The sequence below is a fragment of the Haliotis rufescens genome, unplaced genomic scaffold (assembly GCF_023055435.1).
Source record: "Haliotis rufescens isolate VD_foot unplaced genomic scaffold, xgHalRufe1.0.p SCAF_29, whole genome shotgun sequence".
NCBI lineage: Eukaryota > Metazoa > Mollusca > Gastropoda > Lepetellida > Haliotidae > Haliotis > Haliotis rufescens.
Genome location: NW_025963990.1, coordinates 499,535 through 571,623, shown reverse-complemented (window position 1 = coordinate 571,623; position 72,089 = coordinate 499,535). Strand labels below are relative to the sequence as shown.

Genomic DNA, 72,089 nt, shown 5'->3' with positions numbered 1-72,089 from the left:
GTCTCGTTTGATGATTTACGAAAGACTCGTAATAATAGACACACAATATTCGTACTTGGAATATCACCTAAGAAGCCATTATACTTTCATTTGGGTAAGTATGTATACAATACACTTATTAACACAGGAGAAATAGCCTTTCACTTTATAGTGCTGTTGCGTATGCGCTGTGTACGACTTGCCTTGAAATGGCATATAATTGTCTCGTTTGGTGAGTTACGAAAGACGCGTAATAATAGACACACAATATTCGTACTTGGAATATCTCCTGAGAAACCACCATACTATCATTTGGATAAGTATGTATACGATACACTTATTTCCACGGGAGAAAAAGCCTTTCACGTTATAGTGCTGTTGCGTATGCGCTGTGTACGACTTGCCTTGAAAAGGCACAGAATTGTTTTGTTTGGTGATTTACAAAAGACGTGTAATAATAGACACACAATATTTGTACTTGGGATATCTCCTGAGAATCCATCATAATATCATTTGGGTAAGTATGTATACAATACACTTATTTCCACGGGAGAAAGCCTTTCACGTTATAGTGCTGTTGCGTATGCGTTGTGTACGACTTGCCTTGAAAGGACACTGAATAATAGACACACAATATTCGTACTTGAAATATCTGGTTATGGGCTCTCAATTCCCTTTATTTACCTACCAGATTTTCTCCCCAGGGCCTAAAATGAAATCCACACATTTCATATTATTTCAAGTTTTGTATATACACAAAAGAATCCTAAACCACAAAGACAATTACGTTTGATAGATTCGAAAAAGTAAAGAGCATACCTATTCGTTGGATGGTATGTTATATTCATATAAACTCAACCAATTCTCAGCGCACTATTTTAACTATCAATAAAAAATGGCTTTACATGGCGTACACTGTGTGCGAAATACGTTTTCGCTATATGACGAAAAGCGCAAGTTTATTCCCCAATTAACTAACACGAACTTAAATGAACGTAAATATGAACTTAAATGAACGTAAATATGAAACCGACATGAAAATGTCATTTCACATAATGTGAAAATTATGTAACACTAGTGGAGTATGATCTTTCTTACAGAGAAGTACAAGGTTGTTTCTCACTCACTGACGTTGAAAGTTCCCCCATGGCCATAAACCTGTTTTAACAATTAATAGGTTACTTACAGATAATAAGAGACAAATTCAACACCTTCTGACAATGCAACAACATTGAAACAGGTTATTCAAGTTTACAAGTTATATTTATGGTAGAGGTGAATAAAACTCATATCGTATGGGCTGGGAAGGACGAATTGACGTTTTGTTCTTGATAATGTTCGACAATGTTGAACATTACATACATGGTATCAAGATAACCATTGTTAGATATTACAGCTGGATGTTCTATATTGTAACACCCTTAGGGTGCTAGCTATATAGTGAAAGCACAAATAACACCAGCAAAGATGAAGTTTGGCAGTCCAAGTTTGTAATGGCGTTCACAAACTTTATGTTTAATTTTGGTTTTAAGTGTCAACAATGTGGACACAAATTATTAACAATGTGATAAAAAAATGATGCCAATAAATACCCCCAGTTTTGATCAGCTACTATTAAGTCTATTAGATTTTATTAACAGGGCTCAGTCTCCAAAGAAGTAATAATATTAAGTTATATTAGCTTTATTGTTTTGAGAAAATGTTATTTTAAGTAATAAAATGTCAAGAGATTTCTTCCAAATTTGGCCTAAAAATGTATCAAAATATGTACCTAGTGGTAGTGAATGATAAGTAGAAGTCCTACACCTTGACCCGTGATCGTATTTATAGGCATAATTAACATGTCATGTGACCTTTCTTAGCCAATCAGAACACAAGTTGGATGCCTTTCATATCACAAGCATGGCATAGGTAATGTTATTTCCAACACAAGTAAGTGATTACAAAATGTCCTTGTTTTGTCCTATTTGCCCGAATACAATTAGGACACAGTAGAAATAATCAGGACATGGAGACAATTTGTTATAATTAAATGGACAATATCTTTACGCCAACGTAGCGTCAGTGGCCGCCATCTTGGTTGGTGGTCATCTCCGTTACAAGTGAAATTTACAAAACAGTCAGTTTCTTTTATCAATTGGTATTGTCCTTATACTGTACAAAGTGTTCGAATAGATCTAACATGTTGAACAAACAGAATTTGTGAAAATATCTGATACAATGATATTTAGGACAAGGATAGATTCAGACTGGGAGGACAGTTTGACAGACGTCAAACGTACGCTAAGACCATTCACAAATATAGGCCTATAGGAGAAAATATGCCCTCTTTCCAAGTATTGATGTTGTCCTATAAGTCCTTTAATAATTCGAACAGTAACACGATTCATTTAAATACTTGGCAAATATTAACAGGGAAACAGACAAACAGATTGTCAATATTGCCTTGAACTGTCGGCAATGAAATGTCATAACACAGAACGACTGTCATATTGCAGGTACAAATGCAAGAAATATGGGAACGTATATGTTGTCCTCTATGTGTCTGAATATTGCAAATCTAGATTAGACTGCAGAAAAATACTTTATCAAGAATCTATGACTGTGAAAATTGTGAATGGACATTTGCAGATAGATCGTGATGTAACGAAAATAGGTGACACTTATGATGGACAAGGTTTACTTAATGTACTCTGATTACAATTACTGTTTATATTGGACTTCTATAACAATATTAAATCCCATAACAAAAGATGCCCATTGAGATCCTACTGATGGCTTTTATTCTATACACTCTCCAAAATAGTGTCATCTTTTCGGTTCTGTTAATTATGATGATATGATGAGTGGGACTGTTGTGAAAATGGATATGTGACCTGAATACAAGGATGGTCTGCAAGGATGGTCTGCTTATAATAAACATTCTTTCCAAACAAAGATTTACAAAATGTTGAAAGTGAGATCAAGGGATCATGTAGGGACTTTCCTCTTGTGAAAAACAAAGTGCATGATCTGGTAGATAATATGGCAAGTCTGCAGTTTACAGCTTCCATACAGTAAAGATACGAATATCATAAAATATACGAATAACCCCCATTAACTGGCTTTCCATAGACCAAGGAGCATAACACAGTTTTGTCGCAAATGTGTCAGTCAGTATGACAAATGACTGATTCGAGTTCGATTATTTTTTCTTTCATTGAAACTGTAATAATGGCACAATGACTGGTTTGCTGAAATTGTATTTTCCGTGAGTCTAATGTACAGGGTACATGCTGTGATTGTACAAGATAATAGATAACTATAATTATGTATGTCTATATAAATATTATCAAATACACATAATAAATCTCTTCAGAAATTGAAAGGATTATCATAACAGGATAGGTTTTGTATTTCCAACATTCTACAATAGATTTGAGATCTAATTAATTTTAGATTTATGTTTATTTATGTCTACGGTTGATAATGATAGTCAATCGCAAGTCTTTAATTTTTAATTGATATGTTATCTGTAATGTCAGCAATGAGTAAACACTTTGATTTTTGGTTCAACGATATTGCTCTCTGCAGTTATATTTGTGTAGGCTAACAGACGGTCGGTGATTCGGCTGGGCAGGTGCAAGTGGCTTGACCTCGAGTGTGGTGTTGTGGATGACGTCACGTGAAACAGCTGATGTAATGTTGTGGTCACATGATGGTCATATGCGGGTGTTTTCAGTTCCTTAATAATAATATTCTCTTTGACAGAACTGATCTGAACTAGAACGCAGATCTAGCACAGCACTGGGAAGATTTCCACAGCGACCATCGAGTAAATGTGACGCTTGACTAACACATCAGAATTTGGCGCAGTTTACTAATATTGGTATGTTGACATGTGCTTTTCACACCAAGGCGTGATATTCCAAAAACAATAATGAGCATATAATTGAAAACGGAACCGAGTCTTTTACAGAGAGAATGCTTTCAACATGGATCCAAGGTTAAACAGCCTTTTTAATATTTTATCCATACACAACACGAATGGTTGAATTAAGAAACAAACAGCTACAGTAATTACACAAAACTTATAGATAATCTATTTCTGACTGACAAAATGTTGTAAATTGTAAATATGATTTCGTTTTGATGTTTGAAACAGTTTTCATTATATATTTTTTATCCTGCATTATCTAAATTATCAGATATACTTCCATCAATGCCATGTGATTTACATACGTTTTCTGTGATATTTAGTTACCCCCGCCACGAAGTCGGGTGGTGGATATTGGAACTGGGTTCGTTCTTTCACCCCTTCCCTCTAGGGGCCAATTTTCTCTAAAACTATTTGAGTAAGAGAAATGACATTTTACACACTGGTTTTACTATTCACGATCTCAAATGAGTTCAAAACACGGTGTCCTAAATGAAGTTTCTACAGACATAGGGCCCTTGCATACAGCTAAGTGCATACTATGTCACATAGGAACAAGTTTTCTCATAAAATACTGAGGTTACATGAATAGAAGCTTGCATGCTCCTGTAAGAGATACTTGTCAAGATTGAGTTCGAAAATTGGTACCATCAATTATTTTCCCAGAGAAGGGGTATTTGGTGTGTATTAATTTCACCTGTCATCATTTATTCTGACAACGTAAAGAGACCCCAGTTCCGATTTATAAGACTGGGTTTATTAGTTAACATTAACGTCCTTGTTGGTCACTACTATACCAACAAACCTCTGTGCCCCATGGTGTGGGATGGTGATAACGCTGTTTTCTTGTTTATGTTGTATCCTTAATACAAAAATGAATGTGTAAAAGAGACATCTTGCCTAGAAGCAAGATGCATTCTTGTGTTTTATTTAGATTGTTTTAGTTTAAATCATAATTCAAGTTTAAATCATATATGTTCCCTACTTGCTGTCGCTAGGGCAAAGGAAAAAGGGGAAAGATATAATTATCAAAAACGAGTTATATTAACGATGTTGCTAATTTTATTTTCGTAATTCAATTTCATATTCTGCTTTCCTTTTTATGACAAATAATTCAATTAGTTTCATTGATCAACGATCACTATTGATTTCAAATCTTTCCTTCTGTAGAATGGGATGAAATGGGAAACTTAAAATAAACTTAACATCTTTAAATGTACATGCATATAATTATCAATGTGTAAATTTACCAATATTAAACAAACAATAATATGAATTAATGAAAGAAAAAAATTAACAATAAATTAATCAAGGTAATTCATATTTCCATAATGTTCTCTTTTACTTAATCTAGATGTTACTTATAATTGTACTGTAAATACAATATTATTTCCTGCAAAGGTTAGTCTATCGTTTCCTTGTATTACTTCACAGTTCTTGAACTTTCAAATTTAAGTATTAAAACTTTCCAATTATATTAAGTTTCAAGTTTATTATAAATTAGGTTTAAACCAATAACAACACATCATAACAACCGAAGTATAAATAAGCGGTCTGCATGATTGCACAAGGAATTGATGCTTCTATGACATGGTGCCCGTGTTACGAGTGATCGAAAACAGGTTTATGAAAATATTTGCTGCCAGTGTAGTCTAATGAAAACGTTTCAACGATATTGATGAAATATACGTATACTTACTCGTGATAGTACATTAGTATAATCTTGTTAATTATTAAGAAATGATAATGATGTCTGATTTTGAGCAATGTCAATTTGAGGATTGTTTTAGCTGTTGAGCCACCTTTATGTTTTGTCCTTTGAAAATGTCTGATATTAACCCCGAAGTTGGTATTTTCACTGATTAAAGAACACTGACACTGAAACATATGTGGACGTAACTAGGATTTCTCCAAGATATATAATCCAACTGTTTGGATTGTAACATTGTCTTTGAAACAGCCTCATTTTTGTGCTTCAATATTACAGTATGTAATTTACACAGCAAACTTAGAATACCGGCACATTCATCGTTAGTTACACAGTGCATATGACTTTTGAATTTGGTGACTTCAGATAGTTTTGGAAGACAATCAACTCTAGTTGAATCTTATACAATTTGGTTACACTGTGTGCAGCAATAAGAACGTTGTAACACTTGTTATACTATGTATAACCGCGGTGTCATCGCACTGCGGCACTGAGCGGCATGCAAGGCCAGCTGACGGACAGGCGCCATGAGGGTTAAGAGCATCGAGAGCCATATACGCTCGTGTAGAAGGTAAACGAGATCTGGGTATGCTTCCTGAGCAAATATCCAAAGATTATTGTGAAGATCAGCAATCTTCTGACCTGGATTATGAACACAGTGTAGCAGCTTTCCCCCACACACATCAGGACGTGCGGCACCATACCGTTTTTACAAAGTTTAATTGAGCCAAGCATAATTCACACGCTCCTATTGAGGCAGACTTGTATAACATTGCTGTGCAATGCCCTCCATGGCACAGCTTTTGGAGCTGATTGGTAATCACCCCAGTTTGACTGAGAAGCCATTATCTTAAACTGTGCTTCAAAAGAAGCAGAATCTCACTTGTCATTAAAATTCCGCAACTGCAGAGAAATAAGCGCTCCAGAGGTTTTACTGTCTGACGGGTATAGAGTTAACTCTTTAGGACAGATTTGATACAGAATTAGACAGTTGTGTCAAAATATTTACTTCATATGGATCAGGAGAGTTGTCATTGGGTACATGATGGCTGGACCAGCGAGGCTGAGGTCCAGTAAGTGTACTTGGCTGCTTTTTAGGATCACCCAGTGTCCCTCGCTGAACGATAGGACAGGGTTCCTGTGATAGCCAACACTATCTACATTTCATTAATACTCTCAATAGGTCTGACATTCTCCATGGGGGTGCAGTGGGTACATGTGACCTGAGATTGTAAAGTGGACCTTCCTGGTAATACTTAGCCATTGAGTAGGATAAGAATTATAAACGCAATATTTCAGAAAAACAATACTCAACTATAATTAATAATATCCATGCACAGATATCCCACTTCTGACACCATCATTTTTCATTCTTGGCAAAGATATCCTGTTCTGTCTTTATTTGATGGAATTACAGACTGCGACACCATGTTGAGTCAATGGAACCCCCGAGATCAGTCACACAATGCCATTAATGTTTGTTTCGTGCGTAGGTGTTGAGAACTAAACTCTAGGATTGGCGTGACCTTGTGACACGTCTGATAGATAGTGTTGTTCTTGTATTATGACCAGATGCTAGTACTGGGATTCACTAAATTGTGTCTTTAACGTATACCCCAAACTGCTGCTGATGTATGTGGTGTTCCTGTTGATGTATGTGGTGTTCCGGTTGATGGATGTGGTGTTCCAGCGGATGTATGTGGCGTTCCAGCTGATGTATGTGGTGTTCCTTCTGATGTATGTGGTGTTCCAGCTGATGTAGGTGGTGTTCCAGCTGATGTATGTGGTGTTTCAGCTGATGTATGTGGTGTTCCAGCTGATGTAGGTGGTGTTCCAGCTGATGTATGTGGTGTTCCAGCTGATGCAGGTGGTGTTCCCGCTGATGGATGTGGTGTTTCAGCTGATGTATGTGGTGTTCCTTCTGATGTATGTGGTGTTCCAGCTGATGCAGGTGGTGTTCCCGCTGATTATGTGGTGTTCCTGTTGATGTATGTGGTGTTTCAGCTGATGTATGTGGTGTTCCAGCTGATGCAGGTGGTGTTCCCGCTGATTATGTGGTGTTCCTGTTGATGTATGTGGTGTTCCGGTTGATGTATGTGGTGTTCCAGCTGATGTATGTGGTGTTCCTGCTGATGTATGTGGTGTTCCAGCTGATGCAGGTGGTGTTCCCGCTGATTATGTGGTGTTCCTGTTGATGTATGTGGTGTTCCAGCTGATGTATGTGGTGTTCCAGCTGATGTAGGTGGTGTTCCAGCTGATGTATGTGGTGTTCCTGCTGATGTAGGTGGTGTTCCAGCTGATGTATGTGGTGTTTCAGCTGATGTATGTGGTGTTCCTTCTGATGTATGTGGTGTTCCAGCTGATGTATGTGGTGTTCCTGATGATGTATGTGGTGTTCTAGCTGATGTATGTGGTGTTCCTGCTGATGTATGTGGTGTTCCTGCTGATGTAGGTGGTGTTCCAGCTGATGTATGTGGTGTTTCAGCTGATGTATGTGGTGTTCCAGCTGATGTAGGTGGTGTTCTAGCTGATGTATGTGGTGTTTCAGCTGATGTATGTGGTGTTCCAGCTGATGTATGTGGTGTTCTAGCTGATGTATGTGGTGTTCCTGCTGATGTATGTGGTGTTCCAGCTGATGTATGTGGTGTTCCTGCTGATGTATGTGGTGTTCCTTCTGATGTATGTGGTGTTCCAGCTGATGCAGGTGGTGTTCCCGCTGATTATGTGGTGTTCCTGTTGATGTATGTGGTGTTCCAGCTGATGTATGTGGTGTTCCAGCTGATGTAGGTGGTGTTCCAGCCGATGTATGTGGTGTTCCTGCTGATGTAGGTGGTGTTCAAGCTGATGTATGTGGTGTTCCAGCTGATGTAGGTGGTGTTCCAGCTGATGTATGTGGTGTTCCTGCTGATGTAGGTGGTGTTCCAGCTGATGTATGTGGTGTTTCAGCTGATGTATGTGGTGTTCCTTCTGATGTATGTGGTGTTCCAGCTGATGTATGTGGTGTTCCTGATGATGTATGTGGTGTTCTAGCTGATGTATGTGGTGTTCCTGCTGATGTATGTGGTGTTCCTGCTGATGTAGGTGGTGTTCCAGCTGATGTATGTGGTGTTTCAGCTGATGTATGTGGTGTTCCAGCTGATGTAGGTGGTGTTCTAGCTGATGTATGTGGTGTTTCAGCTGATGTATGTGGTGTTCCAGCTGATGTATGTGGTGTTCTAGCTGATGTATGTGGTGTTCCTGCTGATGTATGTGGTGTTCCAGCTGATGTATGTGGTGTTCCTGCTGATGTATGTGGTGTTCCTTCTGATGTATGTGGTGTTCCAGCTGATGCAGGTGGTGTTCCCGCTGATTATGTGGTGTTCCTGTTGATGTATGTGGTGTTCCAGCTGATGTATGTGGTGTTCCAGCTGATGTAGGTGGTGTTCCAGCCGATGTATGTGGTGTTCCTGCTGATGTAGGTGGTGTTCAAGCTGATGTATGTGGTGTTTCAGCTGATGTATGTGGTGTTCCAGCTGATGTAGGTGGTGTTCCAGCTGATGTAGGTGGTGTTCCAGCTGATGTATGTGGTGTTCCTGCTGATGTAGGTGGTGTTCCAGCTGATGTATGTGGTGTGCCCGCGCTGATGTATGTGGTGTTCCAGCTGATGTATGTGGTGTTCCTGCTGATGTATGTGGTGTTCCAGCTGATGTATGTGGCGTTCCAGCTGATGTATGTGGTGTTCCTGCTGATGTATGTGGTGTTCCAGCTGATGTATGAGGCTTTCCAGCTGATGTATGTGGTGTTCCAGCTGATGTATGTGGTGTTCCTGCTGATGTATGTGGTGTTCTAGCTGATGTACGTGGTGTTCCTGCTGATGTATGTGGTGTTCCTGCTGATGTATGTGGTGTTCCTGCTGATGTATGTGGTGTTCCAGCTGATGCATGTGGTGTTCCCTCTGATGTATGTGGTGTTCCAGCTGATGCAGGTGATGTTCCCGCTGATTATGTGGTGTTCCTGTTGATGTATGTGGTGTTCCAGCTGATGTATGTGGTGTTCCCGCTGATTATGTGGTGTTCCTGTTGATGTATGTGGTGTTCCAGCTGATGCAGGTGGTGTTCCCGCTGATTATGTGGTGTTCCTGCTGATGTATGTGGTGTTCTAGCTGATGTACGTGGTGTTCCTGCTGATGTATGTGGTGTTCCTGCTGATGTATGTGGTGTTCCAGCTGATGTAGGTGGTGTTCCAGCTGATGTAGGTGGTGTTCCAGCTGATGTATGTGGTGTTCCTGTTGATGTAGGTGGTGTTCCAGCTGATGTATGTGGTGTTTCAGCTGATGTATGTGGTGTTCCAGCTGATGTAGGTGGTGTTCCTGCTGATGTAGGTGGTGTTCCAGCTGATGTATGTGGCGTTCCAGCTGATGTATGTGGTGTTCCTGCTGATGTATGTGGTGTTCCAGCTGATGTATGAGGCTTTCCAGCTGATGTATGTGGTGTTCCAGCTGATGTATGTGGTGTTCCTTCTGATGTATGTGGTGTTCCAGCTGATGCAGGTGGTGTTCCCGCTGATTATGTGGTGTTCCTGCTGATGTATGTGGTGTTCCTGCTGATGTATGTGGTGTTCCTGCTGATGTATGTGGTGTTCCAGCTGATGTAGGTGGTGTTCCAGCTGATGTAGGTGGTGTTCCAGCTGATGTATGTGGTGTCCCAGCTGATGTATGTGGTGTTCCTGCTGATGTATGTCGTGTTCCAGCTGTTCACTTACATCACATGACACTTACATGACACTCACATCACATCACATCACATGACACTCGCATCATATGACAGTCATATGACACTCACATGAAACACACATGACATGATACTCACATGACACACATCATATGACACTCACATCACATCACATGACAGTCATATGACAGTCACATCACATGACACTCACATCACATTACAATCACATCAAATCACATGAGAATCACATCTCATGGCAATTACATGACATTCACATCACATCACATGACACTCATATGACATTCACATCACATGAGACTCACATCACATGACAAATACATGATATTCACATCATATGACACTCACATCACATGACAGTCATATGACACTCACATGAAACACACATGACATGATACTCACATGACACACATCACATGACACTCACATCACATGACACTCACATCACATGACAGTCATATCACATGACATTCACATCACATCACATGACATCCACATCACATGACACTCACATCACATGACACTCATATGACATTCACATCACATCACATCACATCCACATCACATGACACTCACATCAAATGACACACACATCAAATGACACTCACATCACATAACATCACATCCACATGACATGACACTCACATCAAATGACACTCGCATCATATGACACTCACATCACATCACATCACATCACATCCACATGACATGACACTCACATCAAATGACACTCACATCACATCACATGACACTCACATGACATGACACTCACATGACATGACATTCACATCACATGACATCCACATCACATGACACTCGCATCATATGACAGTCATGTGACACTCACATGAAACAAACATGACATGATACTCACATGACACACATCACATGACACTCACATCACATCACATCACATGACACTCACATCACATCACATCACATCCACATCACATGACACTCACATCACATATGACACTCACAACACATCACATCACATGACACTCACATGACATTCACATCACATCACATGACATCCACATCACATGACACTTACATCACATGAAACTAACATCACATGACCCTCACACACTCACATGACACTCACATGACACATGCATGCTGTAAGTAGCGACTATGCTTGTCGTAAAAGGCGACTAACGGGATCGGGTGGTCAGGCTCGCTGACATGGTTGATGCATGTCATCGATCCCAATTGCGTGGATCGATGCTCATGATCTTAATCACTGGATTGTCTGGTTCAGATTATTTTACAGACCGCCGTCATATAGCTGGAACATTGCTGAGTACGGCGTTAAACAACAAACAAACAAACAAACAAAACACTCACATCACATTACAATCACATGACACTCACATCACATCACATGACACTCGCATCACATGACACTCACATGACATGATACTCACATCACGTGACACTCAAATGTCGCAATGTTTTGCAGGGATAAGACTGTGCTGTGCAATGCTGTGCTGTGCTGTGCTGTGTTGTGCATCCTGGTGGTATAGACTCATGCTATCGACCACCTGTTTGTCTTCCTTGACTGCACGCATTATGTACATGTAAATGATTGATTTGCTTGTTGGTTTGCTTGCTTTGCGTTGGGTTGGGCCGATGCTATTGCACATGGCGGGTGTATTAAATCATTGTCTCACTGACCCGTCGGTTAGAATAGGCCTTCGGCAACCATTGCTTGCTGTAAAAGGCGACTAACGGGATCGGGGGGTCAGGCTCGCTCACTTGGTTGATGCATATCATCATCGATGTTCATTATTTCAAACACTGGATTGTCTGGTCCAGGCTCGATTATTTACAGACCGCTGTCCCCCTTTACACAGGGCTGCGACCTTTGTGCCACCTAGCTGCGATCAAAAACTGGCCAGGACGCTCAATGGTCGCCTAAACCCAGAAAATCATGTTTCTGTGTAACTGCTTCAGCAGGTGTTCAGCAGCAACTGCTCGAGTTGTTCAGCGTTTTTAACCACAATGGAACACTGCAGGTACGTTAAGCCCTCCATTTAAGGCAGGCTGAGGAGGCACTACAGGTAGCTCAAAGGAGGCAGAAAAGAGGCAGAAGCATTGTCATGGTGTCTCAAGGGTCGCCATGGTCGCCGAATGGAGGCACGGCGGTCGCCACAGTCATCGTTCAATGCACGCTGTTGGTCGCCCAAAGGAGACACAAGGGAGGCAGAAGCATTGGGAACACGCGACCAACTGTGCCACAAACACACACGTGACGAAATATGTAATTTTCCTAGTCATGCCTAAACATTTTCAAGGACAGAGCCTGTGCTTGTCGTGAGAGGGGCTGTGTGGGGTGGCGAGGCGGGAAGTGAAGTGCAATGCAGTGCTCTAATGATGTCTTATACAATTTAACGCCACCTTAAAAGATTCATTCAGCTATGCATGTATATTATCAACAAAAGATAATGAAAAAAGAATCTTACACGCAAGGATTCCAACTCACAATCTCTGTTTAAAAAAAAAAATGACTCGCTATCGACTGCGCTACAAACACAAAATTGAAAGGAATTGAACATGCCAGATTTAACATGAATATGTACAGGAATTTACAAATTTTGACTCGATTGCTCATTCGTGATATTAGAGACGGGGCCCAGCTTACTCCACACTAGACTACCCACAGCCGACTTGAAACCTGTGACGTCAGAACTGGCGATGATGACGTCACACTCTGTACTTGAACCCTGTGACCTTGGTCCTGAGGCAGCTGACAATGACGCTTTATGTGGTCAAATTTCTGTTGAATTCGGCCAAATACCGGGTCAACTTCAGATGACGTTTGCTGCCCAGTGCGTCAGTGTATGAGGCCAGATTTTGATTTCAAGAAACGTCATAATTTCACTCCTAATTGATATGTATTTATAAAGCCACGGAATGCTTTTTAAAAAGAGTTAGAGTAAAAAAAGACATATTACGTTGATAAATTATCTATAACGTCACGTGACCACCGCCATACTGGTCGGAAGCTAGACCCAGAGGCGAGGCGAGGCGAGGCGAGGCCATAGTGACAAAAATATTATTAGGGGACCGTTTTAGGTTCTCTTCCAGTTTAGAAGATTGGCATGGGGTACAAAGTACGTTGTTATTGCCTTGTCTTTTATTTCAAGCACAAGCAATGAGCGGAAAAGTGCTGACACAAACACTATGTCAGGGGCGAATCCCGTGGGTGGGGATGGTGGGTGGCGGGCTGGCGTGGGGAGGTGGTTTGTTTGTTGTTTAACGCGGCAGTCAGCAGTATTCAGCTATATGGCGGCGATCTGAAAATATTCGAGTCTGGACTAGACAATCCAGTGACTGATATGATGAACATCGATCAACGCAATATTGAGATACAATGACAATACTTAGTGCTGGGACGAGTCCAAATTTACTACCCGGCCGGGTACCTACCCCCTATAACCCGAACCTACCCGGGTTCCCAATTTAAGTCTCAAGAGATAGGTACAAAATGTCCGATTGGGAATTTTTTTACCATAGCCCTGCCAAACGTATTTAGATACAAATATTAAACAATCTGGTCATACATTCACTGAAGTTGACTTAAGTTATATCTTTATTCAACCATGTGAAAAGACAGAAGGAATGGTTGCATAGTCAGAAAGAAATGCGAACATTAGTGACAACCATAGAGTTCTAAATAATTTTTGTCATTAAACAATAAATCACGTGACTAACCACGGGACCGGGTAGTCCTGTGGGTACCCGGGTCCTACTCAGTACCAACCCGACCCGGGTACCCGAGTTACCCGTCCCAGCCCTTAGTGACATGCATCAACCAAGTCAGCGAGCATTGCCACCGATACTCTCTCCTAGCGGAAAACGCACAGAGGATACGTCCAGCTGTGTGTAGGCTGTTTCTTAATTGCTTCACAGATCTCGTGCCTCTTCGATCGTTAGGGTTATTTATGTTGGGGCTATCTGGTTAGAGTATGTTACCCCAAACTCGATCCTTTGCCCTTGGATCCCTTTTCTAATCAACCACCTCCGTGGCCCAGTCGATAGAGGGTTAGCCTGGAGAGTGGAAGGTCGTGGGTTCGATCCCCGGTCGTGTCAAACCTAAAGATGTTAAAAGATGGTACTTGTTGTTACTCTGCCTGGTGCTCGGCACTAAGGGGCTAAAGCAAGGACTGGTTGGCTCGGAGTCAGTATACTGTGTCTGAGTGGGGTATTCCTCTTAAACTGCGGCATGGTAGCTCAGTGGGCTAGCACTATGTAAATCGGCATCAGTCCGGACTAGTACAAGCAGCCCCATACACGTCATGTGCCATGCACGTTGCTATATTAGTGCAATAATCTTGAACGCAATTTTAAACCCCATTTCACCTCACCTCACCGAACCCTTTCCGATCAAGCATCCTTTACGATCTTTGGGGTTTATACCCCTGTCCGATCAAACACCCACCTACGATCCTTAGGGTTCAGCACCATTCGGAATCAAACATCCACTTTTGTATCCTTGGGGTTCAGCATCACTTGCGAATCAAACACCCACTTACGATCCTTAGGGTTCAGCATCACTTGCGAATCAAACACCCACTTACGATCCTTAGGGTTCAGCATCACTTGCGAATCAAACACCCACTTACGATCCTTAGGGTTCAGCATCACTTGCGAATCAAACACCCACTTACGATCCTTAGGGTTCGGCACCATTCGGAATCAAACACCCACTTACGATCCTTAGGGTTAGTTGTTGGGTAGGGTATGGGATAGATATCACTTTTAACGAATTAATCCAGTGTAGTTTGAGGAAACACTGTACAATTTGTATGAAGTTTTGAGTTTTGCTGAGATAATTGGAGCTGAGCATGTGTGTAATGGTAAACACCCGGATGCTGATGACTTGGTCAACGAGCACTTCTCATTGGTCATAGCGCACATGGTCCCATGGTGCTGGCTGATGTGATGAACTCATTAGCCTAGCTTAGCTACAAGCTGGCTTTGTGAGTTTGATCCTCAGCCAGCTCTCATTGAAACCCCAAAAAGTGCCTGGTAAACTACACTTCTCCCAGTTAAACTGCTGCTACCTGTACAAGGGAACCTCTAGTATCAAGGAGCCCTCAATTAAGACTCTGACATTGGTCTGAGAATGATATGTTTTAGGTGGTCCAACAGTCGAGACATGCCCTACTTGGCCATCACCCCGCATATTGTCTTGGGATTTTGAAGTAATATGTCATGTGGGTTCGTGACTGAAAAGTGGATATCGCTGCACATAATACCTAATACATTTTCCCATTGATAGCCCTGTTTATCAAGGGTGGAAACTGGACTTTTACAGTCAGTTAACTCCCTTACCTCAAGAAGATGTTCTTTCATATTTTCCAGTATTTGTTGTGCAAGGGTTGTTGTATTGGGTTACGAGAATACAGTGCTTTTTCAGATCTACCTTTAAGATATTGACATGAACTAATGAAGCAAGCATAATGTGTGGGATGATATATATATTTATTTTAGGCCCATTATTTCATCAGGTGAAACTGTATCATCATCCCTGCCAATTCTCACATCGTTAAGTAACAAGTAAGAACAAACATTGACTCCAAGCTGTCCAGTTCTGGTTTGAACCCCTTAATGCTGAGCACCAGGCAGGGTAACAGCAAGTACCATATTTTAATGTCTTTTGATATGACGCAGCTGGGGATCAAATCCCTGACCTTCCGTTCTCCGGGTGGACGTTCTACCACTAGACCACGGAGGCGGTCTTTGCATTATTGACTGATGGTATCCTTCCGTCATGTAAATTGATATGACATTCACGACAAATATGACCCACGAAGATCCGGGTTACAATGGGTCTTCAGTAACCCATGCTTGTCATAAGAGGTGACTAACAGGATCGGGTGGTCAGGCTCGCTCACTTGGTAGATGCTTGTCATTGTATGCCAATTGTGTGGATCAATGCTCATGATATCAATCACTGGATTGTCTGGTCCAGACTCGATTATTTACAGACCACTGTCATACAGTTGGAATATTGTTGAGTGGTGGCTTCAAACAAACAAACAAACGCAAATCTGTATTTTGCTTGTATCAGTTGCTTAGGAAACTGCAAACTCTAACAGTACACCCTAAGTTCCCATGAAAGACAATGTCAACTAGGACACACAACTGACAAAGTGATCGATGCTCATGTCAATCACTGGATTGTCTGGTCCAGACTAGACTATTCACAGACTGCAGTCACATGGCTGGAATATTGCTGAGTGTGGCGCTAAACAACAAACAAAAGTGACACACTCAAAGGCTCTGCCTGAGTCGCCTAACTTTGTTGAGCAATCTTGTTTCATGCACGAGAGAGTAAAATTAAAATCAAAATTAGAACTTAGTTCTCGCTCCTGCTAAACAAAGATCTGAGGACATCCCATTACGATCCATGAGTATCACCACCATCAACCACATCACCACCATGGACAACATTGCCACCATCAACCACATCCACACCATCCACCACATCACACCACCATCCACCATATCGCCATCATCAACCACATTGCCATCGAACACATCACCACCATCGACCACTTCGCCACCATCAACAACATCGCCACTATCGACCACATCGCCACCATCATCCACTTCGCCACCATCATACAAACATACCAAAAACAACATGTACAATTTTAACTGCAAACAGTTTATTACAAATAAAAAGATATCATAAATCGGAAATAATTTCAAAAGTAAACAACAGCTTATACATGATACATGATACTGTAACAAACGTACATTGAAAGAGAATGCAGATGTATCATTAACACAGGGAGTCTTACATGGTGTTGTGAATGAAAAGTGGTGGAAGTAAATTTAAATATGATTTCACTTGCCTCGAGTTAATTCAACAAATTGTCTTAATGTTAGAAAAAATGTATTGAAAAAATAATTAATAACTTATTAGACCATGATGAATGAAGCCGCTCAAATGACTGTGGCATGGAGCTTTGATAAAGATGAAAGGAGCTTAAAAATTGTTCGTAAAACTTCAATTTTGTAATATATCTAAAGGACATTTCACAACATGTAAAACTACTATCAAAAACTATGCAAAACACTCCTGAATAGCAATGGTGATTGAATTATACCAGGCAGAAGGATGTGCATAAATCAGGTTCAATATGGCTGGTGCTGTGTTGCCATGGCAACATTTGGGAAAAAATATGAAGGATGTATCACAAGGGTTACAAGAATAGGAAGTGACCACTGACGGCGTCAAAATGACCTCGAACAAATACCTGATAAAACATGACCTCGGAGATCATTGCAGTGACAATGACATCAAACCGACATTTGACAATGACCTTGACATTGCATTGACCCCTGACATGAAAGTGATCTTACAACTCACACGGACCTGACATCATTACGAATGATCCTTGTCTTCGGTTGACTTACCAGATGTGCATCAACCGTGAAACATGTTCAGTGTAACACGACATTAATGGTAGTTTCATCTTGAATGGATTGTGCAAGATTTGTTTCAAAGACAAACAATGTGGCTATATTGCACAATAAAAATAGAATTGAAGAACTGACAAATATATGTACAATGACAAGCACTAGCAAGGCAGTCATGCTTGCAATCCCAGGCAGTTCCACATCAGGGAGCATCTATTACAAGAATCTACCATGTCTGTGCAACACACAACCTCCCCCCGTCTCCATATACAAAACTTGAAAATGCAAACTTATTTTCAAAAATTAAAATGAAAGAAAGGTCAATATTTCATTTCATTGACTTGCTTGTAATTTGTAATGATTTCTTTTAAAACTGAACGTGAGACATTGAAATATCACTCATTTACCTACCAGTAGATAACTTAAACAAAAAATTTAAAAAACAAAATTGGGTAGCACCATGCATAATCAAATGCTAAAAATCATTAACCTGAAAAAACAAATGGACCGCAGACAATTATATTCTATCGGTTGTTATTTGAATATTTGAATAATGATTCAGATACAGAGAAGCTATATTAACCCAATGTATCTCTACCAATCACACGTCAACATCTTGACAGGCACAAGCTTACATTGCAGATCAATGCCATCAGAGCATGGCTACGAATGAGTCACGTAATCACATTTCATGGAATAGTGGGTAATCTTGTTTACCATCCTGACTGCGCCTCTGAAGCCCTATTTATAGGATAAGTGGATAAGTAAACAACAATTACAGGCAAACAATATAAAAAGTCAAATACAACCATATACAATTTCTTGCAGCTACCAGTCAACACTAAAGTATGCAGACATCACACAAGCACTAAGGGCAGTGGAGATGATGGATGGCTTGGACTTCTGGCAGATTGGACTGGATTTCCCGTCTTACTAGTAAACTGTCCTGAATTCAGTAGACAGACAAAGAATTCCTCCTTAAAAGTCATTAGGAAGGCAATTCTTTCATTCAAAAACAATAAATATTACAATCCTCCCACACACTTAATCCAATGAAAATCAAGACAGGACCCTTTTTATTTGTCAATGACTACCTTTTTTCACAGCGAGTTGGATCTAATGCTGTTTGGACAGTATTCCAGTTATATCACAGCATGTCAGCTTGATGTGGGAAGAAAGGTCAAGGTAACGCAGGTCTTTGACCTTTATCACTCTGGTGCTGACGAACCCATCATCACAGGTTTGTGGCCGCACAGCAGCACAATCGGTTCTATCAGAGCACTGGACAATTCAAATATAAGATGGATTGGTGAAGGGAACAGTGGCTTAACATAGAACTATTCATTCAGTTAAGGTGGCCTGTTTAGTCCGAGGGTTATTATTATTATTAACATATGCTGGCAATACCTGTATTATATCATCAATATGCACATGTTCGCCTATTTTCTAGGGTTATATTATCACAATATAATATTTTATGGTAACCTGTACATTTATTTATGTATTTCATGGATTCTACATTGCCAACTGAAGTTAGTGTCATATTGAAAGGGTTACATGAGAAGCCATTATTTATATTATGCGGCAACATGGCTTGCCTTCAAGTTTCCTCTATGGGTAAAATTCATAATTACTTAGTATATGTCTTCAGTTTGGTATAAAAACTATTCAGTGTATTATAATACAGTTCAAGCCTATAGTCAAGCCCTGTTTAACACTAGATATGTGATATGGAACAGAATCTACTACATCATGCTCATTTTTCTATTTTTCTAAATTTTAAATTTCTGAAACGCCAACCAAAGATTTTTAGAACATTTTTTTTCCAGTCATTCCCGATGAGGCCCCAAAATATATTATGTTTCTGTTTCCTGTCGTCATTTTCAACCCCTGCATCAGGCTTTTCTATTTTCAGGCTTATCAACAAAGGGCGAACTGATCGCTCTTGGGCCGTGTGTGGAGTGAGTGAATGAGTGAGTGAGTTGGGTCTTACACTGCTTTTAGCAATATTCCAGCAATATTCCAGCAATATCATGGCGTGGGACACCAGAAATGGGCTTCACACATTGTACCCACGTGGGGAATCGAACCAAGGTCTTTGCGTAACGAGCGAACGCTTCAACCACTCTTTCCAAAACATCATTATTACCCAATGTCAATTCTCTTCCGTAAATGTTTAGAAACATTTTGCTTAAATGTTGATCATTTTCTTCCATTCTGCCATATTAAGCACCCCTGAAAACTTTCAGAAACAAATCTGTGAGTAAGCTTCATAAGTGACCAGTACTTTGCTTGAAAATGTATGTGTATCTGTGTTTTCTTGTGCATACTACAGATCTTTTTTACAATCTTAAAAATGTGTGGTGGTCAGCCCTAGTTGTTTCAGTGGACGTGCTAGCGGGGTTTTAAAAGTCGGGTTTTTAAAATTAGAATTCAAATACCCCTGGTACGTGCTTACCAAAACCATCCATATTAGTCTCAAATAATCATACAGAGTTATGCAGATAATAACTACAAATTATGAATTAAAGCATATTTGGTCAAAGATTCCAAGTTTATAGAAATCCTATGCGAGATATATTGTTGAATGTCGTGCTAATGCTGCTTAACATACTGATGTAACAGTTCTGACAATGCTACGGTGTTCAGGTTTTGGTCTGCACCATGAAACCAATAGATTCTAGTTCTGTTAACTGAAAACTAAAGCACAACTAGATAACATAAATACATATCACAGTAACAATAGTGGCATCAATAAATAAAACATTTCACAAAGGCATCAATAGGGGTGCACAATGTTGAAAACAAAAACAAAAAACCCAAATGATACGAATAAACAATGTCAACTGACATGCATGCTTCAATCTCAAGACCCTGGGAAGAACTAAGTACGTAGGATGAATCGTACCAACACCCTGCTAAGGCTCAGCGAGGAGGGCAGGGCATCACTTCCTGTTCTGTGGTTGTTGTCCAGAATGAGGCTACTACAGGAAGTAGATGGCGCCTGTGAAAGTGTGTTGAGATGATAGTGGAAGCAGAGGATGCACTCATACAGGAACATAGCTAAATGACAAACTAGTAAACACCGTTGGTGAGGGGCAGATTCTGTTCCTTCTCCTGACACTATGTACCTTCAACCATTATGACTTACGTTTTCAAATAATAACAGTTTAACAAGCAAATACTTCAATGGGAACCTTATCTGTGCAGCAAAGAGCTTCAGTGTTAGAAAGACACAATAACCTGCAAGACAAATGACTAAGTGTCCTAACCTTGCATTGAAAATCAACATTTGCTCTTTAAAGGGGTACTTTGCTGAAGCAAATGGCAGTCCCAGCAAGTTTGATTCTGTTTCAGTTATCCGTCAAGTCAAATTTTATTATGTATATCTCTTGCCATTCTAACTTAGGCCAATCATGTGACAAAGGACACTCCTAGTCCTAGTCCTAGTCCAGTCAACGAGATCTCTCTCCATTCTAACTTAGGCCAATCATGTGACACAGGACACTCCTAGTCCTAGTCCAGTCAACGAGATCTTTCGCAATTCTAACTTAGGCCAATCATGTGACAAAGGACACTCCTCGTCCTAGTCCAGTCAACGAGATCTCTCGCCATTCTAACTTAGGCCAATCATGTGACACAGGACACTCCTAGTCCTAGTCCAGTCAACGAGATCTCTCGCCATTCTAACTTAGGCCAATCATGTGACACAGGACACTCCTAGTCCTAGTCCAGTCAACGAGATCTCTCGCCATTCTAACTTAGGCCAATCATGTGACACAGGACACTCCTAGTCCTAGTCCTAGTCCAGTCAACGAGATCTCTCGCCATTCTAACTTAGGCCAATCATGTGACACAGGACACTCCTAGTCCTAGTCCGGTCAACGAGATCTCTCGCCATTCTAACTTAGGCCAATCATGTGACAAAGGACACTCCTAGTCCTAGTCCAGTCAACGAGATCTCTCGCCATTCTAACTTAGGCCAATCATGTGACAAAGGACACTCCTAGTCCTAGTCCAGTCAACGAGATCTCTTGCCATTCTAACTTAGGCCAATCATGTGACAAAGGACACTCCTAGTCCTAGTCCAGTCAACGAGATCTCTCGCCATTCTAACTTAGGCCAATCATGTGACACAGGACACTCCTCGTCCTAGTCCGGTCAACGAGATCTCTCGCCATTCTAACTTAGGCCAATCATGTGACACAGGACACTCCTAGTCCTAGTCCTAGTCCAGTCAACGAGATCTCTCACAATTCTAACTTAGGCCAATCATGTGACAAAGGACACTCCTAGTCCTAGTCCAGTCAACGAGATCTCTCGCAATTCTAACTTAGGCCAATCATGTGACACAGGACACTCCTAGTCCTAGTCCAGTCAACGAGATCTCTCGCAATTCTAACTTAGGCCAATCATGTGACACAGGACACTCCTAGTCCTAGACCGGTCAACGAGATCTCTCGCAATTCTAACTTAGGCCAATCATGTGACACAGGACACTCCTAGTCCTAGTCAGGTCAACGAGATCTCTCGCCATTCTAACTTAGGCCAATCATGTGACACAGGACACTCCTAGTCCTAGTCCGGTCAACGAGATCTCTTGCCATTCTAACTTAGGCCAATCATGTGACACAGGACACTCCTAGTCCGGTCAACGAGATCTCTCGCCATTCTAACTTAGGCCAATCATGTGACACAGGACACTCCTAGTCCTAGTCCAGTCAACGAGATCTCTCGCCATTCTAACTTAGGCCAATCATGTGACACAGGACACTCCTAGTCCTAGTCCTAGTCCAGTCAACGAGATCTCTCACAATTCTAACTTAGGCCAATCATGTGACACAGGACACTCCTAGTCCTAGTCCAGTCATCGAGATCTCTCGCCATTCTAACTTAGGCCAATCATGTGACAAAGGACACTCCTAGTCCTAGTCCAGTCAACGAGATCTCTCGCCATTCTAACTTAGGCCAATCATGTGACACAGGACACTCCTAGTCCTAGTCCAGTCAACGAGATCTCTCGCCATTCTAACTTAGGCCAATCATGTGACACAGGACACTCCTAGTCCTAGTCCAGTCATCGAGATCTCTTGCCATTCTAACTTAGGCCAATCATGTGACAAAGGACACTCCTAGTCCTAGTCCAGTCATCGAGATCTCTCGCCATTCTAACTTAGGCCAATCATGTGACACAGGACACTCCTAGTCCTAGTCCAGTCAACGAGATCTCTCGCAATTCTAACTTAGGCCAATCATGTGACAAGGGACATGCTATACGTCTAAAGATTGATGTCAGCAACCAGCTGGTTATCGAGGGATGGACACTCTGTATACTCAGGAGAAGTCACCATGATGTAAGGACCTGTGGATACGTTACATATCTAGATCACTGGATCTGAAACTAGCAGAGTAAACTGAGAGCCTTAAGGGCCAGCACATTTCAAAAACTGTAGGCCCAGTGGAAAAACTGTAGGCCCTGTGGAAAAACTGTAGGCCCAGTTGAAAAACTGTAGGCCCATTTGAAAAACTGTAGGCCCTGTGGAAAAACTGTAGGCCCAAACATTTTAGCTGAAGCAGGGAGACATACACTTGCAATTTAAATTACAAAACACAATCAGTCAACCAGAAGCCTTGACAGCTATCACACCGAGTTCCCACAGACGCAGTTGTGATAGATGAAGCCTACATTTATCAGGAAATCATTAGCTTGTAAAACATCTTTGCGACTACATGTCAAACACCATTCGAAAGGTCTAATCCTACCACTTATAAACATGAAAGTTATGTTTATCACATTTCTTAAATAATGCTTAATAAATAATTACCTGAACAAACTGTAGGCCATAAGGGCTTGCTGAAATTTAAAACTATCAGCCTGAGAACAAATCTGTCGGTCTCGGACCTACGGGCCAGCCGATGTCTATTTCAAACTGTGACCCAGTGCATCCTATGGCGTATCCTTGTCACATGATCACCACTAAGAGCAGAAACTCCAGCATTACAACATCTACACTGGAATGGACACAAACCCTGGAGCGGAGTACCCCTTTAATAGCTCATTGAAGAAACAAGCATACCTGCACAACAGGAGAGACTAGACCCCCTACAACAAGTCTGACATAGCATTCTTCATCTCTTTAAAGTAATATCTCTATAAGAAATGATGGACACAAGACCCTAGAGCTGGAGGGAGAGAAATAGCTTGTGCTTGAGACAACAGGATCTTACTGACCAGCAAAGTGTAACACTCTCTGTCTTGTGTTACAGAGTCTCTGGGACAATATCTTCAGATGCAAAATGCTGTACAAGATGTCTACATGGTTTTCAAGAAGAATTTTCTAATATTTGATCAGGAGCAAGTCTTTGATCCAAGTGATTTTGATGTCTTAAACAGCAAAAAGTTGCTGACAAAAGGTCAAATGTATTATTGACCACAAAAAGGGCCTTAGCTTAAATGTTTAAACAAAAATCAGGTTAAAGGTTAAAGGTTAAAGGTTAAAGGAAGCTTCCGTTGTAGGGAACACAGCTTTTCACATTTGTTTTAATTCTAATTTTGTCATCCAAAAAACTATTTAGACAGACGAAAAATAGGACGAAAAATAGGACGAAAAACCTAATCTACATGATCAGTGCACACACAAGACTGTAAGAGAATTTTAACATATGCCTTGGATAAGAGCCTTCATACTAACAATCATGTAGATCCGCTTCATGTCAAAGATTTGTTCAAGTAAATCAAAGTAAACATTCAACATTCTCCATCCATCACTACACACAACAAGGGGACTTGATAAACATCCACATTCAACGTTCAATTGATGACGATGAGAAACAAAGTCTCCAAATATAAAAAACTAGATTTAGGAAAACATGAAATTCTCTCCTCCCTACAACAACACTGGCAATTTGTGAAGCTGAGCACTCAGTGTTAAAGCAGGTGATCCACCCGAGTGAACCCCTTCTTACTGTCATACGAAGCTCTGGTGTGGACACTCAGTGTTAAAGCAGGTGATCCACCCGAGTGAACCCCTTCTTACTGTCATACGAAGCTCTGGTGTGGACACTCAGTGTTAAAGCAGGTGATCCACCTGCGTGAACCCCTTCTTACTGTCATACGAAGCTCTGGTGTGGACACTGAGTAACAGGCACGCATAATCTCTACCAACACAATATGCTGCATAAACCATTGTTCATGTTGCTCAGGTCAGTGATAACAATATTATTTAGGAAACTATTTCTGTCATGAAATGATTCAAGGTCATGTGTGTCATGATTAGAGCCAATCAAAAATTACAAATTCATGAACATTGCATCTATGGTAGTTTTAGAATTGAAAGGGTCACTAGGCTCAAGCCTTCAGAATTGGCTGGCTTTTTCAAGGTGTTTCATGTTGAGCAGTGGGCAGGCTGACTGTCCTAAACATGACACAGCATGTCCACTCCTCCTACAGTGTCACGTCCTCTCAGTTGCCTCAGCCAGCCAATCAGCTCCAAGCAGCTGATGAGCTCATGGGGGCAGTGTCACGTCCTCTCAGTTGCTTCAGCCAGCCAATCAGCTCCAAGCAGCTGATGAGCCCATGGGGGCAGTGTCACGTCTTCTCAGTTGCTTCAGCCAGCCAATCAGCTCCAAGCAGCTGATGAGCTCATGGGGGCAGTGTCACGTCCTCTCAGTTGCTTCAGCCAGCCAATCAGCTCCAAGCAGCTGATGAGCCCATGGGGGCAGTGTCACGTCCTCTCAGTTGCTTCAGCCAGCCAATCAACTCAGCTGATGAGCCCATGGGGGCAGTGTCACATCCTCTCAGTTGCTTCAGCCAGCCAATCAGCTCCAAGCAGCTGATGAGCCCACGGGGGCAGTGTCACGTCCTCTCAGTTGCCTCAGCCAGCCAATCAGCTCCAAGCAGCTGATGAGCCCATGGGGGCAGTGTCACATCCTCTCAGTTGCCTCAGCCAGCCAAACAGCTCCAAGCAGCTGATGAGCCCATGGGGGCAGTGTCACGTCCTCTCAGTTACTTCAGCCAGCCAATCAACTCCAAGCAGCTGATGAGCCCATGGGGGCAGTGTCACGTCCTCTCAGTTGCTTCAGCCAGCCAATCAGCTCCAAGCAGCTGATGAGCCCATGGGGGCAGTGTCACGTCCTCTCAGATGCCTCAGCCAGCCAAACAGCTCCAAGCAGCTGATGAGCTCATGGGGGCAGTGTCACGTCCTCTCAGTTGCCTCAGCCAGCCAATCAGCTCCAAGCAGCTGATGAGCCCATGGGGGCAGTGTCAGCACAGAAGCCAGAGCCTAGTGCTCCTTTAATGAATTTATGCTACTTAAGCATTTAATCATTGTACAAACAAAAGCAAATATGAAAACATAAAACATAACTGAGTTTCTAATCCAAATATTATAGGTTTGTTTTAAAACAGTTTTAGAAGCTCAGTCGTAACAGTTGCTATTTTCTTTTCCTGACATGCTCATAACACACATTGTGGCCATATATGTTGCGTGGTGATTCTTATATTCATGTGCAAAGATGACCTTAAAATATAAATATTTCAACATGCATATTTCTTTGCATTAACTAGAAATTGGGATTAAATTGGAATAATTTCAAAGTTTGACAACAACTGGCTGTACAGTTTAATTACAAACATAACGAGTCAGTAGCAAGGCTATTAACAGTTAAGTAACATGCAAGAAACATCTTTAATACCTAGGAACTGATGTCATCAACAAGTGGAGAAATGAAAGACCAGTTTAACAGCGTAAGTAGGACATGGGGAATTATCACAGAAACAGGAAATAGACAATGCTGAATGCAACATCATGATATGTCTGTGAGCCATCAACAGCTGACTTAACATGAGCGTTTCATCGGCTGTACAACCCAAATGTCTTCGGTTACCAACAGAGAACTGTATCAAACCTTGGTTCTAACCAGAAAAGGTTCCGGTTGGAACAAAGGCAACTATCTCCAGGGTTTGTTCGGCCTATTTGTTTCAATATGGCGCCACTCTTCCCAATCTTCTCTCATCATGGTTTGGGTTAATTATATCACGTCGATACCCACCAATGTCAGGAGCCACAAACAATCAACCATGTTTGACCTTGAAAAATCAAAAGGGCCATCTTGTGGATGTTGGTTAAGAACACTGCTCTGGTTAATACCACAGCTAGCAACACTCCAGTCGTAACTAGTGGACAGGACAGTAGGGTCAATGAAACACAGAGATGCCCAAGACGGACACGTGTTGTGCAATAGATAGGAAGTCAGAGGAGGAGGTAAGATCATGGCAATTGTCACCAACAGGATGCCACCTAAAGCAGTTTTCTCTTGAAGTCAAATCCTAATTAAACTACTAGGCTATTCAAAGGCTAGTTGTCAGCTGTGTTGTCTCAGGATTTCAAACTTCCATAGAACCTTACAATTTGACTTTTTCAGTGAGCCATTAGTACCTGTATTCTACCTCGTCCAATGGATTCCAATACTCTACTACTACAACACTGTGACATGCATGTCCTGATATCTTGACATTTGGACTGCTAATACAATGTTCTTCAGAAACATTTCCCAACAATATTTCGTTCACTGAATAAAGTTCTTAGGGGAATAATTTAGATACATTCTGTCTTGACAAAGTAGAGTTAATTAATGCCTTTATTTACTGTAAAGGCAATGTTTCGGTATTGTTCTTATACCGTTGTCATTGCAAACATCGCCTTTACAGTTAATAAAGAAGTTATCCATATGTTATCTCTACTTTGTCATCCGTCAACTTCAAAGTTATACCTATCAAACAGTTCATATTCTGTCTTGATGGAATTTCCCAAACAATCATTTCATAGAATTCTGTTCACCGATAATTTCATAAAATAATTATCAAATTATTTGGAACTAAGAAATATCTGGACTGAAATAATACCATTTGCTGAAACACACAAGCAGGAAAATATACCTTTTATGAATATGATATAGTTAATGTTTCTACATAACAATATTATGTCAAATCATATCTCATTGTTGCAGGTTTACCTGTCAACTTGTCAAACTGCTGAAATGTCATTTACCCACCACGCCCACTGATTCTCTGTTGAGGTAAACCACTTGTTGTTGAATACGTTCATGAGTCATCTCAAGTTGCGGAAACAATTGAGAACAGAGAGTAGTCCAGTGTTGAGCAGTGTCTGCGAGGTGCAGCTTGAAGAAACAATCACAGCAGGGGTAGAGAAGAGGGCGGGGCACCCTTGAGGAGAAGGCGGGGCCACTAGGCGGAGAGTCCAGTGGAGGATGGGCGTGTCCAGAGTCAATCAGCTGCACGTTTTCACCATTGGAAAATTGAAGACCTGTTCATATCAATGTGGCTCATGCTTGTCACTGATACATTGGCTGACAAACATGAACTTAAATGGCAGGATCTGTCACCATAGCTGCCAATTTTCCCAGTTTAGTATTTTCCAACAATCTTCTTTAACTGACAACAAAGCCAGACGATATGAATCGACTACAATACAATACAGCCATGTGATTCCGAAACTCAGTTCATAATTTTAAAGTTTGTTTCTATCTCGACTTAAGCAACTTTCAATAATACCGTGGAGTGTCTCAATTGAACAAATGCAACCCTATAAATATGATGATATACCAGTCGATAAACATGAAGCATTTATAGCTGACGGTGTAAGGCTAAATAATGACCCTCTCTTTATCAGTGTCTATGAAAATTGAAACCTTGTGATATTTTTATGTAGATTGGCATATTCTTAACAGGAATTAAGGACAAAAGTTGCAAATTCGTAACAAAAACATTAAAAAAATGGGACAGTTGGCAGCTATTTGTCACGAATCAAACCTGAAAGTCCACGACGAGCCATGACAAACTTGAAACAGCAAAGGGTTGAAACTGTGGGTATTTCACAGCAAGCCTATTTCCACAGCTTGTTCACAACGCCGGTGTCACACATACATAGGCTACACACCCTTTTACATCACGTCCCAACCCATACTGACGAGGCATGTCAAAGAACGACACGGCTCAACCTGACAACAACGACAGCTTGTTCCTTCACAAGTCCTCCGGAGGCCATTGCTACCTAAGCAGTTGAACACAGCGTGACATGGGCATTGTGGTTCAGACAGAGGTTGTCCTCCCGAGGGTGTCACCAAGATGAACAGCCATGCCCAGTCACAGATCCAGCAGTGGGTGGGCGTGTCTGTCCCTGACGGTGGCTCACCCATCCTCTTCTTCTGGGTAGGGGATATCTGGCTCAGCATCGACTGGTGGGGTTCCGTCTCTGGATGTGCTGCTTTGCTCGGGGGGTGGGGAGCTGCAATAGAGGTCGGAGATCAGTGGTTAATAAATGAACTTGATACTGACCAGTTGAACCTAGAAGGGTCTTGAACTAAAATTTGTATTACAAAATAATCACAATAACTGTTAAACAATAAATAAAAAAATATTATGACAAAGAGATAAGTGAATTTTATTTATGAATTACGTTTTTCAAAACACAATAACTGAGGTCTCTTCCAACATTTTCTAATAAATTCATATCAGGAGACTGAGTGAATGTTGTTTTACTCCACACTGCCTTGTACCACGACGCAATCTTAGCACTAGGACTATCACAACTCCCATACTCTAACACAGACTTACGACCACCATGGTGTTATGACTCCAATCTTAGCACTAAGACTATCCCAACTCCCATACTCTAACACAGACTTACGACCACCATGGTGTTATGACTGCAATCTTAGCACTAAGACTATCACAACTCCAATACTCTAACACAGACTTACGACCACCATGGTGTTATGACTGCAATCTTAGCACTAAGACTATCCCAACTCCCATACTCTAACACAGACTTACGACCACCATGGTGTTATGACTGCAATCTTAGCACTAGGACTATCACAACTCCCATACTCTAACACAGACTTACGACCACCATGGTGTTATGACTGCAATCTTAGCACTAAGACTATCCCAACTCCCATACTCTAACACAGACTTACGACCACCATGGTGTTATGACTGCAATCTTAGCACTAAGACTATCACAACTCCAATACTCTAACACAGACTTACGACCACCATGGTGTTATGACTGCAATCTTAGCACTAAGACTATCCATACTCCCATACTCTAACACAGACTTACGACCACCATGGTGTTATGACTGCAATCTTAGCACTAAGACTATCCATACTCCCATACTCTAACACAGACTTACGACCACCATGGTGTTATGACTGCAATCTTAGCACTAAGACTATCCCAACTCCAATACTCTAACACAGACTTACGACCACCATGGTGTTATGACTGCAATCTTAGCACTAAGACTATCCCAACTCCAATACTCTAACACAGACTTACGACCACCATGGTGTTATGACTGCCTTGTGGAAGAGGTCCAAGGCTGGAGCAGATACCCCAGTGGTTGAAGACATGAAGACTCAAAATGAATACCCAAATAACAATTGCATGTCAAGCCAATCAGAAGCCCATTCAACAAAGTGATTTCAGCACTAAGGTGATCATAACTCCCGTCATTTAACATAAACTTGCCATAGATGTATCTTAAGTGATCTTAACGCTAAGGTGATCCCAACTCCCACAGACTAAGTGACATTACTAAGGTCGCTGTATGACGATTGTAAGAAACTGATTCCTATAGTCACTGCCTCTTATGGGAGGTGAAATGGGGTTTAATGTCACATCAAAGATTATTGCACTTATGTAACAATGTGCATGCACGTGTGTGTGTGTGTGTGTGTGTGTGTGTGTGTGTGTGTGTGTGTGTGTGTGTGGCTGCTTGTACTAGTCTGGACTAATGCTGATTTCATAGTGCTAGCCCACTGAGATACCATGCTACAGTTTAACAATATTACCCCACTCAGACACAGAATACTGACTCCAAGCTGACCAGTCCTTGTCCCTTAATGCCAAGCGCAAGGCAGGGTAACAACAAGTACTTTTAATCTTTTAATGTATTTTGGTATGACACAACCGGGGATCGAACCCACGACCTTCCGCTCTCCGGGCAGACACTCTACCATTAGACCAGGGAGGCAGTCTCTGCCTCTTATGACAGAGATGGAAAGAGGCAACTTACACAAAGATGGGGAACAAAGCATATGGGCAAAGTTGATGTGACTAAGCAAAAGAATCCACTATAAGCAATATGACATTTAGCTGACGTATGTAGAGTAGATTGTATAAGCGAAGGTGGTGCAGACAACTAACGTCACACTTGTGAAAAAATACATGACACAGAGAACAGGAAACACAGCATCGTGGGTTTAGCATACAGGCCCACATTCCACCAAGCGATCATAGTGCTACAACTGTCGTAAGCTGATGTTAAAGCATGGGAGTTACAATCATCTTAGCGCTAAGATTTGTTTGTGTAACCTATCCCAGGGCTACATTCAACATAGTCATCTCAGCACTACGACCGCACAGCAAACTGCGGCGCCTTTAACGACTGGGGCCTCAACACTAAGTAAGTATAGTGAGTGAGTGAGTGAACTGAGGCCCAAAGCTGACTTCAGCAGTTTTTTAGTCACATCATCATCATCATCATGATGGTGCATCAGCTTAACGTTGGAAGAAGGCCGAAAGTGACACAGGTCATAAACGGAAGCCCTTTAGTGAATGTAGGAATCAAGGATATGGTACTGACAACCCAAGGATCATAATCTGATTATCATGGGTAAATCTGGGATTACAACACACAAGCCAAATCATCGAGCTTGTCCTCCCATCCACTAAATTCACTCTGACGACCAGCATCGGTTGCTGGGGCCCTATTCTAACCCGGAATCTTTACAAGTTACTGGGGTACTGTTAGTAGAAGGAGAAGGAGATCACACAATTGGGATCCGATGACATGCATCAACCAAGTCAGCGAGTCTGACCACCCGATCCCGTTATTCGACTCTTACAACAAGCATAGATTGCTAAAGACCTATTCTCTACCCAGATCTTCACGAGGATGTAATATTAGTAGAAGGCTACAGAGATCTACACTAGGAGAAAGGCATGAAACAAGCCAGGCTACATGTTATATATGCAGGATGTACCTTCATCTCATTAGCATTGACACAATGGTTGGATCTCTGAAAGCACCAATCACAGCATGCCAGAATCACAAGACAACAAGCAGAAATCACATTCTAGAGTCAGTCACAGCATACAATTTAGTTCTAAACAAAATCAAATGCAGAGATGCCACCCAGAAATTGAAGAAATTCGGAGTACCTGGGACAACTGGGGTGTGAAACAAACTGTTACGCTTTGATGATTTCAACATCTTTTGTATTGCATTTATCACCCAAACCAAAGTTAAAACTGGTGATTATGTGTGATTATAACATGGTTGTATATGTGACAATGCAGTGAGATCAACAATCAGGCTAAATCACTGGTTGTTTTGTCTTACAAAATTTGTAATACATGTCACTTGGAGTATTGGCAGAATTTGGTCAAAAACATCCTAAAGAATCCATCGAAATCATAATGGATGGTATCTCTGGTAACGTGTCAAGGCTCACAAGTGCAGGTGAGACTGTTAATGTACAAGACTGTATCACTAACACAGGACACTCATTCAGTGGATCACAGCATCTCTGGTAACGTGTCTAGGCCCACAAGTGCAGGTGAGACTGTTAATGTACAAGACTGTATCACTAACACAGGACACTCATTCAGTGGATCACAGCATCTCTGGTAACGTGTCTAGGCTCACAAGTGCAGGTGAGACTGTTAATGTACAAGACTGTATCACTAACACAGGACACTCATTCAGTGTATCACAGCATCTCTGGTAACGTGTCTAGGCTCACAAGTGCAGGTGAGACTGTTAATGTACAAGACTGTATCACTAACACAGGACACTCATTCAGTGGATCACAGCATCTCTGGTAACGTGTCAAGGCTCACAAGTGCAGGTGAGACTGTTAAGAATCTAGAAGGTGCACTCCCTTAACTGAACAGACCACTACAAAGAACAAACAATCATTACAATTATTGTTCAAGGGTTCAAATGCTGATTGATGGATTTTCTAAAAAGGCCAAAACATACTATTCTACATTTCCTGACACAGGTTCTTAAGGACTTCAGTGTTGAATGTTTGGAATAGACCTGGAAGACAGGTCAATCATGTGTGAATTCTACGAGGCCTTGATGTCACTTTCTCCAAACACTGATTACAAAACGTATGTCTGAAGGCATTTATTTGTATTTTCATACCCTTCGTCCCAACCAACAGCTTGAGCAAGTAGGATTAAGAACTGGAGCCAAAAGGTTTAAGAGTTACCTGATTCCTCCGTCTAATTATGGCTTTAATTCGAACTTTCTTTTAATTTTATTTTGACCACTGACCCATGGTTTGAAGGAATAAAATCTGAAAGAAATGTCCGACTTGGTTATATTTCACACATCAAACAGAGAAAACTTACAACATACTGGTCCTAGCAAACATTCTTGGGTACATTATGTTGAAATGCTCAGGAAAGGTTTTAGCTGTGCAACAGACTACCATGTCTAAGACAATATTTATGACACAGTATGCACCGAAAATAAAGGCAGGAAATTACAGAGCACAATACAGTTCACAAAACCACATCAAACTGTGACGACGGTGAAATGCACACCCATCAATAGCAGGCATCAATGAATGACAGCTTGGCACACCAGTTACCTACCCTAATTGCATGCACAAGCTGCCATATATCTCTGTTAGCATGAAGTGAAGAAAACAGATACATTGTAGAACATGGTTAAATTCAAACAGGACTTTAGGTTCAGATTTCAATTGGTTATAAACCTTTTGACACCAGATTTCACATTTAAAGATGTCCCTACACAAGATCATATTACAATGTACAACAGTGCAAATCAATGTAGCACATTACGGCAAGCAGTTGTGTCCTGTAGAACTTCAATCAGTTCAACTTATTTATGTTTGGCTCTGATCAAGTCGACATTCAGTTGCCATGAGAACCAATTGTGTTTATTTTGTTAGCCTGGGGTACTTCCTACTAAAGTAAGGTTCCAACTACCGTATTCACCATAGTAAGCCCCCGACCAACTTCTACACCTATCTGTTAGTAAGCTTTACAAGCACCCCAAGAAGACCAAAAGTGACAGTGCCTATTTTCTGGTGTATATGACATGATACCCAACAGACAACAGCAGCTCAGAAGGGCTTTATAATTACAATGGGATTATTATTGACAAAGATTTAGTTTCATCAACATTTGAACTACTGCTCGATCTCAGTAACCTTTTGTGTTGTCTTACTAAGCACCCATCACCTTTGTCCATTTTCTAAGCACCACGGAGCTCATTACGGGGAATACATTAGGTTCCAAGGGTATGTTATGTCAGTAAAGGGTGCACTCCATTCCCATGCCCGGCATGGGCTGACGTAAACAACCTACCTATCTGCTGCATCAGCCGACAACTGTCGACCCTCCTTCTCCGTCTTCCTCTGATAGTGAGACCTGAAACAAGGCACAGCAGCATGGTAGTAGTAGTAATAATAATAATAATAATAATAATAATAATAAGATCCTGGCATGCCAAGGGACACAACTTTTCACAGGACCTTAGACCACTGGGCCACCATACTGGAGGTGAAGACACACCTGTATCTCTGCTGGATGATCACGGACTGGTTGCGGCCCTTCTTCAGTCTCTCCGGTCCTTGTCGCTGCAGGCCAGCCGCAGGGTCTCGGTTCTTCTTGAGACGTTTCTGTGCGTAGTAACTCCGGAACTGATTCTGGATCAACACTGCTGCCTGGGTCATCTTCTTGAAGTATGCATACTGAAATATACAGAGTGAGTGAGTGAGTTGGGTTTAACGCTGCTTTGTGCACTATTTTAGTTGTATCACTGAAAGTAACATGGCAGAAAAAATCAAACCACGTAGGCGGTCTCCGGGCAGATGCTCTATCCTATAGACCACGTAGGCAGTCTCCGGGCAGATGCTCTATCCACTAGACCACTCAGGCAGTCTCCGGGCAGATGCTCTATCCTATAGACCACGTAGGCAGTGTCCGGGCAGATGCTCTATCCACTAGACCACATAGGCAGTCTCCGGGCAGATGCTCGATCCACTAGACCACATAGGCAGTCTCCGGGCAGATGCTCGATCCACTAGACCATGTCATCAGTCCTTACCAACATGAGAGAGTGTCAGATAATTTTCTAACAATATACTCTGATACAGGAGTGATAACTAGAACTGACAAATTCACCGAAGGTTCACGGCAGAGCAATACTTTGTGCCAGGAGTCCGCCAGTACCTGTTTGTATCGCCGATAGTAGCTCTGGATCAAGATGGCGGCTTCTATCTCCTTCTGTCGCTGCTGCTGCAGTTGTTGTTTATCCCGATACAGCCGATACGCATTCTGGATCACCTTGGCAGCCTCGTACAGCTTTCTCTGTTCCTGATCTGAATAGAGAGAAGGATACTTATGAAGTGGTAGAAGAAGATTATTGTTAAATAATTCCAGCCTTATCAGTGCGATCTCTTGACAACCAAGTCTGAATGACTAAGTCAGTGGTTGATAATAGGATCATTATATATTCAGGGTACATCGTAACCACCCAATCATAATATGGAACTACTCTATCCTGGAATCTCTACAGAAAGACAAACAGTTTCAGTTTCATGTTGTTTAACACTGCACTCAGCAATATTCCAGCCAGAAGACTGCGGTCTGTAAATAATCATGTCTGGACCAGACAATCCAGTGATTGACATGAACATCGATCCACGCAATTGGGATCGATGACATGCATCAACCAAGTCAGCGAGTCTGACCACCTGATCACGTTAGTCGCCTCTTACGACAAGCATAGTCGCCTTTCACAGCAAGCATGGGTTGCTGAAGACCTATTCTACCCTGGATCTTCACGGGTCAGAACGACAAACATGGGAGGCTGTGGACCTTCTCTGTCCTGGAATCTCCACAGGGGTTGGCAACCATGTATAGGGAAGTGTGGACCCTACCTGAGAGTGTGAGTTGGGAAAAGTCCTTCTCCATGTACGTGGCTGGCGCGTTGAAGTACTCGGTGAAGTCAGCAGTGGTGGGGGGCGGGGAGTCCAGAGTGAAACTGTAGGAACTGTAGGGGCTGTAGGGGCTGGGCAGACAGGTAGAGTCCGGGCTCAGGGACGAGGCAGGGGTGCCCAGGTCTGTGTACCTGCAATACAAAAGTCGGGAATACAGTGATGGGAGTTTTAGGTTGCTTTGTCATCATTCAAGTCATATCCAGTCCATGTATCATGATGTATCTGGCCTACAAAAGTGTATACCTGTACTCATCAAAGGCCAGACTATCTGTCATGGGTGTTGAGATTCCAGAATCATCCCCGAAGGATGAGGTGGGAGGTGAGCCTTGAGACGGGGCCGAGCTGTAGGACTCACTCCGAGCTCGACTGCTCACTCCACACTCTTCCTCCTTGGCAGGAGACAGCTTGATACGCTCCGGCATGGCTGCGATGATCTGGTTGGCGAGGGTTACCATTTGGTTCTTGCCTTCATGATCCCCACCTGGAACAATTTGGTACAGAATTTGTATAACGCCACACTCAGCAATACTCCAGGTATATGTATTTGTGTGTTTTTAGCCAGAAGTTTTTACATTTGGAAACAAAGGCTTTAGCCTATACTCAACACCACCTACAAATATGAAAACAATTGATGTTTATCTTCTAATTATCACATCTCAAACTAGTTCAGCTAATACTGAGTGAGTTTAACACTGCTTTGACAGCATTTCAGTCATATCAGGGAGTGTCAGCTTGATGTGGGAGGGAGCCCCAGGTGACAAAGGTCATAGATGTTGACCACGTCGGTGAAACCCAGGAGCATTGTTAAGGTGCTGACAAACCCAGAAACATAATAGGGCAAACCGGGATTCAAACCCACAACAGAGTTAAGCTTAAACAATACAGTCTTCCTTTAATGCGTAACATTTTTAGATTCAAAAGCAACTCATTAAAGCATGGTGTTTATGTGTGTGTTATGGTGTCTAACCTTCACCAGATGCTACAGCAGCGGCGGCGGCAGCAGCAGCAGCAGCAACGGCTGCCTTGTGTTCCGCCTCCTCGTCAGATGAGATCTTTTCTACATCAATGAAAGGGCTGTCACTCCGCACCGATGATACCTCATCTACAGAGGTACGGAGCTTGCATTATAGACATTACTCCTACAGACACTCAACACTGATTACACGACTAAAGAGCAGATCAAATTGCAAATTCAAACATGGCAAATGAAACATTCATCCACAAGAAATGTTAAGAATCAATGAGGTTGGTTGGTTGGTTTGTTGTTTAACGCTGCACTCAGCAATATTCCAGCGTTATGACGAGAGTCTGTAAATAATCGAGTCTGGACCAGACAATCCAGTGATTGACAACATGAGGAATCAATGAAGGACATGCAGAGAAACAGGCTGATGGGTCTCTTCCATGTACAACATGTTTCATCAGCTCTTGCTGAAATAATAGTAGATATATTTATACTATAACCATGACATGTATCATTGAAAATCACCAATACAAACTTCCAAGACCTTTTTGAGGCCTTGTTTAAGGTATTGTTGAAATGACACACAAATTCGATCATTATCAAGCTTTTAAATCCTGTTACCCCCATAAGATCCGGGTTAGAAATGGTCTTCAGCAACCAATGTTTGTGGACAGAAGCGACCGACAGAATCAGACTTGCTGACTTGGTTGATGCACGTCCTCATATCCCAACTGCATTGATTGAAGTTCATTATGTCAATCACTGGTGTGTCTGGTCCAATGATTACTTACAGACCACCGCCATACGGCTGGTATATTGCTGAGTGAGGCATTAAACAACAAACAGAAAAACAAAAACTGGCAAAATCATGATCCCTGGTTAATTTTCAAGCTGATCAATATCTGCAACATTGCAACACTGTCATACTCCTATTCAACTGACCTGTGTCCATCTGCATGAGGAGACCATCCGTCTCCTTCCCAGACTCCGTCGCTATGGTGTTGAGCAAAGACTCGGTCTGCATGAGAATATCTGGCGATGCCAGATCACGTTGAGCAACTGGTAGCAAGGCAGAGTCCGTCACTGCACTGATTGGATGATCACCAACCAATGACAGATGTGGCTCAGAATTGGCCTCCCGAATTGGCTTCTGAAAAGCGTCATGTTGGGGCGAGGTCTGGTCGTTTGTTGCCCCACTCGGCAATATATCCACCGAATAGCGTTTGCTAAGTTGGCGATGACAGGTGCCAATGACTTGTTCACTGAGTCGCCGGACGAGCTTGGAATCCCCTGGGTAGGGAGGGGGAGGAGGTATGTCGATGTGAAGGTTTTCCTGTTTCTCATCACAAATGTTTTTGTGAGAACTGGGGAATATATGGCAAGGAGTTGGTGACAGTTCACACGCAGTGATAGAGTCCGAGGTTGTGAAAGAAGAAGTTGCGCCAGCAAATGATGCTGTGGATGTGCATGGGGGGAAAGGGGGCGGGGCTTGCAGACGAGCTTGCTCCAACTGCTCGATTTGATTGGCAAGGTTGTGATGTCCCTTGCTTCGGGCAACGGTGAGCGGGAGACGTCCATCCTTGTTACAGATGCTGAGTGGCCCCGTGTTGATATGATACAGCGTCAGTGAAGCATCAATATTTCCTCTTGCACATGCCCACATCTGAAACAGACCAGTGTGAAGGTAAGCAAGAAAGTAAAGTGGTTTAGGTCCCGTTCCACAAAGCGATCTTAGCACTCAGGTGATCGTACCTCCCATACAGGCTTACGACAGTTGCAGAGCTAAGATTGTTGGTGGCAAAGCCATCATGTTAAAGTTTAAAGACTGTAGGATTCCTACACTGATTACAGAAGACAACTGAAACATTCCACCCTCCCGTCATTCATTTCAACAAACTATCAGTGAGTATATCTATATGGTCAGCCATGTATCAATACCCTGATTACAACTTGCAAAGTACCATCAAACTTTAGTAGACAAGCTGAGGCCCAAAGCATTCAACACTGACATCAGGAACAAACTAAGCTATGTGAGATTGTCTTGCCAAACAACTCCCACATCTGGTAGCCTTTCACAATCGTAAGTAATCGTAGGTGCACTTGTATCTTTAGAACAGTGAGTGAGTATGGCTTTAAGCCGCTTTTAGCAATATTTCAGCAATATCACGGCGGGGGACACCAGAAATGGGCTTCTAACATTGTACCCATGTGAGGAATCGAATCAGGGCCTTCGGGTTGACGAGCGAACACTCTAACCACGACCTATAACTAAATCAACATGAACTGGGAAAGTTTGTATTCTCATTCGGGAATGTTTACAGTTGCCGCCAACTTGGTGCCAAATATCGACCTGTGAGCAGGTCTAGATCAATGATCAAGATAATGCTGCAGTAATCAGCTTCTTTGTTCATTGTGAGCAGGTCTAGATCAATTCCTGCCTATGATCAAGATAATGCTGCAGTAATTAGCTTCTCACCAATGGTGTACAGGCATGGTTGTCCACACTGTGAGCATCAACTTCATATTCTAAAACTAAATTAGAGATGTCAGATCTGTCAAAGAAAGAGAAAACAGTATTATCACTCTGCAATCAATCAATCAATCAATCAATCAATCAATCAATCAATCCTTGTGGGGCCCTGGGTAAGAATAGGTCCCAAACACATCATCATCATCATCAGCGGCAGTGGCAGCAGCAGCAGCAACAGCAGCAGAGGCTCCTAAGAGGCTCCCCAACTTTCTTTGGGTGTTCAGGCTCAGTGACCTGGTTGATTGCATGTCGTTATTCACCAAAGACGTTGGGTGTTGCTCCTAATATCAACCACCAGTTTGTCTGGCCCAGACTTCATCAGTCGCAGGCAACAACGACATAGCTGGACATTGTTCACAGCAGCATCAAACATCACAGAACCAAGGACACATAAAACAGTAATGTTCTCACTATATCATGGCAGCCTGGGAATATTCGTGTATTGGCCCAGCTTACCAGAGGCCAGCAGCACAACCAACAACCCACAGCATCGGGTTATGATAGAACACAATCAGTCAGCTCACACGCTGTAACTACCAGACCCTCATTTAAGTCGTCTCTTACAACAAGGAAGGGTACGAGGCACCCATTATTTGCGGAATTATGTTCTGGGGACTTTCAAAGAACCAATTCTAAATACATGTTTGTTATTTTCATTCAACTATTCAATCTCCCTGTTGGAAATTAAGCATGGAAGAAAAGGGGTCCCAGTCATAACTACTGCCAAGTTAAAGCTTTAAGGAGAAGAGCCAGGATTCAAACACTATGGAAGCAAACCTCAAGGAAACCAGGGCTTCCATTAATTTCCAACACTGATTCCTGTACTGGTGCTACCCACCTCCACCTAACAAGTGAGCTGATGAGTTTGGCGTAGCCAAGGGCCGCCGCAAGATGAAGTAAAGTCAGTCCACCATGGCCAGCCTTGGGGTAAGTCTCCAGTTTCTGCCAGGGTCGACCAGCCAGGTGCTCCACATACTGCACAAGACGACACTCGGTGTTCTCATGGTCAACATTCAGGGCATGCTGGAATAGTGCACAACAAACAAAGTCACAACACTCGTCTCACTCCGGGACAGATTCTCGTTTCAAACTTGTATCTACATTTATTCTGATACTGTTAAATAGCTGTGTGAAGAAAGGATTGAACTTGTTCCCATCTTAAAGGGAGCCAAGGCTCGAGACAATTGTCAGTCCCAGCAAACTCGATTAAGTTCAGGGTACACTGTTGTAGGGCTGGGATGATACACAACTGTGTGATCAAATGCATACCATGATACTTTGCTCTCGATCCGATATATACCATGATACCTTGCTCACGATCGAATATATACCATGATACCTTGCTCACGATCCGATACATACAACAATACTTTGCTCTCGATCCGATACATACCACGATACTTTGCTCACGATCCGATACATACCACGATACTTTGCTCACGATCCGATATATACCACAATACCTTGCTCACGATCCGATATATACCACGATACTTTGCTCTCGATCCGATACATACCACGATACTTTTATTTGCTCACGATCCGATATATGCCACAACACCTTGCTCACGATCCGATACATACAACGATACTTTGCTCACGATCCGATATATACCACAATACCTTGCTCATGATCCGATACATACAACGATACTTTGCTCACGATCCGATATATACCACAATACCTTGCTCACGATCCGATACATACCACGATACTTTGCTCACGATCCGATATATACCACAATACCTTGCTCACGATCCGATACATACCATGATACTTTGCTCACGATCCGATATATACCACAATACCTTGCTCACGATCCGAGACATACCATGATACTTTGCTCACGATCCGATATATACCACAATACCTTGCTCACGATCCGATACATACCATGATACTCTGCTCACGATCCAATATATACCACAATACCTTGCTCACGATTCGATACATACCATGATACTTTGCTCACGATCCGATATATACCACAATACCTTGCTTACGATCTGATACATACCATGATACTTTGCTCACGATCCGATACATACCACGATACTTTGCTCACGATCCAATACATACCATGATACTTTGCTCACGATCCAATACATACCACGATACTTTGCTCACGATCTGATACATACCATGATACTTTGCTCACGACCCGATACATACCACGATACTTTGCTCACGATCCAATACATACCATGATACTTTGCTCACGATCTGATACATACCACGATACTTTGCTCGCGATCCAATACATACCACGATACTTTGCTCTCGATCCCATACATACCATGATACTTTGCTCACGATCCAATACATACCATGATTTTTTGCTCACGATCTGATACATACCATGATACTTTGCTCATTATCCGATACATACCATGATACTTGCATGCACTCTCATCTATCATGCTTAAGCCATCTCTTTCAAAGAGTGGAAGGCCAAATACCTGGCACACTGATGATTTACAGTTGGCAGTGTCATAGACAGGGTTTGTCAAGGAAAGCTCACCTGCTTGTCAAGAAAAGCTCACCTGTTTCTCAAGGAAAGCTCACCTGTTTGTCAAGGAAAGCTCACCTGCTTGTCAAGAAAAGCTCACCTGTTTCTCAAAGAAAGCTCACCTGTTTCTCAAGGAAAGCTCACCTGTTTGTCAAGGAAAGCTCACCTGTTTGTCAAGGAAAGCTCACCTGCTTGTCAAGAAAAGCTCACCTGTTTCTCAAGAAAAGCTCACCTGTTTGTCAAGGAAAACTCACTGGCTTGTCAAAGAAAGCTCACCTGTTTGTCAAGGAAAGCTCACCTGTTTGTCAAGGAAAGCTCACCTGCTTGTCAAGGAAAGTTGTGTTCTTGTCAGCTGGCATGAGCCTCTTCTCCAGTTGTTCCAACCTCTCCACCAGCAGCAGTTTCATCTCCGTCGCTGAAACAAGAACATAGCAAACATTTACACACTTCTACACATGTACCGAGATTGTGAGGCAATACGCGATGTTGCAGCAGTATCATAATGGCACACAAACAGCGAGTGGGTTGGGTTTAATGCCACTTTCTAGTAACTGGTATTCAGTTACTTCAAAGATGCCAGGGGGCGCTGGGGTAGCCTAGTGGTTAAAGTGTTGCTTGTCACACCCAGGTTTGATTCCCCACATGAAGCCAATTTCTGGTGTCCCCCGACGGAATATTGCTGGAAGCGGTGTCAAACCCAACTCACTCACTCACTCAAAGCCCAAAGTGAGGCAGGTCACAGACACAAGGCATTAGGGGAACACCATGAGCACAGGCAGAATAATTTGGCTGAATCTAGGACTGGAACCTTGAATCAGCTGAGGGGACACAACTCTGCAAACTGAGTGAGTTAGTTGGAGTTTACACCACAACTGGCACTATTCCAGCAATATAAGGGCGATATCAGCAATGGGTTGGACACATTGTACCAAGCTGGGGAACAGACCTTGGGCTTCTGATTACTGAGCAAACGCTTTAAAGCAGCCCTTTATTGCCACATTGCAAAGTGAACTGTGACACCTTCGACAAATGAACCACCCGTGTTCCAAAATCAGTGTTCAAAACAAAAGGGGGGCCTCTGGTACTTGAATCTTTTGACTTCTAATATGAGGAAAATCAAAAGTCCCCTTGACTGTCAAGCTTAATTTCCAACACTGCAAAATATACCGAGGTACAACTACTCACAATCCATTGAGAACCATTCGTTGTGAGCTGACTGCGTGCTGTGCTTCTCCCGAGCCTTGTACTCGAACACCTCACTGTTGGAGATGACAAACCCATCATTGGCCACCTGCAGCGTTACCAGGCCGGCGTCATGTGCTGCAAGACATCATCATCATATGACATCAACGTTCCACGCAATCAGGGTATATTAACACGCAAACAACCAATTCAATGTCTGTCCACCTGCAGCGTCACCAGGCCGGCGTCATGTGCTGCAAGACATCAGTATCATATGACATCAACGTTCCACGCAATCAGGGTATATTAACATTCAATCAACCAATTCACTGAGTCTGTCCACCTGCAGCGTCACCAGGCCGGCGTCATGTGCTGCAAGACATGTGTGTGTGTGTGTGTGTGTGTGTGTGTGTGTGTGTGTGTGTGTGTGTGTGTGTGTGTGTGTGTGTGTGTGTGTGTGTGTGTGTGTGGTTTAACACCACACTCAGCAATATTCCAGCTGTACGACTGCTGCCTGTAAACAATCAAGTCTGGGCCCACAATCCCCCTTTAGAAGTGTGAGATACTGACCTGGAGTGAAGCACCGGAGAACCCCTGCCTGTACAAGTGTAGCAGGCACCGTCTTACTGTTGAACACAACAGAGTAGGACGTGGACGTGGAGAACCATGGGCCTGTCACCAGGATCTTTGTGCCACCCTTCCAACATACAACAACACTCAATAACATCTCATCAGTCACTGCCAACACTATCACAGGCATGTCAACCCTAATCATGCTGATTATGGATTATTGATGATAAATAATTTAACAACATTTTATATGTTTATAACGAACACGGTTATAAGGAACTAAAATCAGTGGCCCCTTTGAGTTTGTTATAACCGTCGTTTACTGTACACCTCACAGCTACCTCAATGTACTTGCTCTCAAATCATAAACTAGAACACATCCCGATAAGATTACTCAGAAGTGGATTTATCATATCTGTCAGCGAGTGAGTTTGGTTTTTACACCGCTTGGAACAGTATTTCAATATTATCACAGAGAGTCAGCTTGGTTTGGGTGGAAATGTGAAACTCTATGCCTCTCACATCTGTGTAGCACCAGTCAGGGGAGAAGTCTGTGATGACGCCCTGAGAGAAGCTGCTGTCTGTGTCAGTCTGTGAGTGAGTGTTGTCTGCTGTCTGCGTGTCTGACGTAGCAGACGTCGATGTTGAAGATTGATGCGACTCTGCCCGTTGCTGCTGTGATTGTTGAGCTTGTTGGTTGCTGAGGCAGTTAGCACAATTGATGAGCGGGACAGAAGTCGGCATTCCGCCACTTGACGTCCCGAGACTTGCATTTGTGTCGGGCAAATCAGGACAGTCATAAAGTTCGGGCAAGTCGAGAAGATAATCAAGATTGAGATCAGTACTGGGAAATGAGGAAAAGCTGCCATCAAGAGTATCACAATTATCAGTCCCCGAATTATCTTTCACTAGTGTTCCCACAGTGTGCGAGCAGTCCCCGCGAATGAGCGAGTCTAATGTATTGTGGAGATTTCGCTGAGTATCTGAGATTGTAGCTGACATTTGATCGAGAAAAAGATCCTTCGAATCCTGCTGGGTGCCTGCCAGCTCCAACAAAGCATCACTTGCAATATTCATCGGAACGGGAGACTTTCTGTTCGAGTCAAGCGCATGGAGATTGTGAATATGTTGTGACAATTTATCATCCTGCTTGACACCAGCAAGCACTTGGGGAATGGTTTGGAGTATCTGAGGCTGAGGGAAACGGCCCTGCGTGTCCAGGGTTGCCGCGGTGATGGTGTGAATGGGCGTGGTGAGAGAGTTGTTGATGATGGAGATGGGTGATGTGTTATGTCCGCTGACAAAGATCAGACCGTTACTGCCGTGGAGACTTGCTAGGTTTAGAATGAGAGGAGCAGGAGCTGCAGCTGTGTGGTTCAAGTCTTGAGTGGAGTTGGACGAGGGGGCCGTAGTGGGCGTGATCACCACCTGGCTGGTGTGAAGCTCGGGAGTGGGTGGGGCTACCGACTGGGTGGCGCTGCGTTGGGTGTGGCGCTGCAACATGGACACTAGGCGATTGTGTGCCAGGCTGGCTGTGTTAGGAGGTGATGAGTCCTTGGTGCATTTGGAATGAGGAAAGTTTTTGTCACAGGAAGGAGTGCATTTGTGGGGTTTGGCTTTGCCTGATTTGTCCTGCCGAAGGTTAATCAACTGTTGAACAAAGTCTTCAATTGTTTCTTCAACCTGCAAGAAAAGGAACAATATTGTAACCGTGCAACAAAACCTTTTCTAGGAATATCAACCCTTAGTGATACCCTGAGTCAATTAACACAACGTCAACACAACAATAGTGATAAGACGTCAGTTTGTTACTGGCAAACTGAATATCTGACTAGTTCTTGTTTCATCCCCTTAATGCCGACTGCCAGGCAGGGTAACAACAAGTACCATCTCAAGTACACTCAGATACAGCATACTGACTCTGAGCCCACCAGTCCTTGTTTCATTTCTGTAATACCGAGTGCTAGGCAAGGAAACAACAAGTACCATCTCAAGTACACTCAGATACAGCATACTGACTCTGAGCCTACCAGTCCTTGTTTCATTCCTTTGATACCGAGTGCCAGGCAGGGTAACACTCTGGTAACACTTTTGGTAAAACGTGGCCAGAACCTTCTCCTCTCTTTGCAGGTGCTCCATCCACTACACCACAGAGGAAGTACACAGTGAGTGGTAAAGTCGTAGACTGGAGCTTAGGGAGAATCACTCAGTTGGGTTTAACACCTCGTTCAACAGTATTTCAGTTATATTACGGCATGTCACCTTAATGTGGGAGGAAAACCCAAAGTGATGCAGGTCTTAGTGAATATGGTATTACGCCGCGTTTAGCAATATTCCAGCACTATCACAACGATGGGCTTCACACATTGTACACATGTCGGGAATCAAACCTGGGTCTTCGGTGTGACGAGCGAATGCTTTAACCACTAGACTCCCCTCCCCGGCCGCCCCGATGCAGGTCTTAGATGTTCACCACTTTAGTGAAAGCTATAAACGTGTGGACAAACCTAGAAACATAATCAGAGTGAATCCAGGATTCAAACCAATGATCATAGGTTCCTGGCAACCCTAAGGGACGCAACTCTGCACGGTATATTTAGTGCCTTGGACTACTGGACCACCCATGCCTGTGATGTTAATCAGTATTTCTGGGAATCAGTCAAGTCCTGACAGTAATTACTCTCGTCATCAAGATGAATGCTCTCACCATGTGTTCTTGCTCAGGACCAAGATCCACTCTCCTGCCACACGCCACTACAAGAGACACAGTTACAGCTTCATTTCAAGGAGTATGACTGTTGTTACTACAATATCAACATCTATACAAGGAATACAGCACCTAGCTCATTTGCATTTCTCATGTCGAACCTGTTTTCGTCTATGTCGTTCAAATTCACGTTAGTGTACTTGGATGACATTTTGGTGTATAGCAAGACGTTCGACGAACATTTGGTACACCTGAAGGCAGTGTTTGACAAGCTAAGGGAGGCTAACTTGAAATTGAAGCCCTCTAAATGCAAATTTGCTGTCAAACAAGTGGGATTCCTTGGACATGTCATTACCAAAGAAGGTATAAAGACTGATCCAGGTAAAATAGAGGCTGTTAAGTCTTTTCCCAGACCTAAGAATGTAGGTGACTTGAGAAGCTACTTAGGGTTGTGTGGGTACTACAGAAAGTTTGTCAAGGACTATGCCCACATTGTAGCTCCATTGAATAAATTACTTGGTAAGGACGTCCCATTTGTTTGGTCAGAGGATGCTGACAAGGCATTTCAGACCTTGAAACAGGCACTTGTATCATCTCCTATTCTGGTTTTTCCAGACTTCAACAAACCCTTCATACTGTACACAGACAGTAGCTCTTTTGCCATAGGATTTGTCCTAGGCCAGAAAGACTCTGAAGGTAGAGAAAGAGTGGTAGCCTATGGTGGCAAGAGCCTGAACAAAACACAAAGACAATACCACATCACATTGAAGGAATGTTTGGCATTGGTCACAGGTGTCAAGCACTTCCACCTCTATCTGGCTCCGAATAAGTTTCAGGTTATTACGGATCATGCCGCTCTGAGATACCTGAAGAGCATCAAAGACCCTACAGGCAAACTGGCAAGGTGGTCATTGATGCTTACTCAGTATGACTATGAGGTGATATACCGTCCAGGTGCTAAGCATGGCAATGCAGATGCCTTGAGCCGGCGAGAATATGAACCCTCACCTGCTAATGATTATGATGATATAGAGGATGAGGATTGGATATTGTCACTGTCTGATGATGACAAACACTCACATGCATATGTCAATGGAGTGTCTCAGGTGTCTGTGATAACCCATGTCCAGGAGAAAACTGGTCTGACAGTAGACAAATTGCGCAGCCTACAGTTGGCTGATGAGAAGTTCAAACGCATCATTGATTATCTGGAATCAGATGTGTTGCCAGATGATGATGAGAAGGCACGACGCGTCTTGTTGGAGGCTGATGATTTTATGATGGAGGATGGTATACTCTATCATCTCTATGCTCCAAGGGGGAAAGGCCCTAAGGAACTTCGTTATGTGAAACAACTGGCCGTACCTCAACAATTGTATGACACCATCCTACATGCCTATCATGATGACCTGTTAGCAGCTCACATGGGTGTGGAAAGATGTTATGCCTTTATCAGACAGAGATATTTCTGGTATGGGATGTATGAAAGAGTACGTGCCTGGGTTGCTTCTTGTGTGGATTGTCAGTCAGCAAAGAGACAAATCCACGCAAAACCGGCACCCTTGAAGCCTCTACCGGTGGTAGATGTTTTTCAGAGGTGGCATGTTGACCTTGTAGGTCCATTGAAGGAATCCCCTGACGGATTCAAATACATCATGCTTTGCATTGATGCAGCTTCAAAATGGCCAGAATGCTTTCCACTGAAAAGCAAGGAGTCTTTTGAAGTGGCGAGAGTATTGTATGATCAAATCATAAGCAGATATTCTTGCCCACGGAGTATACTCACTGACAGAGGCATGGAGTTTACCTCCAAACTGCTGAATGAAATATGCAGGTTATTGGACATAGGTAGACTGAAGACCAGCCCCTTTCATCCGGAGACAAACAGTCATGCTGAGCGCATGAACAGTGTTATTGGTCAATCACTCAGGATCTATGGTGACAAGGCACAGGAAAACTGGCCGAAGCTGTTACCAAGTATCCTAGCGGGTTACAGGATGAGTCCTGCAGTCAGTTCGACGGGTTTCTCCCCATACTTCATGGTGTTTGGCAGGGAACCTAGGTTACCAATTGACAATGTACTAGAGCCTCGCACGCAAGGTCTTTCAGTAAAAACACGTACTGACTTAAGGCAGTTGCTTGGTGATATCGAGATTACCAGAGAGATTGCACGTGAGAATGTACAGATTGCTCAGGAAGCATACAAACAACAGTTTGACAAGAAGTCAGCTGAACCTCCATACCGTGTGGGAGACAGGGTATGGCTTTACTGTTCTAAAGTGCCAATAGGGTTTAGTAGGAAACTCTACAAGTCGTGGCAAGGACCATTTTATGTGGTATGGAAATATCCATCTCACACATTTCAGTTACGCAGATGTGGTGATGACAAACTGATCAGATCACCCATTCATGCAAACAGACTGAAACCGTATATCAGTCCAGACTCTCGCCCTTTGGCAATACCGTTAGACTTATCTGACGATGAGGAACTAGATCCTGACATGATACCTGACAATGAGGTTGTTGTGTCAGAACAGGAGGCATGTCCTTCATCAGCTGATGAGTTGACATCAGACGAAGGGGATACTGATGCACATGAAACGGCAGGCGCGGCAAACGAAGACGCCACTGCTGAGATGGAGACTCGTCCTGAAATGGAGGACAGGCAGATCGAAGCCTTAGAGAAATGTATGTCGGACCGCCGAGGTAAATGGTATAAGGTCCGATATGCCGGAATCTCAAAAAGAGAATGGGTTCTAAGAGAATTTCTCCCATCAGAGGTTGTGGAGGACTTCCATATCAGGAGGACAATGAAAGGTAAGGCGAAGCGGAAACACAAAAGTAGACAATAGGTTTGAAGATGATGGAAGTAGCAGACATGTGTTCAGTCACGTATTATGGAGTGTTAGGTTGTTAACACACAGTAATGGACAGTAGTTTATACAATAAGTAATTTATAGTCCCACTGTATTGGGAGATGCGTCAAATAAAATAAAAGTTGTAGAGGTAACATGCCTACACAGATATGAGATGATGAACAACGTCGTAGAGGTAACATGCCTACGCAGATACGAAATGATAGTAAGTCGTAGAGGTCACATGCCTATGCTATCACGCCGTGGAGGAGACATGCCCACGTAGTAATAATGTCGACAGGGACGTAGAGGAGACATGCCTACGTTATTTGAATATAAACACATAGATGAGGAAATGCCTATGCTGTTTCAAAGCTTGAAAGATCAAGTCTAGAGATGCCTGACAAGTCTCTAAGTGGTGAGGTAGATATGTTTCTACCTCAAGTTGCTGAGTATATTGAGGACAGTCGAAAGACTAATGATGAATTCACTCGGGACGAAGGACAGAGGGTCAATTTGTCTCGTAGCCTGGGTGAAGACCTATAAATCGGTCGTGGTGTGTAGATGATTGGCCAATCATACCGGTAATATGTTCAGAAAGTTTTGCCTAGTCAGAAGGCTATTGTGTACCTCCTGTTGAGGAGAAGAGATGTGTTGTGAATGATTCAGACAAATGATACAGTATTGCGCAAAAACGGTTGACAAGGATTCAACCATGTGAGTTAGAAAGAAAATACGACTGCTAATTAACGGGACTTAATTGACGCTAGAATTTAAGGTAGTTACTTGACAAGGCCTTTAGCTCTATCAATATTCAACTGACCCACAAGTACAACATATTGTTGACACATGAATTGAGACTGTATGAGCATAGCGCTGTGTTCTGCGGTTTCCTTAATGTTGGTAGACATTATTTATGGGAAGTTAATGTGTTGTATGGTACATTGATGACGATCAATTGGGATTGTTGGATATTTGTTTTACAAATAGGAACGCTATGGTTTCATAGGGATAGAATAAAAACAACGACTGAGATCAGATCTAGAAATCTAAGAGTTTACTTGGATATTTGTGTTCTACAGGACCCTTCGGCTTCGCACTTAAGGTGATGATGACACTACTGGTGATGTGGAACTCGGTACCATTGGCGTCATGCGTTCCAGATACCTATCGTCTTCACTGGGGTACTACCTTCAGTCACATGGGGAGACTCTTAACGTATGAGCAGACGTGGTATCATACGTTTGCTATTGAATTGCCCAAGATCTCTAACTATCCGACTCTGCCTCGAGATATTTGTAAGAATGCTAGTCTTCTAAGAAATCGCTCATCCTGTGATGAGAACATGAGGGCTGTATTGAATTTTACTTATCGCATACATGACGACACTTTAAACGACTTGGTTGAAGGGGTCACTTTGATCAAAAACATTATTCCTCAAGGTCCAATTCCTGGTTCTCAGACTCGCTCCAAGAGAGCATTGCTACCTTTTATTGGTGAATTCTCACATAATTTATTCGGAACCGCCCGTGACAGCGACGTGAACATAATACGACAACATATCAATATCTTATCACATAGAATGAGAGCGGAAGAAGCAGCTTTTAACATGTCACAAGATTACATGGGTTCTTACATGTCTAAGGCCAACGATAGAATGGACGGTTTGAAGCAAGGTATAATTGCAAATCATAATGAACTGACTGAACTGATAAATGTAGAGGATGGTAAGATACGATGGTTTCAGGCCATGTATGCACATTGGATACAACTTATTGCAAAGGAATTACATTTTGCTACTATGGTTGAAAGGAAGATTAATCGGTTGAGCACAGGGTTATATAAGTTGTTAGAAAATGTACTATCACCCGAACTGATACCTTTCCGACATTTAAGGCGTGCTCTATCAAAAATAAGGAGAGCATTGAAGGATAAATATCCAAATTTCCATCTGGCTCATAAGGATTTGCCATACTATTACACAGCTACCAAGGTACATTATGTAAGACATGACAGTACTGTTTATGTCACTATGATGTTACCAGTAACATCCAAAGATAGAGAAACACAACTTTATCAAGTTAAGTTATTCCCAGTTCCCCTAAATCACACTTCTGGTGATGCCACAGTGGTTGGTGAGACCATACCATATATTGCCATTTCCACAGTTGACGAGACGTTTTTGGAATTCACAAGTGATCAATATGAACTTTGCACTCAAAATCAAATGCTAATAAAATGCCACAATCTACCAGCTCAAAGATCATTTCAAAATCCTTCATGCAATTTGGCTTTGTTCCTTAATGATATTGACTTGGTTCATGAAGTTTGTGAAATTGGACTTGTTCCAAATGGTGCAGGTCATTTCATGTTTGAACTGAATTCTGGCGACCTGTTGTTATCTGGAATTTCCAAAATTGTCTACTCTTGTGCAGATAAGACCAAGATGATGAAAGGCTGTAGTTTGTGTGTTATACCATTGTTGTGCAACTGTAGAGTGGATGGAGACGGAATGACAATACCACCTAGACTGACAGGATGTCATGAAGCAACCACAAAAACTAATTTCAAATATCCTCTGAATGTAGGGCTACTGAGACACTATTTTTCGGCAGAGGATCTCAGAGCAGAAGTGGAAAATTTCCTAACTGATGAACCTGCTAGCTATGATATTCCAGAATTTCAAGTGGCTAACCATACCTTTTCAAAAATAATGGGTGATGATAAAAAGATAAGAATTAGTCTTCGTAGAGCTGTGAAACTCGCAAAACAAAATAAAATAATTTACACTGATCCAACCGATCCTATTTTTATGAATAACTGGACTCCAGTAGGAGGGACTCAATGGCTATCAGGAACATCATATATGCTTTATGGATGCTTTTTTGGACTCATACTTTTAACTGTCTACATGGGAATTCTGTCAAGAAGGCTAAGTGTACTAATTTTGGCCTGTCATCTTGAGAAAGCTTCAGCTTCAGTTCTGAACCGAAACTCAGATAGGCGTTTTAGATGGCTTCCACCAACTCCATCCCCCACAAAGGCTTCAACCGATAATAACCTGGCAAATATCAAAGCCATGTTTGATATTAATATTCTATTCTATGCAGGAGTTTTGGTTATCTTTGCCATAGCAGTGTATATTATCATGAAAAGAATGAGAAATTCTAAGACTTATTTGGAATTAGAACTGGCTTCCAGAACTAAATGTACTCACGTTACCCTGGCCACGATTCCAGTTAGTCCATTATATATTAGAAGCTTAGGAACAAACATGATTCCACAATCGATCTCCATTACGAGACGATTGGTGAAATTTGACATGATTTTGTCATGGGGCTCTAACAAACCGAGTTTGGTAAATACCATCACTAATGAACGTATAGAGCTACCCAGGAAGGTATCTCTACCATGGGTTAAGGCAGGTAGACTGACCAGAATGATGGATGAGGAATACATAGCAAGTGTTTCTCTGATACATGGGAACGTACAATATCCCATAGTTGTTAACGAATCGGGTAGACCTTCTGCTCCTCTACCTTGCACCACCGCTACTCAAACAGCTGCTGTTAGGGATGTAAAATTAATTTATCCGTCAGTTCCGCAGAGACCAGAGAGCATTGAAATGTCACAGTTTTAGAAATCTAAGTGATCTCAGACATACTAGTGTCCTCTTGTATAAATGTTGATGTTATATTGTATTCAAAGATGTTGATTATACCAGATGTCGATTATATTATAGATGTTGTATACATGAATATATGGTATACAAATGTGTGTACTTATGAATTGATGATAAAATGTATTGAATTTATGAGAGAAAATATATCTGTTATATGCTACAGGTATATTGAATAAGGTGCATTGCATTGCATCGCAGGTTGTTTTTGATTGTTTAAAAATGTATACTGTATTGGTAGATGCAGATGTTATATACATAAATATTTGTGAGAAATTTTACTGATAGAAATATGTATGTTGTGGCATGTTTGATGTCTTCAATACTTGTTGATGGACCGTAACCATCATAAAAGGGAACATTTGGTTATACCCTACATAAATACATGTTCAGAAAGGTAATATTAAGTTGATGTTGTGTGGAAAAAAAAATTTTGTAATATGTTGTATACAGTTTTAAATTGAGGTGTTGATTATGAAGCATGATATAGATACCGTAGCTATTTGCTTTGAAATAGTTAAAGTGATACCTAACCAAAAATGAATGTTCTCAACGTATATAATGTACCGTAGTCTACATACTGGCAAGTTATGCAAAAACCTAATCAGTCTGATTGCAAATGTAAATAGAACTGCTTGGCCGCAATCAGACTATACGCTTTAAACGTGCCATGATAGTTCACGGGGGTTTGGTGTGGCTAGCTCGTACCCCGAAGTTTAGTGCAATTTGTGATATCGTTTGTGATTCCAATTACCTCTATAGAGCATATCGCATACATTACGCATATTTCACTTATCGCTTATCACGCACTTGCTTGGCTAGTCACCGGTCGTTGACCACAGGGGTACACCTCCAATAGTTAGACGTCCGTGTAAGACATTGTTGTGTCCTGCTATATATATATCTCAGTATTGTGAGTAATTATATTGTGTTTAGTTATCATCAATTACCTATAGACTCAAAATGAATAGAAATAGGATTACTGGTGCTTTTAAAAATTCCACCAATCATGGTGAAACTGTCACCATTACGCAGAGACAGGTGAGGACATGGGCAGAATGGTCCTTGTTCTTTGCACAACTGTTGACTTTATACTGTGAAGTTGACATGCCTAGAGTTATTTACTTAGAGGTACCAGAACTGATATCTCCCTATATTCATAAGGAGATTTTGGCAATCTTCGCTTATGATTTGAAGGAGCCTATTTTCGACAACCGGTTGCCCATTGCCACCACTATGAAAAATAGACGGTACCGAAAATTTCAAATTCGACCCATAACCATGGTCATATATGGGATGTATTTCGGCTTCTTTGACATAGTTAAGTTAGGATTAGTCGGCATGTTGACACCGTCTAATGTAGGAGATTCTCTTATGATTTGTTATGCTTCACCCTATCGAAAAAATTTGATGCCCTTCTTCTATGCTTACTTGCGAGGAGCTGGGTATACTACTGATCAAGTAAATAAGTTTTGTGTATTTGGGGATGAAGGTAATTTAAACATTCAGCTTAGGTTGCGGTGGACACCACTTGCCCACAATGATCATTTCCCTTTCCACAATACCTGGAAAAGGTGTGGATATTGCCTGGAGGACTTGCTGGATGTGGACCCTTATGCAAGTAAGGGCTACGAAGTACAGCATTGTGCGTGGTGCAAACGCATGTACCATGCAACATGTGCCATGCATGTGTTGATTATTTCCAAAAAGGTCAAGTTTGTGTTAAGGGATAGTATTGCTGGCACATTAGGCAGGATGACAGAACAGGACAATGGACATTTGTTTGTTGATAGCAATAATGCACTTCGGTGTGAAGTATGTCAGGTTAGGATGGATGCTAATATACGAGGGGATATATCAGATACTCTGGCACTACCCTATTTTGAGGCCCAAAGAAGGTCCGGGACTACCACCAGCTATGCTTGTGAGGTGGTCCGAAGTTTATTTCCAGATGGCATGGCATTTGGAATGATAGGGAATGAGTTCCAATTCCTCATTCCAGAACTCCAGATGGACGATCCTCTCGAACATCAGGACTTTTATGCAACCATCTCAGAATATCAGTTAGAATTGCCTGACGCTTCAGAAAGTCAAACTTTCCACTATCGGACTTGTAGGGATGAGCAGCCTCATTCTACAAGATGGTGGAGAGCCGCTTTCCTTGTAAATTTTTCTCATTTGATGGTACATCACTGGCCTTATTCAGACCAGTTTATTCGAGGTGGATTTTTCCCAATAAGAGCAAGTCCACCTCCTGTTGTGGTCCCTAATATACCGGTAGTTGATAGTGACAGTGACAGCGAAAGTGACGCTTCATCAGACTCAGGTCTACACTTTAGAGTTAACCCTGACGACTTGGACTGGTTAATCTAGGGAGTAATAAGGATACATGATTAGGACATTGATGATAAGTTGTTAGTTGGTGTTGTGATTTGTTGTGCCTGAAGAAAAAAAAAGCTCATATGTCTATTTATATATACCTGAAGCTTAAGCATTGAGAATCTGACTATCTGCATCTACCGAAGAAAAAAATATTTTTTTGTAAACCTGAAACCTTTACAAAGAATGATAATTTGATTATATCTTAATAAGCTTCAGATGTTATTCTCAGATAGGTACAACCCAAGACAGATCCTATCTGAGACATTTCTTTGTAAAATTTTATTGTGTTGATTTATCTGGTCCTCAGATACATACATACACATGTTGTTACTTACTGATATTGTACCATTGTATTTACATCTTATATTTTATTATCATTGGTCAATCGCATGGGACATGCTCTACAACGGGAAGGGCATGTGTAACCAGGGTATTTTGGAAAAAGGGTTTTTAATATTTACTTAAAATGTAGTTTACTAAATTGAGCTTTTGGATAGAATTTGGATGCATATGAGAGAAGTGACCGTACAGGGTGAGGGCATAACCCCCAGGACATATGATTATTGATTTTGCTTCTCTTGAGTGATAGAGATGGCTTTTCATCAATCTGAGGAAATTGGTAGTATACGGTCTTGTAGTATAAGGAAATGAATCTGATGGGACAGAAGTTGGTAAGTCCGGATGTGATCAAATATTTCTGTAAGCTACTACTGACTTGAATGTCTAAATAACAAGCTTCATTTGAATCACAATCTTTTCGGTGCCTTCCAATCTGGCAGAGTATTGGGTTTACATCTAGGGTTGTTTAGAGTTGAGGGTATGTTCGGTTGACCAATGATTTGACCATTAACTTAGGAAATTAGTTGAGTGTTTGGTTAAGAAGAACTTGATGGAAAGACTGATTGAAATGGGAATTGGGGGTACATAGAGAAGTGAGCGTTAGGACTCATTTCACATGACGTCAAATACTATTTCGGTGTGAGGAGAAATTATTATCATGGAGAGTATTTAGGGGGTTGTCCGAGAGTAGTGCGGGGAGTCGGGAGCAGACAGCTAAACAGAAAGGTTCACCGTGGTTTTGGGATCCCGAGTCAGAGAAGACGTAGAGTTAACGTTCATCAGAAAAACCATCAGGCTCTTCAACCATCACCTAGGTATGTGTTGTATTTATATCAGGCAACAACAAGAACTAATCTGAGGACCATGTGTACATGTTTATGATTAATTATATCATAAATAAAAAGAGGCTGGAGCAAACCATTTGACTTGTGATTTTCAAGAGAGCTACATCATCCCTAGAACCAAGGAGCAGTGGATAAGTAGAAGTGACCATAGGTAGAAGGGTAAAGTACCCGGAACCTAAGGTTACAGTATGACTGTTGTTACTACAATATCAACATCTATACAAGGAATACAACAATGTCTTAAGCTTTTAATTCTTTCTGTCAGTTTCTGACATCAACAATTGAACTCATGTAAGCTTTCAACATCAGACAATGTCTGACATTGTGTCACCAGTGGGTTGCATATTAACTGCCCAAATTATCTCCCTTAGTATCTCCCAGTTTCACAAAGATGGGAATGGTTCCTGGGATACAGGTATTTTGTCTTCTAATTCTTTTAGTATTATGACGTAGCATTCATAGAATATGTATCAGAATTTGTAACTATGTTTATTGGCATATACGCTAGGCGTGGTGCCTCAGTTTGGATCTTACCCTATAGAAAACAAGTTGTTTTTCAGTGTCTTGCAATGAACACACAAATAAACAATACACTCTTTCACTGCTTCAAAACATAGTCCAGGGTAATTAACTAATCTTTGTTTCTACTAGTCTGTACAAATGATCAGCTTTACAATTGCCATAGTGAGTGAGTGAGTGAGTTTGGTTTTACGCCGCTTTTAGCAATATTCCAGCAATATCACGGCGGGGGACACCAGAAATGGGCTTCACACATTGTACCCATGTCAGGATTCGAACCCGGGTTTTTCGGTGTGACGAGTGAACGCTTTAACCAATAGGCTACCCGACCGCCCCACAATTGCCATGGTAACCACGGCAGTCATTGATAGGAAATGAGTCCTTCCTGAAGTTTATCAGTCTTTGACTAAGAGATAACATTTCAATTAGAATTGGTCTTCAGCAACCCAGATTAACAGGTGCTCCGACTCGCTGACTTGCTTGATTCATGTCACCATATCCCAAATGCTTAGATTGATGCTCATGATGTCAAACACTGGATTGTCTGGTCCAGATTCGATTATTTTCAGTTTGACATCATACAGCTGGAACATTGATGAGTGTGGCGTTAAACAAGAAAGCTAATTCTGAAGCCCTCTGTCAACTCACACATCGGCCTGAGCTGATCAACAAGTTCCTCCTTGGTCCATTCTTTCTTCTCCATGTCGTAAGATAAAACAGGAATGCTCAGTTTGGTGTTGTCAGGGTAGGGGACATTCAGGTAGTGGACAAGAACGATGTCAGGATTCTGAAACAGGTCAGGCCATACAGGTACACAGGTACAATATATCGCAAATTGTCCATTTCAACATTATTTAAACTAATACAGGTGTGTGGGTTGCGAAACATAATGTAATGTGAGTGTCTTTCCAATAGTCAACTTTCCCTTATGTCTTTGAGCTACAATCGAGCATGCCCTTTCTTCCAAGATTTCAAAGAGCGTCATACGACTCTTGGTCAGAAGTTGTTTGATCAAGGTTACAACATTCAAGGACTCCGTAAAGCTTTCAAAATGTTTTAAAAATGTGACACATCAGTGACAAAAATGGTGTCTGATGCAATTACCTATTTTGACTTACACCATATCTTCCTGTGTTTTTTCAGGTAAACACTTGACTTGTCTTTGCATGTATTGGTGACGGGTGCCACCTATGGAACAAAATACACTCACCTTTTTGCGAAACATGGTATCATCACTATTTGATAGTGATTCATATACACATGCTCGTGACATTGTCGGAATCGTACAATCGACTCTACTTTTGGTGAATTTCAGGTGAACATGGAAAGGGACCTGTCACTATTATTTACTGAACAGTAAGAAACTACACATCACACCCACCTGGAGCAACCAATAACAGCGTCTATGGAAAGTAGGGAGGATCGCCGAGTGCACGTATGAGCCATAGATACACTGAAAACAAACACAATCAGGACTCAATCAATTGAATATCAACAAATTATTCAGGTGTCCACCAACATTTAATTGTTCGCTTGTTGATTAATGCATGACGGCAGTCTGTAAATAATCGAGTCTGGACCAGATAATCCAGTGATTGACATCATGAGCATCGATCTACGCAATGGGAATACAAAGACATGCATCAACCAAGCCAGCGAACCTGACCACCTGTTGCCGTTAGTTGCCTCTTCAGACAAGCATAGTTGCCTGTTATGACAAGCATGGGTTGCTGAAGACCTATTCTACCCCAGATCTTCATGGGTCCCAATTACCTGTCAAAAGGGTTGGTGGGTATCAGATACATAGGGTCAGGAACCCATATTGTTCATGAATGGGAGGTCACATGTTTTTTAGAGGGGAGATCAATGGCCAAATGATCCTGTCTGGGTCAGACAATCCGGTGATGATGTTGCGAGTACCGAACCACGCCAGCTGGGCACAATGACACGTCTGAGCCTGACCCCCTGATCAATTCTGGTCAACGCTTACAACCAGCAGAGTGGTGGGATCAATTCAATCCTGGCATCCCAGTAATGTTAAAACAATGGGGAAATTAGGAAATTTGTACAAGCACACAGGAATTTGTACTAGCCCAGAGGCATTTGTAGTAGCCCCGGGTTAGTGGGAAAGTGGGCTAGTATTAATTTCCAACCCTGATGTATCGGACACCTGTCATACAGATAGACTATTGCAGAGTGGGGCGTGAAGCCAGAGTGACAGCACAACGCCCTAGTAGTTCCCCTCACCTCCACCCCCTGCACTTTGAGCTTCATGTGATCCTCCCTGATGGTTTTGCCATCGCGCCGCTTCTTCCAGCAGTAGCCGTCCTTGCGGTACCTCACCTTGTTCCGACTGTACAGCAGCATGGAGCCACTCGGAGGCCTGAAACCATGAACCAATGCTGAACAACCATCCACGTTCCATTTCCCCTTCCCACACTTCACTTGACTCATGCTAGCAGTCCAGCGTTAATGTAACACTAATCAAAATTGGCCCTTCTAATGCTAATCAATGGCCCTTCCAAAATTTCACCTGTCTCAAGTTGGCATACCATTTTTAACACTAATACCTGGCTCTTCAAACATTTAACGTGTCTGAAGTTGGCACACAATCTCTAACACTAATCACTGGGCCTTCTAAATTTCACTAATCTAAAGTTGCCACACCATTTCTAACACTAATTATTGCCAGGCCCTTCCAAAATTTCACTGTTTCAACCTAGCATGCCAGTGTTGATTTTCTAATCACTGGCCCATTCAAACTTCTTTTTGGCTCTGGCTAGCAGAGCAGTGTAATTTCTAATGCCCTTCCAAAAAATGTTAATTTGCATCAGATTTGCAAACCAGTGTTAATTTCTAATGCCCTTCCAAAAAATGTTAATTTGCATCAGGTTTGCAAACCAGTGTTAATTTCTAATGCTAATGATGCAAACCCTGGAAAGCATTTTAGCATTTAGTTCAAACCCAGCTAGCTGTAACAAACTTCATTTACTTTCGACAAGACGATGAGGGTTAATGTCCAACATTATTGACTTGCCCTTTTAATTTGAACTTGCCTCAGACTAGCAGACTAGTGTCAACTTGTAACATTAATCATGTTAATCACTGGCCTCAGGTTAATGGTCAGTTTACTGGAATCCTTTCATCAATTCCATTAAATAAATGAATATTGAAAATATATAATGTCTATGTTTTAGTATCAAGGGACATGTCAATTCCAACCACAAACTCTCTACTTTCCATTCATACTGAAATTCCATCTCTTCACCGTGACATTTAATACGACATCAAATAAACATGAGCCTCTGGCAAGCCATATTGCATGCAGATTATACACTGTTATGAGGAATTCACATATAGACAATTATTATTAACATTTTTTCTAATAAATTGTGCATCATAGATAGAACTATTTCACTGCACCAAATAGCACACATTGAAAATACCTGATTTTGAGTTCTCTGATCTGCCATTCTTTGTGACGATCGAATGCTATCAGCACAGATGCTATCTCCTGAAAACAAATTGTCATTGTTAAAGTCACAAAGTCCTCCCTTGATTACTATTTAGTGCCAAGCTAAGGGAGGTGGATGGTCCCCTCAATCTCCTACATTCAACAGAATTATCCTGATCAGGGTTAAGACAAGAACCACTAAGGTCTTAACATCAATGCTGAGTTTTGAACACTGATTCAGCTCAAAGAATCTTATTTCCATATGGACACAGTATGTATTGTACATTTTTGTGTTCCATCATGTCTATTCTTGACAATATCATAACACTGTTGATTCCAATAAAATAGAATGAATTTTAAGAGAAACTTTATTTCCATATGACACATGTATTGTAAATTATGATCCATATTGGAATTTTATTCTTGACAATATCATAACACTGTCCATTCCAATTAGAATCTTTTCTCGTAGAAAAACTATAATGCCTCCATTAGATTTAAAAAGCTGCTACAAACACATCAGATCAGATCCAGTGACTGATATGAATAATGACCCATGCCATCATTGTTTGTTGTTTAACGCCACACTCAGCAGTATTCCACTGTATGACAGCATCCTTTGAAACAGTCGCATCTGGTCCAGACAATCCAGTGACTGATATGAATAATGACCCATGCCTTTGAAACAGTCGCATCTGGACCGGACAATCCTGTGACTGATATGAATAATGACCCATGCAATCATAGTTTGTTGTTTAACGCCGCACTAAGCAGTAATCCACTATATGACAGCATCCTTTGAAACAGTGGCATCTGGACCAGACAATCCAGTGATTGATATGAATAATGACCCATGCCATCATTGTTTGTTGTTTAACACCGCACACAGCAATATTCCAGCTGTATGATGGGACCAGACAATCCAGTGATTGATATGAATAATGACCCATGCCATCATAGTTTGTTGTTTAACGCCACACTCAGCAGTATTCCACTATATGACAGCATCCTTTGAAACAGTCGCATCTGGACCAGACAATCCAGTGACTGATATGAATAATGACCCATGCCTTTGAAACAGTCGCATCTGGACCGGACAATCCTGTGACTGATATGAATAATCGATCTATGCAACTGGGATACAATGACCTGCATCCCCCAAGTCAGCGAGCCTGACCACCCGATCCATGCTTGGCCACCTGCTGTACTGCATCGTGCACCCACTGACCTCAGCCTGTGTCCTTATTTCTGATTTGTTTGTTTACACCACACTCAGCTCCATGACTACATCCTAAAGATAATCTAGACCAGACAAACCAGTGATTGATATTGTAAGCAGTGATCCACATCGCCGGTGTACAATGAAACACAATCATCCAAGTCACCAAGCCTGCCCACCCATCCCTCGTGGTGGCCTCTTATGACCAGCACAGGTTGCTAGGGACAAGCACATGTTGCTAGGGACCAGCACAGGTTGCTAGGGACCAGCACAGGTTGCTAGGGACCAGTTCTCACCCAGCAACCCCAGATAATGACCTTTGTGTTCAGTAAAGATGACAAACCAAACACACATTAACATTGATAGGATTAATACAGAAATGTACATCTCACTCCAAGTCACAATCAATAACACACACACACACACACATCCCCCCCCCCACACACACATATCCCACACACACACACACATCTCCCCCCCCCCCCCCAACACACACACACTCACTTTGATCCCTTGTGTTGTCTGATGCAGACAAACTAGTCCATACTGATAACATCACTGACAGTTCCATCTCTATTCTCCAACAGAGCATTAAGCCTACAGTGCCGATCACCTACAGTTAAAGCTGTTATCAGTGCACTTTGCCTACACAATGAAAGATGCACCCCTTACATTAATTGTGGACTGGTCCAAAGTATTTTGTATGTTATATTATAGAATGAAAACAGTTGTGTTCACAGCCAAGCTATTGTGTTTGGCATAAGATGGCAAAAGTACTTGAAAATACTCCAAGGTTCAAGACATAAACAGGACTCTTTATGTGCCAGTCAGTTAATCACAGGATGTACGGTATTATCACCCGTGTATACACACTGACAACACTGTCTTGCACAAGTCTACAAGGAAATGATTATTAGTCTAAATGATAATTCCTAGATTATAAACATAATATAAACAAGCTGTTCCTAAGATTACTGTACGCTTATCTAGACTTGCCTATCAAAAGTAAAGAATGACTATACATACATGGACTTATCATTCAGTACAGACTTGGAGCAAGGCTATGTTCACCCCAACAGCAGTGGGTTGATGTAACAATATACACATGGGTATACATGGTATACGGACATGTAATACTGAAACAGATGCAAAGACCCACACCTACTTTCACATGTACAACAGGGATAGTAAGACACTGCACTGAAATAAAAATATTGGTATGAAAAATGTCCAAAGCAAGTCTATAATGCTTTGCCAAATGTAGGTTTCTCCTGAAAATGTTGAGATTCTATGGATTCCTTTGTATGATACATCACAAGGCAATTCAAGCAAAAAATATAAACACACTTTCATGTCAAAGAAAAAAGGTTAGCACCGTATTCGCCGTAATAAGTGCCCCATTTTTCTGTCAAATGTTACTGAAATTACATCATTAACAGGACATTCATACTGTTATCCCATCTTATGAAGGAGTGCAGTTTAGTTCATTGAGGGAAGAAATCAGTCCTCGGTAATCCCGATGTGATGTAGGTGGGTCTAAGATGTTCACCACTTTGTCAAAAACCATGAGCTTTCGGTATGGTGGGGAAAAACCTAGAAACGTAATCGGGTCGAACCAGGATTCAAACCCATGAACAAACCCATGTTATAGTACTAGGCCAGTACTTGGTTTTGCTCCTCAATGCCCAGCCCCAGACAGGGTAACAACAAGCACCATCCTTTACTGTCCCACCCGGGGATCGAACCACCGACCTTCTACTCTCCCAGTCTTATAAGCACGTGAGTGAGTGAGTGAGTGAGTGAGTGAGTGAGTGAGTGAAAGTTGAACACTGAAGTCAGCAATATTCCAGCATTACCACGGCAGTACATAAACGAGTCTTGGACATGGTATATGGGCATGGTATATGGACATGGTATATGGGCATGGTATATGGACATGGTATATGGACAGGTATATGGACATGGTATATGGACATGTAGTGATGAAACACTTCAGATGTTGCTGTCATACTTTGTCAGGCACAACAGCACTTGTCCCTCTGACAGACATTGACTGAAATATCAGAAAGCTCCCAAGCAAGTGTACAAAACTATGGCAAATCTAGATTTCTCCTGAAAAAGAAGAGATTTTCTGGAATCCTTTGTCTCATATGTTGCCATGGTTGCAAGACAATTGAAAAAACAAAAAACATCAATATAGACCTAAATGTCAGCGGTAGTAAGCACCCCGGCTGATTGGCAAATTGACAAAGGTAGGGGGGCGCTTATTGAAACCACAAGTTACATTTGTTGCCAGAGACATCGAGACACCCGAAACTTTAAAGAAATGGTATGGATTTTAGATAAATGACTTTGGATAAAAAAAAAGAGATAGCTAACCCATGCCCTACCACATACCTAACCCTAAGGATCGTATAGGGGTGCTTGATCGGAAAGAGGTACCTAACCCTAAGGATCGTAAAGGGGTGCTTGATCAGAAAGAGGTACCTAACCCTAAGGATCGTATAGGGGTGCTTGATCGTAAAGGGGTACCTAACCCTAATGATCGTAAAGGGGTGCTTAATCGGAAAGGGGTACCTAACCCTAATGATCGTATAGGGGAAATTGATCGTAAAGGGGTACCTAACCCTAATGATTGTAAAGGGGTACATGATCGTAAAGGGGTGCCTAACCCTAATTGGAAAGGGTTACTTGATCGTAAAGGGGTACCTAACCCTAATGATCGTATAGGGGAAATTGATCGTAAAGGGGTACCTAACCGTAATGATTGTAAAGGGGTACATGATCGTAAAGGGGTGCCTAACCAATGATCGTAAAGGGGTGCTTGATAGGAAAGGGTTGTAGGTAGCCCACCCTACCCGAACACTACGAAACCTGTGAACTAAGAGCTACAATCAAGAGCCTGAGCCAATTAGCGCTAATTAAGCTGGGCCCAGTAAACTGCATTCTTGACAATAACAGTTACTCCTTCACCATTGCTGTAATATACACAAGCTAAAAAGGACCTGTTATGTAAATCTATTTCAGGATTATCTATATTCGACCCCAAGTCCGCAGCAAAAGACAGTACAAATTCCCAAATTGGAACAATCTTACAATTTCTTTCCCAATTGGATTGCCAAGGGAACAAACAGAACCTTGTTTGGAATTCCAGATAAATCCTTGCTTTTAGTAGAGCGGGATGCTTAATACCACAAATACAGTATACCTCATGAAAAATACTATTGAGTACAAGGAGACCAAAGTATAAAATCGCCTACCTTTCACAATCTTCCATAAAGAAGAAAATATCAGGGCTGTGGTAAGTTGTGTCAGGAGATTGTGTCGGCGCCGCTCAGCCATCTTGGGTCTGCAAGAATGTCCAACAAAATGAGCACAAGTGATTCACGGCCAAAACAAGTTGAAACATAATTACTCCACCACTCTTCATGCTCTGATACCTTGGTAACCAACCAAAACATCAATTTCTTGGAAATTTAGATATAAAGGTCTTAATAAAGACGTCACTTTTCCTGGTTCATGAAACTGGAATAATTACAGAACTGTTACCATGGTTACAATCAAGTGGTAACACAAAGAGACTAATGTCAACAATATTATTGACTTTTACATAAGGTTTTTAGAAAAAAAACAGATGTTAAAGTAATAATCCATGATACAACGAACAGGACAGGATTGGGAGATGGAGGGCGGGAGGGGAACCAGGGGGGAGAGGGACGAGGTTGTGTGACATCAGTTCGGCAGGCCTGTACAGCAGCAATGGACTAAAGACAAAGAACTTGATCAATGAATGGAGCATAATGGTTTGGTTTGGTTTGGTTTGGTTTGTTGTTTAACGCCGCACTCAGCAATAATCCAGCTATATGACGGCGGTCTGTAAATAATCGAGTCCCAGACAATCCAGTGATTGATATCATGAATGGAGCATAATGAATGCATATGTTACCCAGCTCACAATCACTCAGACTGACTGAAAACAATGAAGGCATCTGGGTCAGTATCTTTGTATTCGTAAGAACATGGCTCACAAAACTTGTATTGTCATCAAGTTTACAACTTGGCATGGTGCAACGATATAGCATACAACTCATCGACTATTAAAGATTTAGTTTCAGTAAAGTGTCTATGTACCTACTTAGTTCTCTCTGTTATGTATAGCAACACTGGTCTAGATGACATGAACCCCTTTTACAATAGTTATTGATCAACAGAATGGTTAACAGGATCAACATTAACTTTCAATAAACATCAGAACCATAAATCCTATCATTATTATATATTATCCATTATTTACAGTACAAGAAAAGTAGCTATACTTCAAGCAGCATGCACTTGGAAATGAGTTTGACAGAAACTCTTCTTTAAATATCAAGTGTTTTACATGGAAATATACTACAGAATAATACCCCAAAATGTACTATGATTAATTATGGATATCAAGACATTACACATGAATTATAATAAATGGATTTTGAGTGAAGAGCATAACATTATAACATTACAGTACAATTGAAGCGCCCTGCAAATCATTACTTAAACAAGACAACCAGAGTTGTCTCCCATACCCCTGGGACAGATAGATATACCAAATGACATAGAGGGGAAAACTAACAACATGTACACTAGCCAGGGACATAGTTTATACTTTGATTCTTCAAGCTTCAATATCTACTAGATGTGTACGTGACATGGTGGAAAGTCACGTGACCTGAGTAACCCACAAACACCTGTCTTTGGACAAAATACTGCTTGCATCCTACACTAACTTAGAACATATTGCCAAACAGAAAGTTTATACAGGTTAGGCAACATAATCATCCTATATGCATAACTGGAGCCCTAAAACTAGGGTCTTTACCATGAAGAACCTTCTCTACCATGTCGTCTGTCAACGCCTACATACCGTGCGGGTAGTGCGAACATGAAATAATGAAATTATTCGAACTAACCATTTTCCAGTGTTTACAAATATAGTATTTTCAAATCTAGGTTACCTTATTATATTATTAGGTACTTTATTACTTATAGTGCAGCCTTATTTCGACCATAAATTGTAATACAAGCCAGAAAACAATGAAGAAATCTGGGTCAGTATCTTTGTATTGTTAAGAACATGGCTGACAAAGCTGCATCAGCCAATGAGGTAAACACATTTGGTCGTGATGTGACGCTAATTAAGTTGCATGAACCTGGAAGACTGACAGAGTTGTTCCCCTTAGCCCATTGCCAAGACAAATGATACATGCTTAAAGAATTACTCTGGGCAAGATTTCCAGCAATGGGACACCAGTATGAGACCAGTGTTAGTTTGAATGTGAGGGGTAGGGGCCTTGAACAAATACATTTCCAACAGAAGAAAAGTACTTTATACAACACATACTCATTATAAAGGGTCGTGTTTTTGTCAGAAATACGGTAGTTGAACACTTAGGTTTGTTTACACTGAAGGGCGTGATGAATGGTGCATGTTGATTAATGATAGCAGAGTGCCGTTCTTATGTCGGATGAAATACGGTAATAATATTGTTTAAACTGTTATAGGGCGTGGTCAGTGTGTGAAGGTAGGCATTGATCATCCATCCATACAAGAATACAGGAAGCACACTGCCTGCTTCTTCGCAACGAAAACACTTGCAACGTGCACCAGAGAGCGGCAGAAACAGGTGACACTTTCTGTGATGAAAGTTAAGAAGTTGCAAACGGCCAAAGGAAGGACAAGGTTTGGAACATGCAATGATGCATGCTTCGTCCCTGTTTTGACAGAATGGCCGCTCTGTGCGGGAAATAAAGACGTTGAGTGAAATATATGAATGAACTTACCTTCAGATGCATGTGCATAATCGTTCCCTCCGTCGATGGAGACGCGACAAGACCGAGGGAGCACGCGTGTTTGACGATGCCAGCCAGAGAGAAATTCCGTGTGTCGCCATTGCCAGCTGACGGAGGAAATGACGGCCTTGACATTAGTGATCTCGACTGTGATTGGTGCTTTGCCGCTTCCTTCCGGGTGGCTTGGTGCCGGCTGTCTAAACTGCGTTTTTTGGCGGTCGGTGCAGTGCCCAGATGCTCTCGGCGTAGCCGGTGGCCTTTGAGTGGCTTGGTACCGGCTGGCTAAACTGCGTTTTTTGGCGGTCGGTGCAGTGCCGAGATGCTCTTAGTGTAGCCGGTGTGGCCACGTGGTGGATTTGCGCGAAAAGTGGAAAGAAGTGGTCAAAAATGGAAAGAAGTCGACAAAAGTGGATCTACATGTACGATGAATAAAAGATATTTCCTATGTTGGGAAAAATAAAGTATGATTATGCAATAATTTGTTTTACAGACAACCGAATTGAAGATGTGAAGGTAAAATAATGCAGAGTATAAAACCTGAAGACGAGGTGTAAAATAAATGGTGACAATTGGAAAGAGAGTTAAAGCTGCATTGAATAGCAAAAAGCCGAAATAGCCAGAAAAACAGGAAAGGCAAGAAAGACAAGAAATAAGTATGCCACGAACGTCCAAGAAGTAAAATGAAAGTAGACTCAATATACTGACTTCGTTCTGAAACACTGTAAAATAGTTGCTAAAAAAAAAAAAATGTTGGTTGTGGAGATTTTTTTTACAAAAATGTGATGAAACTCAAGTGAAGTGAAGTGAAGTGAAGTGAAGTGAAGTGAAGTGAAGTGAAGTGAGAATATTTGTAACTATATCGTGTTCTGTTCGAAAGCGAAGCGGTAACCATGGGCGTAAAAGCGGGGCCGGAGCGGGGTAAAAGCGGGGCCCGGGTAATGGAGCCAAAACAAGGGAAAGGGAGAAAAGCGATTAGTCGGCCAATGAAAAGAGAGCGATTCGATTGGCTCGGGTTGAGGGTTGAGAGTTGAGTACGGGGTTCATGTAGTATGTAAGAAGTCCCTTGAAAAAAGAGTTCCTATTAAAAAGGGGGTTTGCACCCAGTCAGGGTGTCCCCGAGCCAAAGCAAGCGGTGCCAAGAGACCGACGACTAAACCTGGAGGCACAAGCACTTCCGAAAGGACCGAAAAGGAGCCCGAAGTTGATTTCCAGACGGGTGTGAAATGTCTGGAAAACACCCTTTCTATTAATAAACGTTCGGATATAACGCGAGATTAATAAGATGACTGGTGGCGACATTAGGGCTGTGAAACAACACGTTCTGGCTTATGTGCCACAGGATCGTTTGTCTGGCCATGGAATAATTTCCTTGGAGGTTATAACCTCGCAGCATGCTCTCTTAACCACCGGTGCAGGTTTGCGTCCTGGGGCCTCCAATTGAATAGCATAGGTACGATGCACGTTGCATGATATTTCAAGTTTTTTAAATACGCCAAAGATGCCTAAACCACAAAGACAGATGCTATCGATTGATTTGAAAGCAGAAAGAGCAACACTGTTTGCTGGATATGAGTAATTTTTATGGAATGGTATATGTTATATTTACATAGGCCTTACCACATCTCAGGGCACTTTATGAAGTATAAATAAAAAAATACGTTTCGTTGATGTCATGACAACTGTTGTTTGATATAATGCGAAAGCCATGAAACATGTGGACAGTGCTTGACTATGTGCTGCATTTGCTACAGGAAAGCTGTTGGATGTTACGGATGGCCCTACCATGATGTTGAAATAGCGTGTTACTGATTAAAGACAGTTTCCTCTGAGAACGTAACATTGAAACACCTTGCTGTGCAGTGGTTCCACGTTGTGGCTTCAGGTCACAGTTGCCTTGTGAACTTGTGTTAAAGAAAGAGGTGACTAAAACTCATACAGTATCAGTTAGGGAGACTGAATGGCTTTTGCTGGATAATGTTGCACAATGTTGCACAATGTTGCACATGATATTCATCATAGCTACTAAAGTTTCATCTGTTGTCAGATGATTGTCAGCTGGGAAAGGCATAAGTGTACTGGCCCGGAACATCCATACACACGTCCACACGAGACAGGTGCTTGTGCGGCGTCTCTCCTGTGTCTGAGAGACCTTTTGTAGACAGACAATACTAAAAATGGCCCGGGCCTGTCCTTGTCGTAACAGGGGTTGTGGATAGGACTGAACTGAGTGAAGCGGCAGAAAAATATCTGAAAAAGCCGTTCACCGAAACCAACTTGAATACTGCGGCTTCAAGCCTAATCCTAGATTTGAAGTCTAGCAAGCAAGCAAGCAAGCAAGCAAGCAAGCAAATAATTACTTCGGTTTGGCTGATGTCGACTTCCGGTTTGCCTTATTTATGGTTCCGGTGTGGCTTATTTCCGGATACGGTTTGCCTGATTTCCGGATACGGTTTGCCTGATTTCCGGTTCCGGTTTGTCTGATTTCCGGTTCCGGTTTGCCTGAATTCTGGTTCCCGTGTGTCTGATTTCCGCATACGGTTTGCCTGATTTCCTGTTCCGGTTTGTCCGGTTTGTCTGATTTCCGGTTCCGGTTTGCCTGATTTCCTGTTCCGGTTTGTCTGATTTCCGGTTCCGGTTTGCCTGAATTCTGGTTCCCGTGTGTCTGATTTCCGCATACGGTTTGCCTGATTTCCGGTTCCGGTGTGCATTATTTCCGGTTTCCGGTGTGGCTTATTTCCGGTTCCGGTTTGCCTGATTTCTTGTTCTCGTGTGCCTTATTTCCTGTTCCGGTGTGCATGATTTCCGGTTCCGGTGTGGCTTATTTCCGGTTCCGGTTTGCCTGATTTCTTGTTCTCGTGTGCCTTATTTCCTGTTCCGGTGTGCATGATTTTCGGTTCCGGTGTGGCTATTTCCGGTTCAGGTTTGCCTGATTTCCGGTTCCGGTGTGCATTATTTCCGGTTCCGGTCTGTCGGACTTCCGGATCCGGTTTCCCTGATTTCTGGTTCCCGTGGTTCCCGTGGTTCAAGGGGCATTATTTTCGGATCCGGTTTGCCTGATTTCTGGTTCCGGTTTGCCCTATTTCCAGTTCCGGTGTGGCCTATTTCCGGTGTGGCTTATTTCCGGTTCCGGTTCCGGTTTGCTTGATTTCCGGTTCCGTCGTGCCTGATCCTGATTTCGGCCAGGCAACTGGTCAGTTTGAGGGGACGTTTGGTGCCCAATGCGTCATTATGTGTAAGTTGTTTCGGAATTGAAGAAGGGCCATATGTTTTCTCCTCTTTTACACGTATTAATAATTGAATAACTATTGTTAACATCGACGGCCTGGATTCAAGTAGAATCTTTATTACAAAGGTTCGTGTGTATATAAGTTTAAACTGTGAGAGTGATGCCAATAGTGGCCTTGTAGACACCCTAACAACAAATAATTTAAATTCATGATTTTGATTTGATTTCTGAATCAAATTTAAATGTGTTTTGAAGTGCCAACTTTGTTCATGTTCAATGTATCAAGGCATTTAAAGTTTCTATCAACATTCTATCCTGTTTGCAGGTTTTCATAAAGAGGATAAAATAACACATTCTGTGTTGGCCCAATGGTTCACAGGTCTGAAGTGTCCAGCTGTGCAGGATACGAAGCCTTGCCAGGGCAGCTGGTCTGTGGTGCTGAGTGTGTCTATAGTTCATAAATATATAGTTCAAAACAGGACTAAATCCTAATAATCCATCGAGAATGACTCAGTACCTGTGTCACACTTTGCAAGCATGCGCATGTGATGTTTGTTCTGATTCTAAGGATCACATCACCCAAACAACAGCTAACCTAAGAAGATTTTTTGGAACATTTGGTCAAAGGATGCCAAAAGGGGTAGCCAAATTAGCCATAGTTCCCAAGCACACTCAAAATGGAGCCCAACCCTTGCCCTGGTTCCCTAACCCTAAGACACAAAATGGAGCCCAACCCATGCCCTGGTTCCCTAACCCTAAGACACAAAATGGAGCCCAACCCATGCCCTGGTTCCCTAACCCTAAGACACAAAATGGAGCCCAACCCTTGCCCTGGTTCCCTAACCCTAAGACACAAAATGGAGCCCAACCCATGCCCTGGTTCCCTAACCCTAAGACACAAAATGGAGCCCAACCCATGCCCTGGTTCCCTAACCCTAAGACACAAAATGGAGCCCAACCCTTGCCCTGGTTCCCTAACCCTAAGACACAAAATGGAACCCAACCCTTGCCCTGGTTCCCTAACCCTAAGACACAAAATGAAACCCAACCCATGCCCTGGTTCCCTAACCCTAAGACACAAAATGGAGCCGAACCCATGCCCTGGTTCCCTAACCCTAAGACACAAAATGGAGCCCAACCCTTGCCCTGGCTCCCTAACCCTAAGACACTAAATGGAGCCCAACCCTTGCCCTGGTTCCCTAACCCTAAGACACAAAATGGAGCCCAACAAATGCCCTGGTTCCCTAACCCTAAGACACAAAATGGAGCCCAACCTTGCCCTGGTTCCCTAACCCTAAGACACAAAATGGAACCCAACCCTTGCCCTGGTTCCCTAACCCTAAGACACAAAATGGAACCCAACCCATGCCCTGGTTCCCTAACCCTAAGACACAAAATGGAGCCCAACCCATGCCCTGGTTCCCTAACCCTAAGACACA

At 42.1% G+C, this 72,089-nt stretch overlaps 1 protein-coding gene across 1 annotated transcript; it reads right to left on the bottom strand.

Annotated features, from left to right (window-relative positions):
* Nucleotides 1-21,731: 21,731 nt before the first annotated feature.
* Nucleotides 21,732-70,132, bottom strand: LOC125384198 (calmodulin-binding transcription activator 2-like). The gene is made up of 21 exons (XM_048402712.1): nt 69,880-70,132; nt 67,416-67,531; nt 60,369-60,436; nt 59,170-59,305; nt 58,304-58,375; nt 57,571-57,709; nt 46,304-46,350; nt 44,119-45,279; nt 43,597-43,723; nt 43,030-43,164; nt 42,165-42,259; nt 40,173-40,357; nt 39,281-39,356; nt 37,747-38,467; nt 36,808-36,942; nt 36,084-36,321; nt 35,781-35,971; nt 35,071-35,219; nt 34,411-34,589; nt 34,204-34,266; nt 21,732-29,073 (listed from the first exon to the last, which is right to left on the bottom strand). The coding sequence occupies exons 1-21, from the start codon at nt 70,130-70,132 to the stop codon at nt 28,977-28,979; spliced, it is 4,383 nt and encodes a 1,460-aa protein (XP_048258669.1). The 3' UTR covers nt 21,732-28,976.
* Between the last annotated feature and the right edge of the window lie 1,957 nt (nt 70,133-72,089).

Coding starts and splice junctions, on each gene's coding strand:
- LOC125384198 (XM_048402712.1), bottom strand. CDS start 70,132: ATGCACACCGGAACCGGAAATCAGGCAAACCGTATGCGGAAATCAGAC. Junction 46,351..57,570: donor TGATCAGCTCAGGCCGATGT/GTGAGTTGACAG, acceptor TGTCTCTTGTAG/TGGCGTGTGGCAGGAGAGTG. Junction 40,358..42,164: donor CAACTTTCCTTGACAAGCAG/GTGAGCTTTCCT, acceptor GCACTATTCCAG/CATGCCCTGAATGTTGACCA.